Source organism: Mus caroli, unplaced genomic scaffold (assembly GCF_978045245.1).
Source record: "Mus caroli unplaced genomic scaffold, Mus_caroli_1 scaffold_18, whole genome shotgun sequence".
Taxonomy (NCBI): domain Eukaryota; kingdom Metazoa; phylum Chordata; class Mammalia; order Rodentia; family Muridae; genus Mus; species Mus caroli.
Genome location: NW_028227273.1, coordinates 34,370,500 through 34,442,588, shown reverse-complemented (window position 1 = coordinate 34,442,588; position 72,089 = coordinate 34,370,500). Strand labels below are relative to the sequence as shown.

Sequence of the window (72,089 nt, the reverse complement as noted above, 5' to 3'; positions counted from 1 at the left end):
ACCATGACCAAGGAAGCTCTTATAAAAGAAAACATTTAATTGGGGACTGGTCTGTGAGCCTCATAGCAGAAAGCAGACATGCAAGGTGATCAAGCAGTAGCTGAGAGCTCTACATCTTGATCTATGAGCAGAGTCAGGACAGATAGAGCTCACGCTCACCAGAGAGCTGGGGGGAGGGAGGGATGGAGAGAGAGAACTAAGGACAGGCTATTATATCCCAAAGCCCACCTCCAGTGACACTTCTTTACAACAAGGCCACACCTTCTAATCCTTCCCAATCACTGAACATTAACTGGTGATTGAGCATACAAATATATGAATTTCTGATACTCTTTCTCATTCAAACCATTCTGTATGAGGTGTTATGTTGCTATTTCCTTCAGGCTGAAAGAAAAAACTTTTTAGAAGACACAGAAACACAACATTTTACAGAGATACTATTTTAAGCAGGGTTTTGAGAGCCTCTACATTGAGTGGTTGTTATATTATCCATGGCAATAGATTTTTCTGAAGAAATTGAATGAATAAATTTGGTAAATAGTTTGAATAAATGAATGTGGTGAATTGAATAAATGACACAGAAGCTAATAAAATTTAGAAAGCTCAAGTGTTTCAGAAAGTACGAGATTTTCCAAGTATGTAAGCAAGGTCATAAAATAGTAATCAGATGTTGGAAAGATAAGTTTTTCCAGTGCATGGTGAGTAATGTAGAGATTTCCAGGCATGTAGTTTATGTGAGCTCTAATAGTCCTGGAGTGGGCTGAGTGATGCAGCCATATATTCCTATAAGCACTAACAACTACTTAGCCATGCTTATATTTATGAGAAATACTTTTTTGTTATGTTCTCAGCATCCTGCATATAGTGGATTAATGTTTATCTGTCTTTCTTCTTGCAATGTCATACTATACAACTAATGCCAAAACATGACTCACAAAACTGAATAAGGGGTGAGAAAAATCAGTTTTAGAGCCTTGCAATTGATAAGGCTTGAAAATGAAGCTCAATTGTTTTGCCAGATGGAACTTGTGTGTAATATAAGAATTCCAGTAACTGGGACATGAAGACTATAACTTTTATACAAGGCTCTAACTTAGACAAAAATATAGAGAAAGAAGAAGATAATATAGAAGTGCTGGCTCATTTTCTAACAGCTGTCAAGATATCAGAAAACATAAATTTAGTATGTGCCAAAGGGCTCATCCTGAGATACTAAGATTTGGAACCCATGAGTAGAATCAGACTGTGAGAAAGAAGGGAGAGGCAAAATTGATAAAAGATACCCTTGTCTTACCTGTAGTGCTAAAACCAGAGTAACGTCCATAATTTAGCCCAAAAGAAGGGGTCTTCATAATAGTGCACTGCAGCAGTAAGATACAAAAGAGTATCTTACAGCCTGGCTGGTGGGGCTATGGGATATTGGGGCTGGTGTCTTTGAATGTAATGGAAATAGAGATAATCAGTTATATATAATTATCAACCTTCCTTGAGTCAAAAGCTGCATCGTCTGAGGAAAACATTGCTTGAGAGAATGACTCTTAGAAGCCATTAGGGAAGTTTGGTTCTCATGATGACAAGGATTGGAAGAATACAAAGGAAGAGTTAAGTATTGGGAACCGGAAATGAGAGGCTGTGCTTTCCTTCTGGATGTGGCTGTTCATAGCAGAGCTAACTCCACAATGACTTTGGGAACGGTAGGTACCTCTAATGAAAGGGTACTCTGCCTCTGAGTGCTGTCCACATGGAGTTCTCCCGACCTCTTGTGTTGCATGACCTCTTTGTAAGGGAAGACATGCTCTGGCAGAACTGGATGTTCAGAGTACATTATAAAGGTCATAAAGCTCAAAGGAATGAAGAGATGATGATGAGAGGGCCAAGAAGATACAAAGGATTGGTATCATCATGGCAAAGCAGAGGCTGGCAAGATTTGTGACAAGTCACAATTATTAGAGGACAGGATCAGAACCTAGAGCTAAATACTTGTTATGTAACTTCTGGGAGGTTTTGAAAGCTGACTAGTAAGTTCAATGTACAAGACCACAACCCAAATCATAACACAGCAAAGAGCCATTGGGGAAAAAAGCTGCCGAATGGACTGGTTGTCTCCAGGAAGCTCTAGGATTGTGAGTTCTAAACCCTTCTCAGGTGAACAATGGCTTTTGAATAATTCATTCTCCTGTAATTAACCTAGTAAACTGATTGGTTCATTAAACTAGACATGTAGAATCGTGTCTTTGTTCTCTATTAGTACCCACTTCTAGTAAATAGATTTTTTACCTCTTCTCTACTCAGGAAAATTAGCATTGGATGCAATAAAAACAGATGTTATAGTAATCACTCTTTCTTAGTAAAATAATAATTGTAAGTTCAATTTTCAGATAATAAATTTGTTCCTGGGGAAATGGAATCAACCAAACCAGGAGCTGGATTTTTTTTTTTTTTGAGAAAATCAACAAGATACATAAACCCTTAGCCAGACTAGCTAGAGGGCACAGGGACAGTATCCTAATTAACAAAATCAAAAATGAAAAAGGAGAAATAACAACAGATCCTGAGAAAATCCAAAACATCATCAGATCCTACTACAAAAGGCTATACACAACAAAACTAGAAAACCTGTATGAAATGAACAACTTCCTAGACAGATACCAGGTACCAAAGTTAAATCAGGATCAGAATTCCCCTAAAGAAATAGAAGCAGTCATTAATAGTCTCCCAACCAAAAAAGCCCAGGACCAGATGGGTTTAGTGCAGAGTTCTATCAGACCTTCAAAGAAGACCTAATTCCAACACTTCTTAAACTATTCCACAAAGTAGAAACAGAAGGTACTCTACCCAATTCATTCTATGAAGCCACAATTACTCTGATACCTAAACCACACAAAGATCCAGCAAAGAAAGAGAACTTCAGACCAATTTCCCTTATGAATATCGATGCAAAAATACTCAATAAAATCCTTGCAAATCGAATCCAAGAATACATCAAAATGATCATCCATCATGATCAAGTAGACTTCATCCCAGGGATGCAGGGATGGTTTAACATACGGAAATCCATCAACATAATCCACTATATAAACAAACTCAAGAGACAAAAACCACATGATCATCTCATTAGATGCTGAGAAAACATTTGACAAAATACAACACCCCTTCATGATAAAAGTCTTGGAAAGATCAGGAATTCAAGACCCATACCTAAACATAATAAAAGCAATATACAGCAAACCAGTAGCCAACATCAAACTAAATGGAGAAAAACTTGAAGCAATCCCACTAAAATAAGGGACTAGACAAGGCTGCACACTTTCTCCCTGCCTATTCAATATAGTACTTGAAGTCCTAAGCCAGAGAAATTCGACCACAAACAAAGATCAAGGGGATACAAATTGGAAAGGGAGAAGTCAAAATATCACTGTTTGCAGATGATATGATAGTATATATAAGTGACCCTAAAAATTCCACCATTGAACTCCTAAACCTGATAAACAGCTTCAGTGCAGTAGCTGAATACAAAATAAACTCAAACAAATCAGTGGCCTTTCTCTACACAAAGGATAAACGGGCTGAGAAAGAAATTAGGGAAACAACACCCTTCACAATAGTCACTAATAATATAAAATACCTTTATGTAACTCTAACTAAGGAAGTGAAATGTCTCTATGACAAGAACTTCAAATCTCTGAAGAAAGAAATTGAAGAAGATCTCAGAAGATGGAAAGATCTCCCATGCTCATGGATTGGCAAGATTAATATAGTAAAAATGGCTATCCTGCCGAAAGCAATCTACAGATTCAATGCAATCTTCATCAAAATTCCAACTCAAATCTTCACTGAGTTAGAAAGGGCAATTCACAAATTCATCTGGAATAATAAAAATCCTACAATAGCAAAAACTATTCTCAACAATAAATGTCTTCCCAATAATTTCTTCAAGATATTTTCTTTGGGACATTCTATGGAATCCTAAGAAAACAAATGGCAAGCCTACCTTTGATTATTTCTCTCTTCTCTACTAGGATTATAAGATAGAAGTATTTCTGAATGCCAGGTGTGGTGGTGCACACCTTTAATCCCAGCACTCAGGAGGCAGAGGCAGGTGGATTTCTGAGTTTGAGGCCAGCCTGGTCTACAAAGTGAGTTCGAGGCCAGCCAGGGCTATACAGAGAAACCCTGTCTCGAAAAACAAAACAAAGCAAAACAAAACGAAAAAAAAAAAAAAAAAAGGAAGGAAGTGTTTCTGAGTACTTTCTTGTCCCCACCTCCCCAGTCCCAGTTGTGACATGCGCGTGTCATCTAAAGTTCGGGATACCAATGTTATAATACCTAGGTTTCTTATCTAAGTTATTGTGTTTAGGTAAATTATTAGACACATATTCTCATAATCTTCTTTAGTTAAATTATTTACTTTGTGTTGCTTTTGCTTATTCTCTGTAAAGTCCAACCTTAGTCCTATAATTGTGAGTGAAGTTTTGTTGGATGCATATATGCATGTTGAGTATAAAAGTTGTTCAATGGCAAGAAACTGATTACATTTGTAACACAGTTGATAGAATCCTTGACAAATGGTGAGAAATTTAATCCATTTCTTATTCAATTGATATGTAGATTGTTTTTGTCCGTCCCCAATTTCCTTTGCGCTCTTTCAGAACCACTGCTTATACAAACTCAGATCACTATGAATTTTGTTGCTATCCACACAGATTATCTGATTCTTGTAAGTTTTACTTATAAAGCTGCACAGTATAAACAGTTGGCACCTAGCTCTATTGTACACTCTTTTACATATCTCACTTCTAATTATATATAGGAAATCTAATATAGTAGAGATATATCTTACTGATGACAAGTATTAATGTACATTTTAATTTCCAGGTCTTTGTTATTCTAAGTAAAAGTACTACTAAATTGCATAGATTCATCTTTTAACACAGTGGTTCTCAATGTTCCTTATGGTGTGACCCTTCAATATAGTGTGGTTTCTCTCCCAACTACAAAATTATTTTACTGCTCCTTCATAACTGTAATTTTGCTACCATTGTGAATAGTAATGTAATTATCTGATATGCAGGATATAAAATATGTGACTCCAAAAGGGTCATGACCCACATGTTGAGAACCATTGCTTTAAAATATATAGGAGTGGAATTGTTTAGTCACTTGATGAGTGAATATTATATAATGTATATGGTATGATAGTCTTATTATTGTACACAATTTTTAGTAAAGTCCTAGTCAGAGAGCTACAATAGATAATCAATAACACTTGGAGAGATCTCTCATTTATGACTGTTTCAGATGAGAATTTGTTGATTATAATAAACATAATAAGCATTCATATATTCTGGATATTAGTATTCTGTGATTTACAAATTATAAAAATATAAAAAATGTTCAAGAGTAAGGAAAAATGGAAAACATAATGTAATGTATTTACATGTACTAGATATTTAACTTAAAGATTTTAGGGCTACATAACTGCTAAATGATTGAACCTATAAATTAAATTTTAATATATTGATACTAATATTCAGAGTTAATAGTTATACAGTGTTCTAAGAAAGATTGTGATTTTTAGATTTACAAATTATAGTGTTAGAGAAATACATGTGTAAAATTTTTTGCAACACCTTTTTCCTTATAAATGTAAAATATTCCTTCTTTTATATATATTTTTTTCTGAAAGTTTATGCTGAATATAGGTTATTCTCTTAGGATTCATTCCAGTTATTGACTGTCATGCCAGTTACCTGGTAATGTCAACTAAATTCAGGGAGTTTCAAGGTAGTTCAAAAATATCACACACACACGCACACACACATACACACACTCCACAAAGTCACACACACTCCACAAAGTCACACACACACACACACACTCCACAAAGTCACACACACACACACACACTCCACAAAGTCAGTTATTCATTTCTTACACAGGTATTCACTAGACTCATCCATGCAGCTGTATTCATATTTCTTTCCTAAATATAATCATCACTTAATCAGAAAATGAAAAGATAAAGTTTGTCATAGAGATTTTCAAGTGTGTTAGTTTCTTTACACTTCTGTTAAACTTCATCATTAAAATGTGTTTAGACTTATTGATGAAAGAACATATTTAGGATCCCAGAACCCATGGCTTCCAGCTTACAGTTGTATCTAACTCTAGCTCCACATGGTCCAGTAGCCTTTATGGACTCCTGAATTCACATGTGCATGTACCCACACAAAACACCCACAAATACTTATAATTTTAAAATAAAATGAATTTTAAACAAAAGAAAATACAGAGGCTGTTCGCTATGTTACATATTAACTTAGTGTACATATAGTGCCAAGAAAAACACAAGGCAATAATTATCACTTATTTGAAACATGAGTTTACATAAAAATATTCATAGAATTTTTTTGCTGCACGTCAAGAAACTAATTTGGTATGATGCCATTTGACTTCATTCCATTTCAAATTATATTCACATTTATGTATAACTATAACACTACAGAAATATTTTAGAACTATAAATTATTGATTTAATAGGTTGTTCTTTAGAATGTATTTTTATACATTTTCATAATATAGTTCATCATCACAATTAATTAACAGTATGTAAAAATTATTGTCCTCCTAAGTATAAATGGTTACAAATTTGTTTGCAATATAGTAACAACTCAATTTAAAGGAAATCAACAGGTAATAGAATTAGTTATAAAGTATAAAATCATGAACTATCATTAGAATTTAGAAAGCTTCAAATACTTTAATTTACTTTCTTTGTTATTATTCATGTTATTGAACCAATAGATAAAAGAACTAACAATAAAAAGTATAAGTGTTGGTTCTCCTTTGTTTCTGCCTGATGATCAAGGGCTGAAAAGCAGTGTTGATCAGCTTTACATCATGAATGGCAATGTAGAAACTGCTTGATTTTCAAATACTTATTTTAAGATTTTAGTTCAGCCATACATTCACCTTCCTGAACTTTTCAGCGCACATAGAGAATATATAACAAAACAAAACAAAGCCCCACAAAGCATTCAGCCTGAAAGACACTTCAGCACTGGCCTTCCTTCTCCTCCAATAACACTGCGAGACTCTCAGACCTGACTGCCTCCTGTTAATCATAGGACATTGTGCCTGGTCCACTCAACCATAATTTTTCCACAGACCTACTGCACTTTGATCCCTCTGCTGGAATGTTCTTTGTTCTTTGTCCAGATGATCTCACAGCAGTGTCTTTAGTTTCTTCATATCCTTTTAAAGAAAATCAATCTTTTTGTTTGTTTGTTTGTTTTTCGAAACAGGGTTTCTCTGTATAGCTCTAGCTGTCCTGGAATTCACTTTGTAGACCAGGCTGGCCTCGGCTCAGAAATCTGCCTGCCTCTGCCTCCCGAGTGCTGGGATGAAAGGTGTGTGCCACCACGCCCAGCTAAAAATCAATCTTGATCTTATAAAATAAACTGTACTGTGTTAGGACTTGTTTTTACCTCACTTGGATCTACTGCTATCTTCAGTATCTTCAACATTGTATAGACATATTTATTAACAATTATTAACAATTTCCTCCTCAATAACAAGATACATTCTATTTTGATATTACAATACTATTGTATGCTATATAAAAGCTAATCAATATTTTGAATGAATAAATGTGGAGATACTTTAAAGTGTCTTGATTTTAGCTAGAATTTTTTTTAGATAAATATCTTGTTAATCTCAAAACACTTCAGTCAGTGATCTATTGGTATTTTAAATCACAATTCAAGATAACTATAGTTTGAATTATTTTGTAATTGGTGTAAATGCCTTTTTGTAAACTAATATGCAATATCTTTGAAAAGGTGTATCATTATTCATCACTGGCAGGTGATAAAATCAGTATGTAGACCAGGTTGCCTTTGAAATGGGAATTCTGCCTCTGCTTCCAAAATGCTGGGATTAATCAATGAATGAATTCCAAAACAGTTGCAACTACTGTTTTAAAATTGTGTTTTATTTTTATTTTTTTTAAATAATAAATTTACTTATTCACTTACATCCCAATATCAACTCCCTTTCCTCTCAGTCCCTATTCTTTCAGCTCCTCCTCTCATTTTCCCTCCTTTTCTACTCTGAGAAGGGGAATCCCCCAGGAATCACCTCCTAACAGTCATTCCCATCCCCTCCTCTTGCACACTCACACATCACTCACTGCAAGTCTAAGTGCACCCTTTTCCACTGAAGCCAGACAAAGCAATCCATTTGTGGGGACAGGATCCACAAACTGGCAACAGATTCAGGGAGAGCTCCTATTCCAGTTGTTGGGGACCTGTATGAAGACCATGCTGCACCTTTGTTACATATATGCAGGAGGCCTAGATCCAATCCATGCTTGCTCTTTGGTTGGTGGCTCAGTCTCTGGTGGCTCACATGTGTTCAGGTTTACCGACTCTGTTGGTCTTCCTGCATGGTCCTTATCCTCCTCAGGTCCCTCAATCCTTGCCCTTCTGGCAGACTCTTCCTTAAGACTTCCCCTGCTCCATCTAATGTTTGCCTGTGGGTTTCTTCATCTGTTTTAATCAGTTGCTGGATGTAGCTTCTCAGAGGACAATTAGCTACAATCCTGTCTACAAACATAACAGATTATCATTAATAGTGTCAGGGATTGTGCTTGCAAATGAGATGGGTCTCAAGTTGGGTTGGTTATTGGCTGTCCATTCTATCCATCTCTGATCCATCTTTCTATCTTTGTCCCTGCATTTCTTGTAGGCAGGACATTATATGTCAAAGGTTTTGTGTGGGGGTTGCTGACCTTATCTGTTCACTGGGAGACCTGCCTGGCTACAGGAAGTATCCCTTTCTGGATCAGTATACTCTACTGGTATGAGTTTCCACTGGAGTCACCCCTATAGCCACCCTGGGGCCTCCTTCCTATGCCAGGTCTCTTTTTAACCTATTAAAATCCATGTGGGATGTGAAGAGATCTTAAAACTTGCTCCAAATGAAGGCAGAGCAGAAATCTGCTTATCTCCAAACTGGATAGCCATTAGATATGTATTACTTCATAATACATAAAAAATATAGGCAATGTGTCCCTGGCACAGATCTTTATTTCTCCAGGACAAATATCAAGGAGCAAAATTGATATTATGCATGAAAAGTAATATTCTTCCTGTTGAAAACAGTTCTATGGTTGGCATGTCAGGTGCCATTCAGAATAGCCTGCATGCATTAAAACTTCTTACCCTGTTGCCATATGAAACTGCTCCTTTAAAATTTTCATTTGTCATTTATTTGGTTTATAGTTTTAATTTGCTTATATAACCCATAAAATAAAGAAAAGCATACATTTGTAATGTTAGCATTTTCTCTACTGTTATAGAGTTTGTGAAATATTTAATGGCAATGGTTTGCATCGGGTAGAAATACTTTATATTGAATTTGAAAATCTTTCATCGTGTATCAAAGCCCTAAATTTAAGATTTATTTTTCTTGTAGTTTTATGTCTAAAGCAGCCATTAAATTTGTATTAATACTGTCAAGTGAAATAACACTATCAACTTAATGTAAATTATATTATATATAATATTTACCCCAAAGCAATTGAATTTCAATTGTTTCATTCAATTTAGACTATACAACATTATCATTGGGAATTTAGGATCATGAAGTACATAAAATACCTTCTCAGGAAGAAAAAGGAGAATGCAATTATAAATAAATAAAAAAGTAAAGTAGGAAAACCTAGAAATATACCTAAAGGCTGCAAAATTATTAGTTTATTACTAAAATAGAAATCCATTGATCTAAACTACAATAAATAATAAAAAAAGATAAATGTGAGATTTAGGTGCATTTTAGTTACCAGTGGAAAAATTGCAAGAGTTAAATCCACCTTTTGAAAGCTGGCAGATATTGAGGATTGAAATCTCAGGGGGGAAAATGGAAAGGAAAGGAGAAGAAATATTATATTGAATATATGTATATTTAATTGAAAGAGAGTGAGTGTATGTATGTATGCGTGTGATATGCCTCTACCAATAAGTGATTGACTTAATAGTAAAAGTAGTCTTATATAATGTGTCCCCTTTAAGGAGAACATGATAGGGGGCCAATCTAGTATTTTCATATTCTTGATTTTTCAAATCATAGCTACAGTCTGATTATTAAAATTAGACATGTAAGCTCAAATTTAGCTATGTCAGATAAAATATATGTCTATAATATTTTTAAAATGTTAATGAAACTAGAAACTGAAGCATTGCATCACATCAAAATTCTAAAATTTGATATTATATTGTACCATGTTTGGTTTTCCTAAAGAGGAGATAAAGAAAAAGAAGGGCAACTTAAAATTATTAATTATTATAATATCTTCTCTCAGAGAAGAACAGAGTCAAACTGGAAGTTAATAAAATTATATATTGAAAACAAAAATGTATTTGGCTATTAAAAAAAAACCATATGTCAAGGTACCATGAGGTGCTGATAAGAAGGTATATTCTTTTGTTTTATGATGAAATGTTCTATAAGTACCTGTTAAATATATTTAGTTAATAACTTCTATTAGTTTCACTGTGTCTCTGTTTAGTTTCTGTTTCCATGATCTGAGAGTCCATTTCTGAGAGTGGGGTGTTGAAGTCTCCCACTATAATTGTGTGAGTTGCTATGTGTGCTTTGAGCTTTAGTAAAGTTTCTTTTATGAATGTGGGTGTCCTTGCATTTGGAGCATAGATGGTCAGAATTGAGAGTTCATCTTGGTAGACTTTTTTCTTTGACAGGTATCAAATATCCTTCCTTATCTTTTCTGATAACTTTTGGTTGAAAGTCCATTTTATTTGATATTAGAATGGCTACTCCAGCTTGTTTCTTGGGACCATTTGCTTGGAAAGCTGTTTTCCAGCCTTTTACTCTGTCTTTGTCGCTGAGGTGAGTTTTCTGTATTCAGCAAAATTCTGAGTACTGTTTATTTACCCACTCTGTTAGTCTATGTCTTTTTATTGGGGGGAATTGAGTCCATGGATGTTAAAAGATACTGAGGAAAAGTGATTATCGCTTCCTGTTATTTTTGTTGTTAGAGGTGGAATTATGCTTCCTTTGGGTTTGTTGAAAGATTAGTTTCTAGCTTTCTAGGGTGTAGTTTCCCTCCTTGTGTTGGACTTTTGCATCCGTTATCCTTTGTAGAGCTGTATTTGTGGAAAGATATTGTTTAAATTTGTTTTGTCATGGAGTGTCTTGGTTTCTCCATCTATGCTAATTAAAAGTTTGCCTGGGTATAGTAGCCTGGGCTGGCATTTGTGTTCTCTTAGAGTCTGTATGACATTTGTCTAGCATCTTCTGGCTTTCATAGTCTCTGGTCAGAAGTCTGGTGTAATTCTGATCGGTCTGCCTTTATATGTTACTTGACTTGTTCCCTTAATACTCTTTCTTTGTTTTGTGCATTTGGTGTTTTCATTATTATGTGACAGGAGGAATTTCTTTTGGGATTGCTTCCACCTTCTCTCCATTTAGTTTGATGTTGGCTACTGGTTTTCTGTAGATTGCTTTTATTATGTTTAGGTATGTACCTTGAATTCCTGATCTTTCCATGACTTTTATGATGAAGGGGTATTGGATTTTGTCAAATGCTTTCTCAGCATCTAAAGAGATGATCGTGTGATCCTTGTCTTTGAGTTTGTTTACATAGTGGATTACGTTGATTGATTTCTGTATATTAAACCATCCCTGCATCCCTGGGATGAAGCCTACTTGTTCATGATGGATGATTGTTTTGATGTGTTCTTGGATTCAGTTTGCGAGGATTTTATTGAGTATTTTTGCATCGATATTCATAAGAGAGACTGGTCTGAAGTTCTCTTTCTTTGTTGTATCTTTGTGTGGTTTAGGTATCAGAGTAATTGTGGCTTCATAGAATGAATTGGCTGGAGTACCTTCTGTTTCTATTTTGTAGAATAGTTTGAGTAGATTTGGAATTGGGTCTTCTTTGAAGGTCTGATAGATCTCTGAACTAAACCAATCTGGCCCTGGGCTTTTTGTGGTTGGGAGACTATTAATGTGTGTGTGTGTGTGTGTGTGTGTGTGTGTGTGTACACACACTTATTTCACACCAATCCAAAGCACTGATGACAATTATGGATGGAAATTCCCTCTGTAACTCAGATTGCTCCATTTTTGTTTACACCCATGTTTGTATGTGAATATTTTATTGTTTCTCTGTGTCCTCAGACAAGATAATCAAGTGAACTATTTTCATTTAATTTTTATTGTTTATTTTATTTCTGTACATTTTAAATGTTTTCCCCTTTCCCATTTTCCCCTCCCAAACCCTTATCTCCTCCTCCCTCCTCTTGGTTCTATGAGGTTGCTATCCCACCTGCCCACCCACTCCTGCCTCAACAGCCTAGTATTCCCCTATCCTGGGATATCGAGCCTACACAGGGCCAAGGGCCTCCCTTCCCTGTGATGCCATATATGGCAATCCTCTGCTACATATCTAGCTGGAGCCATGAATACCCCCTGTGTACTCTTTGGTTGGTGATTTAGTCCTTGAGAGCTTTGGGGTTTCTGGTTGGTTGACATTGTTGTTCTTCCTATGAGGTTGCAAACCCCTTCAGCTCCTACAATCCTTGCCCTAACTTCCCCATTGGGGTCCCCATTCTCAGTTCGATGTTTTGCTGTGTATATATCTGCATCTGCATTGGTCTTGCTCTGGCAGACCCTCTCAGGGGACAACTATATTAGGCTCCTGTCAGTAAGCACTTCTTGGCATAAGCAATGTCTGGGTTTGGTGTCAGCAAATGGGATGGATCTCTAGGTGGGAGCAGTCTCTTGATGGACTTTCCTTCAGTTTCTTCTCTACTCTTTGTTCCTGCATTTCCTTTTGAGAGGAGGAATTCTGGATTAATATTTTTGGGGTGGGCGGGTGGCCCCATCCCTCAACTGGGGGCTGTGCCTATCCACTGGATATGATCTCTACAGGTTCTATCTTCCCTTTTTTGGGTATTTAGGCTAAAGTCCTTCCTGTTGGGTCCTGGGACCCTACTGGGTCCCTGGCATCTGTGACTTTCTAGTGGCTCCTTCCAGTTCTCCATCCCCCACTGCTATACACCTACTTTCAATTTCCTAACCCTCTATTTTTTCCCTAGCTCCTTCCATTTCTGAACTGGACCAGTGCCCCCTTTTTTCCATCCCCCTCTTTTCTCACTCCCAGATCCCTCTCCCTACTTCCCAGAGATTAGTCTCTTCCCCCTACTTAGTAATACTGTAGTATACATACTTTCTCATGTGATCTTCTTGCTTTTTGTGTTTCTTTTCTTTCTTTTCTTTTTTTTCCCCCTCTTTTTTGTATCCTACTTTTTTATTAGATATTTTCTTTATTGACATTTCAAATGTTATCCCCTTTCTTGGTTTCTCCTCCAAAAACCTACTATTTCCTCCCCCATCTCCATTGTATCGTGGGTATTCTGAGCTCCTTTTTGGCTAATATCCACTTATCAGAGAATACATACCATGTGTGTTCTTTTGTGACTGGGTTACCACACTCATGATGCTATTTTTCAAGTTCCATCTATTTGCCTGTGATTTTTTTCATAAAATCATTGATTTTAATAGCTAAATAGTATTGTTGTATAAATGTACCACATTTTCTGTATCAATTCCTCTGTTGAGGAACATCTGGGTTGTTTCCAGCTTCTGGCTGAAATTCTACCTCACACCAGTCAGAATGGCTAAGATCAAAAGCTCAGGTGACAGCAGATGCTGGCGAGGTGTAGAGAAAGGGGAACTCTCCTCCGTTGCTAGTGGGATTGCAAGTTGGTATAACTGCTCTGGAAATCAGTTTGATGGTTCCTCAGCAAATGGTAGTTCTACATGAGGACTCAGCTATATAATTCCTGGGCATACACCAAAAAGATGCCCTAACATATAACAAGTAGACATGCTCTACTATGTTCATAGCAGCGTTATTTATAATAGTCAAGTAAACTTTTAAAATGTTTTGCTATGATTCTTTATACTTTTCATATGTTTCCTTATGTTCACACAATTGTCAGGGTTACATTCATGTTTTAATCTGCAAGTGTGGTGGTCAGAGGAGGACAAGCAGAAGTCAGTTCTCCCTTCTACCACGTGGGTCCTGGGGCAAGAATTCATGGTATCAGAACTGGTGGTCAACAATCTACCCTAGTTATAGACATATTCCCACCTGTGTAAACACAGAGAATATACAGAAAAATGTCTGTGTTGCATGCATGCAATAAAGTCATCTCTGAGTTGTTATGAACAGGCCATTAGTTAATATGTAAACAAGGATGACAAAGGGAATATGTAAGGATTTTAGAAAGTTTCATGGCACTATCATTATAATAGGTGAGATGTCATCCAAATATATATGCCTGGATGTGGTAAAATTACATCCACAGTACATCTGTATAAAGAAAATGTCTACTTTATTATGAATTTTTCCTCTTCAAGACTCGTAATCCCATGTTCTGCTATTCAAATCTTACTCATACCTTTTTTATACTCACTTAAAGTACAATAAAGTTGAACATTTGGGGAAAAGATTTCTCTCTGTATAAATAGTATTTCTATCCTCACTTGAGATTACTGCACTGCTATCTATTGTGTTTTCGGATTATCATTTGGGTGTCTTTCCACTTCTGCTAGCTTTCAATATGGTGATTTATGTACACTACTACTTCCAGAGTACATTTGGTATTATGTAATTAAGTAGTAATTAAGAAAATACTCACATAACTGTCATTTATTGGCTTTTAAACCAAGTTTATTTTTTAATTCATTTATGTGTGTTTATTTTATTTATGCCTCCTTGAGTTTATGTGCCCCAAATATGTGCAGGTGTTACAGGTGATTTGGGGCAGCTATGTGGCTCCTGGAAACCAAACTCAGAGTGTCCAGATTGGTGGCTAACAATCTGTCCTAGTTAAAGACATAGTGCCACCTGTGTAAACACAGAGAATATGCAGAAAGAAATATCTGTGTTGCCTGCATGAAATAAGGTCATTGCTCTGTATTAGCAGAAATAATTCTTATCTGCTGAACCATCTCTCCATCATGCAAACTAGCATTTCTATTTCCATCTTTTTATTTTCTTTTCAGAGGACTATGCTTACTGCATAGTGTATATATGCTTAACTGTACAACGGGTTTATATACAGTCATTGTCATTTTATTATAACAAATGCTCTGACCAAAAAGCAACTAAATGAGAAAGTGTTTCCTTGATCATAATTCCAGGTTACAACCCAGCACTTCAGCAAAGTAAGAGTGGAAACTCAAGCACCTCACAGGTACCACGAGACATAATCGCCCCATGCTGCATTCTCACTGGTGGATTGCTCTGCTTACAATCATGTCTTACTCCTCCACATAGTTTTATATATTCCTCCATGAAAATGTGACACCCACATTCAGAATGGTTCTCGTCACTACATTAGGAATCAAGTTAATCCACCATAGGTATGCCCACAAGCCAACCTAACATAAATTCTTAATGAAGGCTACTTCATGAAGGCTACAACATGATTCTATGTTATGTCAAAGTGACAGTTAAAACTCACCAGCACACACATGCTAGCCATTGTGTTGATATATATTCTAATGGTTGAGGTATGGTAGGAAAGGTAAAATCTCAGCAACCTGGGGCAAAAAGATCATGCCTTCCATAGTTGTCCAGAATACTGATGTCCTAAATAAAAACTTACAAATGGTTTATAGATTTCTTACATCACTGCCCAATAATAGTAAAATGACCCTGGTATGCATTTGATTAAAGGGTATGTAAGTTTGAGAACAAACAAGACACTTGGTGTTGTGATTAACAGTTTGAGAATATCATATTTTTTAGGAAGCCTAGGAAGCAAAGCTCAGGCTGAGAGTAATAAGAAAGACCCTGGAGAGATCTGCTTAGTTTCTAGAGGATCTTCCAATGCCAAGGGCAGTTTTATTGAAAGAAGCCTCTTCTTTACTTTTTAATAACATATTTACTGTGGCCTACAGTTTAATAAAAGTTTTTCAAGCTTCAAATCCTTTAAGCATGCTTAGCAGTGACTCGAGAACAAGGTGCAGTGATGGCTAAGATAACTCTTGATATAAAAATAACACTCTATAGAGCTTGTTATTTAGTTATTGACCCACTGTAACCCCAGACTTTCTGTTGCCACTAGGTGAAAGGACCAAATCTCCCTTTCTCCCTCTCTGCTCTCCCCATCCCTCTCTCCCTCCCTCTCTGTCTCTCTCACACATATACAAAACACACACACACAAGTATGTGTATATATGCATGTGCACATGTGCATCTGTGTGTGTGTGTGTGTGTGTGTGTGTGTGTGTGTGTGTGTATGTGTGTTTATAATGGGGAACCTTTGTACCTGGTGAGTAAAAATATATACAAATGAATGAATAATATATGTTACCTTGGTTGATTCTCTTGAAAATATTCTCTAAAGCCATAACATTATTTGATATGATGAACAAGCTTTCATGATGAAAAGTAAAGCCAGAGTATCAAATACTTAGGGCCATTTTTAATGCTCATAATTCATGCTTAGTAGATAAAACAGATGCATCCTGATATTTTAAATGTAATGTATTTTCAGATTATCTGCATGTTGAATTGCTCATTTTCACCCAGAGATCAAATGTGGGATCCTACAGCAGCAGTATGTTACAAGCTGACACTGTAAAGGTCCAGTTGCAGAATTAACACTGAATTATTGCATAGACTGCACATTAAACCACCATCTTGTGCAACAAATGGTACAGACAATCTGTAACCTAAAATATTAATAGCTTATGACTATGGAGATCAAATTAATTACAGTCACTTTAAGAATGCAATAATTACACATTTTTATGGTAGGCACTAAGGTCAGTTTATGTAAGTGATTACTTACCTGCTACAAAGCACCACAAGTGCATTAAGTTATCAGCAGGACATGTATTTTATTCTTCAAGGGCAATTTGTGTTTTGTGAATACACACACACACACACAAACACACAAAATTATGCTGTTTGAAAACTGCAGTGCTAAGGTCATTTTGTTGCAAAGACTAAAATAATATTGTTTGAAATGAGTAGTTTTGTTCTCTTATTTTATAAAGATGAAATTTACACATGGATGTCATAGACTTTAATGTGAATAATCAGGTGATAAATGCCAAATTTTATAATGTGCTTGTGTGTGGTATTTGTGTGTGTGTATGCCTGTGTGTGTAGTATATATGTGAGTCCAGTTATATGTGCATGTGGGCATGGGCATGTGTCCATGTGAGCCCCATACACATGTGGAGATCAGGTTCTGGTTGTTGATCCTTATCTTTCATTTCTTGTCACGTTTTGAAGAACTGAGTGAAAACATTTTTCTTCAAATATTACTAATATTTACTTTTATGCTTTCACCTGCAGGCATGTCTATGGGATAGTTTCTTGATTGATTGATATGCAAGTGCTCAACCTACTGTAGATGGTACCATCACTGAGCATGTGTTCCTGGTTTGTATAAACACTCTGGCTGAGTGTGTGCAGGGAAAGCCTCAGTAAAGGGTGTTCCTTCCTTTGTTTCAACTTCATGCTCCTGTGTGGAGTTCCTGCTCTGGATGGATGCTAGCCACTGAGCAGCAAATTTGTGTTTTCTTGCTGAATTTCTTTAATCTGATCATTACTGTGCTTGGGGTCTTATCTCTGGGAATATAAAATTATTCACCTTAATTTTTACTTGACAGGAGCTCACAGCTTAGACTTTTCATTATTTAAAATCCATTTTTTAAATTATTGAAAATATTTGAAGACTGTAGGGCTTTCAAGGTTGTACTTTGTTACACTTTTATTTTAATCAGTTAATTAATTAATTAACATCCCAAACTCTGTCCCCCTCCAGATACTCCAAACAGAATACACACACCTGTCCCACATCCCCTTCTCCCCTGAGGGAGTGGGGCTTCCCTGGGTATTCTCTTACCCTGGCACATCAAGTCTCTGGTGGATTAGATGCATACTCTCCCTCTGAAGCCAGATAAGGCAGCCCTGTTTTAGAATGGATTCCACTGTCCGGCTACAGCTTTAGGGACCATCCTTGCTCCAGTTGTTGATGGACTTATATTGTGGTGTCTAAATGAAATCTTGAGGACTAAGAAAAGTTATGATTTAAGAGGAATGTGTCAGAGACCATACCTTGAGAGAGCGAGCCCTTCACATTCTCCCACCCTAACAGGCCAAATGGCCTCGTGCTAGGTGCCAGTTATCACTCCCTCCTCCCTGTTCCTTTCCTGGCACCTGAGGCTGTGAGAGCTGGATTATAGTCCCCTCTTCCTTATCTCTTCCTGAATTCCCATGACAACCAAGGGCATGAGTTACCCCTGAGCCCGGTCTGACACCCCAAGGCTGTTAAGGAGGATCCATGTTCAGAAGGTAAGATGCAGAGTGCCTGCTACCTGGCGCCTGACTTCGGCCCTCATGTCCCCTGATGCCCACTTCTCTGTTCTTTGTTGATTCCCCCTCAGCCCCTCCCTATTCCCCTCGATCTATGCTTTAAACTAATAGACGGAGACCTTGATAGAACCCTCTACTTGGTCTCCAGCTCCTTTTTCTCTTCCTCCCATTTTCTTCCAGGTTTGTGGTCCCCCTTGCACACATGAATAACTGAATCCCGCAGGACGGGAAGAGAATGAGTTTGTGTGTGAAGTTAGCATGAATGGACTCATGATAGCTAATGTCTCTTAGTAACTTGATGCAGCTGGCTGGGTGAAATTCAACTGAGGAATATATTTTATCTTATTGTTCTGAGGATGTTTGTGAGCCAGGTACTGACTTGACTGATGACAAACTTGGAGGGATCTGCCCACTGTGGGCAGTATTATCCCTAAGGAGGTTTTTCTTGGTTGTATGAGAAAGATAGGTGGAGATTTACAGTGTAAACAAACTAGTAAACACCATCTTATCATTTATTTCTGAATCAAGTTCCTGCCTTCCATTCCTCATTTGTAGTCCCTTGATAACAAATTATAGGCTGTAAACCAAATGAGCCCTATAAGGCACTTCCTTCCATATTGTTTTCTATCAGTGTTTAACCAAAGAAACATAAAGTAAAATAGAATGGTAAATTAAAAATAAACTATGTTAAAATATAATTTTTAAATAAATTAAAATCTGTTAGTATATATTATAAAATTTTTCTATTAGCAATATTTCAAGGGTCATTGCAAGGCTTAAAATGACATAGTTCAGAAGAAATTACTTCAAAGAGAAATAGAATTGCAACATTGCAGTCTTAATTCTGAAAATATTTTTCTAATTATTCTATGATTTAACTATAGCCAACAACAAATTAACATTAGTGAGCTCAATCTAAGTCTGAGATATTTATTAGTTTTGAAGTAACACATTTTTAAGGTTTGAATGTCATATCAGGGTTTTCCACAGATAGTTTTAAATGTAAAAATAAAGAACTATGTAAGTTGTATTTTTTCCTCCTGGATATCCTCTGTCCCCTCTAACCTTATCAATTCTTGACTGGTTCCTTTCTAATGTTTAGATTTTTTACTCATTTAGCTCCATATTGTGGTGTTTATATTTGCATTTATTTTCTATGTATATAAATGTTTTGCCTGAAAATGTGCATGTGGGCCATCTGTGAGCAGAACCTATGATAGCCAAAAAGGGACATTGGACTCCCTGGAAATGGAGTTACAGGTGGCTGTGAGTCCACCATGTTGCTAATAGAAAGAGTTCTCAGTGCTCTGCAAGAATGAAAAGATATCTTAATCCCAAAGCTACCTCTCCACCCCTCTATTGTACTATTTTGAAAAATTTTATAGCATATTCTATAACATTATGTATACTATAATTTAAAATGACATATTTTGATTTTATAGAGTCAGTATAATTTCTCATAGAAAAAAAAAGATACCATACTGAAGAATTTATAAGTTTAATATGTGTTATTCTTTGTAGAAGGAAAAGAATTACCAGGGAGTAGAGATACTTTCTATCAACTCACATAATCCCTTTTACAGTTCTCCCTTGAATTTTATCTCTTCTCACACCCATCAAGAATAATAAAATAACTGTTCATCTAGTCTTCTACTTTTAAGGTTTTTTTTTTGTTGTTGCTTATTTGGGTTTTTATTTTTCATCTATAATTCATACATGATTGTTTCAAAAATAGGAAGACAGACAATACAGTGTATCTGCCCCACTCATCACCTCACAGTCTTCAGGTCTTCCAGGAGATCTGCTGCAGCCGGGGATACAGGTAAAACTGCATCTCAAATACTCATAGCAGCTGGGATCTCAAGGAAGTCCAACATATAAGGTTTCCCTCACCCCCTGTGAAAACTATATCTCTCTTCCCTTCCAGCCTGCACCTTTGCTGGGGCAGATCAGCATGTTTACTACTCTCAACACTCCATAGTCCGCAGGTCTTGCATGAGATCTGCTGTAGAAAAAAACACATTCTGTAGGATCCCAGGAGATCACCTGCAACCAGAGACACAGGAGGCAGACTCCAGGTAGAGATACTCAGGACAGTTAATACCAGAGTTAATCAAATGTAGAGAAACAAGCACAAGAACATGATCAAGGGAAGCTAATGTATTTATCCATCATCAGGACCCAGTTCTACAACCATCGAAAGCCCTGGATAACCCAGGACACCTGAAAGTCTGATGGTGACCTAAAATACAATCTCATGAAGATTAAAAAAAGACCTTTAAAGTGGATAAAGTAACTCACTTAAAGAAATACAGGAATACAGGTAGAAGCACTTAAAGAGGAAAGAAATGAATCCCTTAAAGAAATACAGGAAAACACAATCAAGCAGGTAAAGGAAATGAACAAAGTAGTCCAAGGTAAAAAAGAAAGAAAAATGAAAGTAGAAACAATAATAAATAAATCACAAATAGAGCCAAGCCTGGAAATGGAAAACCTAGGAAAGAAACCGCGAGCTACAATTGCAAGGATCACCAAAGAATTCAAGGGGTAGAAGAGAGAATCTCAGTTATAGAAGATAACATAGAGTATATTGACACACTGGCCAAAGAAAATACAAAGTATAAAAAGCTCCTAACCCAAAATATCCAGAAAGTCCAAGACACAATTAAAAGACAAAACCTAAGAAAAATGGGAATAGAAGAGAACAAAGATTCCCAGCTCAATGGCTCAGGAAGCATCTTAGAAAAAAGCATAGAAAAAAAACCTCCTCAACCTAAAGAAAGAGATGACTTTAGGCTTGCAAAAGCCTACAAAATACCAGATAGATTAGGACATAAAAGAAAATCCTCCAATCACATAATAATCAAAACAATAAATGTACAGAACAAAGAAAGATTTTTATGAGCAATATGGGGAAAAGACCAAGTAACATATAAAGGCAGACTTATGAGAAGTACACTTATCAACAGAGACTCTAAAAGCCAGAATATGATGGAGAGATGTCATGCAGACGCTAAGAGAACATAAATACCAGCCCAGGATATTATACCCAGCAAAAGTTTCAATCATCATAGATGCAGAAACCAAGATATTCCATGACAAGATCACATTTAAACACTATCCATTTATGTCCATCTCTACAGTGAATTCTAGAAGGAAAACCCCAAAACAAGGAGGGCATCTACTCCAAAAACCAAACAACAACAACAAAACAGAAACCAACAATCACTGATCTTTAATATAGCTTAACATCAATAGACTCAATTCCCTAATAAGAAGTCACAGGCTAACTGAATGGATATGCAAGCAAGATCCAGCATTTTGCTACAAACAAGGAACACACCTCAGTAACAAAGGCAAAATCTACCTCAAAGTAAAAGACTGCAAAAAAGTTTTCCAAGCAAAGTGTATCAAGAAACAATCTGGAGTAGCCATTCTAATGTCTAATAAAATAAACTTTCAACCAAAAGTTAACAAAAGATATGGGGCAGGACTCTTCATACCTGTCAAATGAAAATTCCACCAAGATGAGTTCTCAATTTGGAACATTTATGCTCCAAATGAAAGGGCACCCACATTCATAAAAGTAACTTTACTAAGGCTCAAAATACATATTGAACCCCACACAATAATAGTGGGAGACTTCAATATCTCATTCTTCCCAATGGACAGGTCATGAAAACAGAAAGTGAAAAAAAAAGGCACAGTGAAACTAATAGAAGTTATGAACCAAAAGGATTTAAAGATATCTATAGAGCATTTTGTCCTACAACAAAAGAATATAACTTCGTCTCAGCACCCCATGATACCTGCTCCAAAATTGACCATATAATTGGTCACAAAACAAGCCTCCACAGATACAAGAAGATTGAAATGATCCTATGTATCCTATCAGATCACCACCGATTAAAGGTAGATGTCAATAACAACAACAACAACAAAAAGAAATATCACCTATTCTTGGTAACTGAACAACTCTCTGTTCAATGATAACTTGGTCAGGGGAGAAATAAAATAATTTAATGACATTCTGGAATTCAATGAAATTGAAGACACAGTATACCCAAATTTATGGGACACAAAGCAGTGCTAAGAGGAAAATTCATAGCACTAAGTGTTCTTGTAAAAAAATTGGTGAGACTGTAGATTAGCAGCTTGACATCAGACTTGAAAGTTCTGAAGAAGAAGAAGAAGAAGAAGAAGAAGAAGAAGAAGAAGAAGAAGAAGAAGAAGAAGAAGAAGAAGAAGAAGAAGAAGAAGAAGAAGAAGAAGAAGAAGAAGAAGCAAACACATCCAAGAGAGTAGAAGGTAGAAAACAATTAAACTCAGGGCTGAAATTAATCAATTAGAAACAAAGAGAATTATACAAAGAATCAACACAAAACCTATTTCTTTGAGAAAATCAACAAGATGGATAAACCTCAGGCAAAGTACTAAAGGACAGAGAGACATAATCCAATTTAACAAAATCAGAAATGAAGATATAACAACAGAAACTGCAGAAATTCAAACATTCATTTGATCTTACTACAAAAGTCTATACTCATCAAAACAGGAAAATCTAGATGAAATGAATGATTTTCTAGACAGATATCACATTCCAAAGTTTAATCAAGAGCAGGTAAACTATCAAAACAGGTGCATATGCCCTAAGGATATAATAATCCTGGCAGCCATCCTCATCACCTTGTTAATAATTAGAAGCTATAATTCATTCTGTAAAGGGTATCACCTAATATTCAAGTAAGTCTAAAAATGTTTGCTTCATTTCTAGTAATTACAGTTGGAAATTTAAATTTTCTTTCCTTTTTTTTAGAGCAGAAGACCAGTCAGACTGTTTTCACTGTAAACAGTACCATGCCTGAGTACTGTATTTATAGAAGTTGTGCCTTGTTTGAATTAATCATTTGAGACTATGCTCCTGATTAAAGAATGTATATGACCTTAAAACACAAGTAAAAAGATAGCATGACACAATGATTATTTGTCTCTGAGAAAAAAAAATTATCTGAGAAATGTGAGCTAGCCATATCTTCAAGATTGGGTAAAAATGAAATAGAGTTGCCAAAAATACCATATACATCTACTGGAAAACATTGTAAGAGTTTCAGTAAGCTTGTTAAAAAGCTCTAACTTAGGAAATGTGCTTGATATAAAACCAAAAATGTATGACCTACCATGGATCAAAATCAAGAGTTGATATTGTGATCGTAAGTGTTGATGAACTTGCTTATTGAGTCACTGTGGTCAAAGAAGTACTTTAAGTTCAGAGATGTACATAAAAGTAATTGTATCTCTATCTAATATTAACTTTCCTTGTCTTTATTTTATATAAAAGACTTAAATTTGATAATTAGGAAGAACAAAATGAAGTTCCACTTATCTATCCTCTATCTATGAAATATAAATAAACTGATATACATTCACATGCAATAACAATAGTTTCAGTAGCAATGAGTTAAACAATAAAGTAACCATGTGTATTTTATAATAAAATCCTAGAGGTAGGCATTTACACAGTTGCTTTAACATCTGTAAAATTCTATCTAACATTATATCTATTGAATATTTTAATCATGTGTTTCTCCTTAGTGATCATTATTTAGATATTTTAGGATTAAATTATTTAGTGCTGAACAACAAATCTTTCTAGAAATAATAAAGGAGATACCAGGGAGGAAGAATATGAAAGAAAAACATCTTGTCATGGCATGTTATCATTATATCATGATAGATGTTATATCTTCTTTATTAATCAAAACGCTTCTCATAAAATAATTTTCATATATCATTCAATTTAAAATTTGATCCCAAATTAAAACTGAGTATACAAGCAACTCTTAGCTTTGTGTTATTACAGCAAAACTATATCTCTGTGGTAGTTTGAATATGGATGGGGACAATTTAAAAATTAAGTTTGACTCCTAATATAATCTTTTATAAACATAAAGTTACAAATAGAAAATTTGTGACACTAATAAAGAAATCACAAATTAGCAATATAAATCTTAAACATAATGAAGCTTAAAAATAAGTGACTAAAGAATGCTTTGGTTACTTTTTCCTTTATTTATAAATAGATTATCAATGAAGATAATTTTATTATCTCAACATGATGTAAGCAACGCATGGATATATGTTCTGCATATTAATGCTATTAGATCTTTTAAGACGAGAATATGAAAGTATGTGTAATTTTTACAGAATAAATACCAAAAGAAATCTATAATGAATGTTTATGTTATCATATTTGATTTATTTAATATACACTTCAAGTAAAGCTTCTTAATTGTTGCTTCTTCAAGCAGATCAGCTCTTTAAACAAACCAATTGCAGAAGTCTTGCAATTTCATTCATATGTATATTTTAGAGAAAGATACTTCTGCTATAAAAGTCTTCATGTAAAACTTGGAGCAATACCAAAGTAACTGTAATTAGTATTACATGTTACATTTCTAAGGTAATGATACCCACAATGCTACTCCACACTGTAGAAACAGTGGCAGGAAATTTTGCCTCCATGTATGACTACAGAAACCCTGGACATTTGCCATGTTTGAGTGTTTCTTGTTTCAAGTGATGGAGTGCATTGATGAATGTAATGGCAGGCAGTTGTTTGACAGAGAATGAACCTCATGTGAGGTCCTTAGTTGCATCTTGTAGTTTTGACTTCAGGAGAGGTATATCTGATATCTGCCTTTACCTTGTTTGCTTTTCCATTTAAAGATGATAATTTCTTTTATCATGCTCCAGTCATATAAATCTACCTGGTGTCCTCATTAAATCCAAGGAAATAAGTTTGAACTAAATGAACTTGTTTGAGGTTAACATTCCAGGCACCTCATTATACAAGTTGCAGATAGGCTATTAATCTATTCTAATATCCCAATTCTTTCCCTAAATATTTGTACTAAGGTATATTGTTTTCATTTTTAAATGACCTGTTTTCCATTTAATGTTTGTGGTTACTGTTTCTTCACAATGCTAAGGGAGAGTATCACACCTGAAATATGAACAAAGCAGAAAAGATATATGTCTATTGCAATTTGTCTGCCCTTGGAAAATACATTAAGTGAAAACTGGAAATATGTAGGAAAAAATTTTCTACATCTGAGCATCATATTCAGTCACTGTGAAGAAATGTGGAGAGTTGGGTTAAGTGAACCAGTTCTACTGCCCAGTTTAGACCCCATCTCAAAGAAAATTACAGTGAGAAATTCTATGATAAAGGCTTGAGCAGGCCCTTACTTCATATCAAATTATAGTAGCAAATAATCACTCTTCTTAATAAGAAAAGTTCCTATGGTTAGACTATGTCTATATTTTATTTCTGTATGTACTAAGGCATAATATTATGATAGTATCAAGTTAGGTTCAATGGTGATGACAGACTCAGTAATCATACAATTAAATTCTAGGAGCTATCATCAAAACAATTACCTCAATGAGTATATTGCTCACCAAGTGCTGAGTAAGAACTTCTGGATTCAATGTAGAGAGTAAATATGTCCTCCACTCAAATAGGCTTATCTACACATGCTTCTATCCTGATCTGTCCCTGAATATCACAAACTGTTATACTTGGTTATACTTCCACATAATTAAGTGCAATTCTTTACCTTGTCTAAATACTATTTGAAACAATTCAAAATGAGTTTTATTTGATCTTTGACAATTCTGTATTTCATTTGCTAATATGAAAATATTTTATTACATTTTTTTCTAAAATAAATAGAAACCTACTAATCTTGAAGACATAACTTACAACCAGACTTATCTATTCATTAAAAATTGAAGGTTGTCAAATTATCGCATTTCTCCATTACATCTTTTTATTGCTAACCCCCGTTATTCATCTTACATCTACTTCAAAGCAATATAGACTTCTTCTAAACTTAAAATCAATCACAAGAGGGGAAGGAGGGAGAAAAATGGGATGGAAAGTGGACAGGGGAAGTGGTAAGAGGGGAAAATGATCTGGTGTTGGCTGGGGAAAAGGATTGAAGCATTGAGGGCCAGGTGAAAGAATGGAAACAGGCAACTTTGGGTGATAGGAGGTTGGGGGAACCCTCTAGAATGTACCAGAGACCTGGGACATGAGACACTCTCAGGAATCAAAGGGAGGGACCTTAGATGAAATGCCCTACAGTGGAGAGAGGGAACTTTTAGAGCTTACCTCCAGCAGAAAGACAGGGCATCAAGTGAGGGATGGAGTTGCCATCCCACAGTCAAAACTCTGACCCATAATTGTTCCTGTCTGAAAGGAATGCAGGAATGGAAATGGAGAGGAGCCTGAAGAAAAGAAAGTCTGGCGACAAGCTCAAAATTGGATCCAGCTCAAGAGGAGGTCCCAAAGACTGACACTATTACTGAGGCGATGGAATGCTCACAAAATGGACCTATCATGTGTGCCCTCCAAAACACCCAACAAGCAGCTAAAAGAGTCAGATGCAGATATCTTCACCCAACCAATGGACAGGAGCTGGCGAATCCTGTGGTTGAATTAGAGAAAAGCTGGAAGAAGCTGAGAAGGGCAACCCCATAGGAGGACCAGCAGTCTCAATTAACCTGTACCCTTAAGATCTCTCAGACACTGGACTACAAACCAGGACACATACATCAGCTGGTATTATGCCTCCCAACACATATACAGCAGAGGACCTTTGGGTCTGGGTTCAGTCAGAGAAGATGCACCTAACCCTCAAGAGACTAGAGGCCCCAGAGAATTTAGAGATCAGGTGGTATGGGGGGCTGAGTGGTGCGGACATCCTCGTGGAGACAGGGAATGGGGAGGAGGTATGGAATGTTGAACAGTTGAAGGGTGGACTGGGAGGATATTAAATTCTGAAGTGTAAATAAATAAATAAAAGATGAAAGAACTAAAAATATCAAAAGTTTTATCATGTAATCTTATTGTTGAATTGATGCTGGGATTGTTTTGTGCAAGTCATGCAAAGTGTGGTGTAATTTTAATTATGTCACATGGCTGATTGTCAGGGGACCACAGCCAAAGTCCTTCTAGATGTATGTGATCCTCTGGAATGCAGACTGCTCTGGATATTTGTAAAGTCTGGCTGGGATACAGACATGCTCTTAGTATCTTTTCTTAGTCTCAAACAATAAAGGTAAGTTGAGTTTGTAGAAAAGGCTGGTATGTTTGAAAGTGATATATAATTAAAAGACAGACAAAGTAAAGAATCAGAAAAAGATTTAACAGGATGAGTCAGATGTAGGTTAAGCTCAACTCTCAGGAGAAGAGCCCACAAAAGATAGGTGACATAGGACAAGCATAGGAAGAGAAGTAGTATGAATGTGTGGCAGTTTTACTGTGAGTTTTACTGTGAGTTTTTCAGGCTAATCCTGAAACCCATAATAGCAATCTGTCTTCTACATACACTAGTGCACTAGTGGCACAGATGTGATAGGAACAACCAAACACTTTTGCTAAATTGTATTTAATGATCACTCTATGAGGTAGAACCCTTACTTGACACTTATTTAAATTTATTTTTATTATGTTTTTCTATTATTGGTTATTTTATTTATTTACATTTCAAATATTATCCCTCTTCCCAGTCTTCCCTCTTCAAATCCCCTATCCCATACCCTTCTCCCCTGCTTCTATGCAGATGTTCCCCCCACCCACCCACTTCTGTCTCACTGCCCTTGCATTCCCCTATGCTGGGATATTGAGCCTTCACAGTACCAAGAGCCTCCCCTCCCATTAATGCCAGATAAGGCCATCTGCTGCTATGTATGCAGCTGGAGTCATGGGACCCTCCATGTGTACTCTTCGGTTAGTGGTTTAGTTCTTGGGAGCTTGGGAGGGGTGGGGGGGGCTTGTTGGTTGATATTGATGTTCTTCCTATGAGGTTGCAAACTTCTTAAGCTCCTTCCCCTAACTCCTTGATTGCAGTCCCTGTGCTCAGTCTGATGGTTTGCTGCAGGCATTCATATCTGTATTTATCAGGCTCTAGCAGAGCCTCTCTTGGCAGACAGCTATATCAAGCTCCTGTCAGTAAGTACTTTTTGGCATCATCAATAGTGTCTAGATTTAGTGGCTGCATATGGGATGAATCCATAGGTGAGGCAGTCTCTGGATGACCCCACCTACATACACACACACACACACACACACACATATACATATATGTGTGTGTGTGTGTAAATGAAACACATATGCATATATACATATATACACATATATGTGTATACATATATATATAAACATGTATATATACACACATTATACACACACACACACACATATATATATACATACACAGTCACACACACACAAACATGTATGCAAATATCAAGCTTAGATGTTTTTATTGTCTTACATTTCACAAAGCCAATTTAAATCCTGAAATGTTCTAAATTTTCTCCTGTGAAAACTTTACACATCCTAAAATTATTTTAGGTTGAGTTTAATGCATGTGAAAAAGTCAACATGCTCCTATTTCCCTGATCACAATGTTTCATCTTTTTCTAGTGCTAAAATACCTAGCTCATTTGTAAAATAGATAATTATACCATCAGATACTTTTACAATTAAATATATGATTTTGTTCAAAGAAAAGTAATTCGAATTAAAAGATTTTAGTGGTGTTAACTATGATATTGAGGATATAGATATCTAACAAGATCCTGATTTTGTATTCAAGAATCAGAAACTTAACATTAAGCAACGTAATTAACATTTAGAAAATAAATACATACAGTCATATTTAATGCCCAGTGTTTTCAAATTGCTTATTAGAAAACAATGATACAAAATTTCAATTCTGATTGTTTTCTAGTCATATGTAATGTCATATCTGGTTGCAAAACAATATTTATACAATATACCAAGACTAAAGAGTTGGTGAATAAAATGGATAGGAGTCATTTTTTTAGGCCAAACAAATTATTAATCTTAAGATTCATTGTGTTTAAAGGATGATAATTCCATACTGAAAGAAATTAGAATTTTCACATTGTCTTTCAGGAGCTACATTATTATTCAAATATTTCAAATTTTGTAATAATTTAATCAGCTAATAAGTAAACCCATCCTCTGCAATTTCTTAGTGGTCATAAATGATAAGAAGTATTTAGTTACCTAACTTTTACAAATAATCAAAATAAGAATCTACTTGGAAACTAATTAAAATGATTATTTAAATCATAACTAATTAAAATGATTATTTAAATCATAACAAAGCATCACAACTCGTTTTCAATTATGGTTCTATTTACCAAGCTCAGCGGATTATGCTGTGAATGCTTAAACTGATCACAGTTTATTTAACTTACCATAGTCTTAATTATTATTTGAAAGGAGATTATTAAAAATAATTAATGTAATATTTTTGTTAAAGTTGTAATACTTAAAAGGCCTCACACTTTAATAAGTTAAATGAAACAAGACTATAAAATGTATGTCAAAAATATCTTAATTTTAATTCATGACATGACAAATACTTTCTCATAACATTTATTTATATTGTCCAACACATTTTTTAAATCCCTTTTGGGCTCCATGTGAAAATTATTATAGTTTTTTTTATTCTTTCTCATGATTGATCATTCAAGGTAAAAATAATTACTCACTTTTGCTGCATGTTAAACCTAATGAGCAATTTAAAATCTAATATTTAACATTTTCAAGGCTATCACCACTTATTGCTAAGAATTCATCAACCATTGATCAAACATAAATTATTCCAAAAATTCAGAAGAAAATATTTTCAAGGAAATAGCCAATAATAATGTAAAAACACAAAATAATATTTATAATAAAAATGTAAAAATGTCACTAAATTATAATAAAATTATCAAATAAATATAGGAAAAGGTGGGTAGACACTTCATACATGCATATATTAAAACAATAAAGCAACAAATATTTTGCCCAGCAAATCAAATCAATTTGTCAAACATGGAGTGCCTCATAATCATTTGTTAGGTTTGATTAAGAGTTTGAAAGACTTGACACTTCCTATAATTATACTTAATTTAGGATATGGATACCTGTGGCATATAATCATGTAAGAATAACAGTGTGTCGGTTTGGGCCAGAGATATGCTGGGTGAGGTGGATGACAACAAAAGAAAAGAGTTAAAAGTTTATCAACAAGCTGGAGAGATGTTTCAGCTTGAATTATGTGGACTGCTTTTGCTTTTGAGGTTTCTAAGTATACATCGTACTCTTGCATCCCTTCCTGTCCTAGGACCCATGTTGGATGGACTACAGCCATAGGTAAGTCAGGACATAATGGATCCAGTGTCTTCTTTTTGCCCAGGTGAGTGACTGCACTCACTTTTACATACCTACACACATAAAGACACACAAACAAACACACACACACACACAAATGAAAATTTAATAATTTGATTGCTTAAAATTATCAATATATTAAAATGAATTTACTAAATTTTAAAATTACAAAAAATATATACAAATGGCAACCAGAGATGTGCTGAGAAGCTGGCATATAAAATTTCTCTAGAATGTGACTATCTAGAAGAGCTAAGACTTCACATAACACATGTAGCTGAGGGTCCAGTCTATTAGAAAGACATTCAGTAGAAACAAAAGATTGTGAGTCCTTGTGCAACCTGAAGGCTTTTTTTTTTTTTTATCCCAAGGAGATTGAAAAGGAAAGACCTATTGATTTGCTGAAGAAAGTTTATCATCCATAAAGTCAACCTAAAGTAAACATAAGAAAACGACATAACATCTAAAACGTAGTATCTCAGGCTATCCGATGGGCACAGCGATTTCATATTTTCACTACTAGCTTGTCTAGAGAAAAAAAAAACAGATTATCTTTTCAATTTAGGTATGCAAACAAAATTGTGAGTGGAGAATTTAAGTAAATTCTATATATGCCTCTAGTATGCTGTGAAAATTTCCTGCTAGTACATTTCAAGAAATTCTAGTTATTTGAAAACATGTCATTTAACTTTAATGGCTGAATTCACACAGAGGTACATTCATCGATGGATGGATTAGATTACTAAATAGTGAGATATTAATAAAAACTCAAACAGTTTATCACATAATGTCAGTAGAAATTAAATTGCCATGTTGCAACAGGGCTTCCTGAAATTACAGCATTATTTTATTAATTTTTCTACATATGATAAGAGAATGGCTCAACAGAAAAACAGTAGGGGAGACATTTTAAGGCTAATTGATGCTGTGCCTAGAAGCTCCAATGACCTCTTTATGCAATCAAAATATAAACTAGTTATAAAAAAAATGCCCAGTTTCTCTAGGTTGTCAGTCCTCAGCCCATAACTTGAGTGTCTTGTTTAATTGTTGTCCATAAAAGCAAGAGAGAACCCAAAGGCCAACCTAGGGTAAGAAGAATGATCTTAGATACCACATTAAATTGGACCTTCTAAGAGCTCATGAAAATACAAGTAGAATATGAGGAACAAACTAGAACTGGAGATAATGAGCTGGGACTCATCTCTGGTGTTTGGACATAGGGAGTGTGGGGAAGAATTTCCTGTGAGAAGCTTTAGAGAAAGGTATTGCATAGGAAGGACCTAAGCACACTACAACCCTAACTTCTACAGGGTCCTGCACTGAGTTTAATTTTTAGTCATGACAGGTAGACACTTACCTTTCAATGCTGAACAGTTGTCTTGTATAAATATTTTCATGTGGTAGAACATTGTCACAATAAAAAGTTATAAAGAATGCTATAACAGTCACCATCTTGAGTTCTTTAATACTTTATATGTATTTTTGCAACAAATATCTATCACTTTGTACACAAATCTATTTATTTTCCTGTTTCTCACTTTAGTTTAATTATTCCATTATTCCTCGGAAACTTTATATGGGAAAATAGTGAGTTTGTGCATTACCTGTTTGATTTCCTCTCTCACTAGCATCACCTATCCTGCTAAAATCTTTCCTCTATAATTAGTCTGACTTCACTTTTGAGACTTTCTGATAATTTTTACCCATCAGTGTCATTAAAGTCATGTGTATTTGCATAAATGTGGGTTTATTTACTGGAACATCAGTAATATACCCATACATATACCACTGAGAAAATGACAGCTCTTCCCTCAACACCCATTAACTGGCCATAGATCCTCAGGGAAGGCTGAAACCTCAGAGGCTCCTCCCTCATTCATGATGAAATGATAATGGGCCCAGTTTTGTTCAGATCTTGTAGAGTTAACTACAGGTACAATGAACTTCTTATTGAAATGACCATGACATGTTTCAAAATTATTGTTTCATAGTCTTCCTAAACTTGGGAAAACAGGATATTAGTGCCCCATTTAGAATCAAACACTCCATAGCTACGTTCTGTTCATACTTCAAGGTTTGAGTCTTTATAGTAACTCCAAGCCACTACAAAAAAAAAAAAAAAAAAAAAAAAAAAAAAAAAAAAAAAAAAAAAAGAAGAGGAAGAGGAAGAGGAAGAAAAAGAGGAAGAGGAGTAGGAGAAAAAAGCCTTCTTTGTTGAAGGCTGAGCATAGACATAGTCTATGTTGACAAAGAAAAGTAGTTAGAAAGCAATATGACAACATGCCTGCCTGGCAGAACAGCAGTAATAGCCACCTAAGTTACACATCATGCTTGAGTTTACTTTTGTGGAAAAAAAAAAAAAGCATCGAATCCAATAAGAGACAAGTCTCTTACCTTAAAATAGTTATTTTACTACTGCACCTGTGGGAACAATCAGGCCATTACTTTTATCTTGTGGTTTACATTGTAGGCAAGGATTCATAGATCATTTGTCTTACTCCCAGCTTGCATGGCACTCTTTCCACATTAAGAAATCTAGCAAAGAAGGAGAAAATTTCCAGCTCAGATCTTGTTTTAATCTCAATAATCTCAATAACATGGAACCTAAATGTGTACTGTCTTCAGAAATAGTGTCTTATGATCACTTTCTGGAGGAAAAATCCAAGAATATTCATAATCATATAATATTTTGTGGGTGTCAATGACTCTCTTGACTTTTCAAATATTGGTAGAGAACTTTCACAGGATTCATTTAAAAATCTTTGACTTCCATCCACCCATGAAAGGTATCTCCATTCAGAACACTTTTTTTTTAATGACAAAGGTAGCAAACAAGTGTAAAGGTCTTCCTACATCTTTAATTTGATATAATCTCCAGCTGTACCTCTATCCCATGTTCCTGATCTCACTACTGCTAAGGTCTTTCCAACATGGTTTTCAAAATACTTTTGTATTAAGTATGCTTTGTTACCTTTCTTTAAGGCTTCTTTCCACTCCTTCTAATGCCTTTACTCAAGATTGCTGGGTTTTAGAGCACTCAAAGTTATTCACCTTAATTCTAAGGATTGGAATGTGGGATGTAAATATGAGAGAACATGCTTCAAGTTGTCTCAATATAGCAGGTATGCCACAATCAGTATAATTTTCCCAAGTTCTGTGACTATATATTCCTATTTTAACTTTAAACCTATGTATCCTGAGATAGCACACTATAACAGAGAATCCCATTCTGTGTGCCCAGATCTCACAGATCTTTGAGCATAGATTTCATGTAGACCCATGTGTGGAAGTTCAGCAAGACTCAAACTTTCTGACCTCTGAGCCTATCCACTCTTGAACAAGTTGAATCTGGCATCTCTATGCAACTCTTTCTCTTTCAAACAAGAGGTGACTTGGAATAAATAAATAATTAAATAGGTATTTTAAAAAGAAAAATAAGGAACGCTAGAGAGTACTTTGTTAGGATTGACAGTTTAAGCAGGCACTCATCTCCAAAATTAGAGCAGATAAAAAGAAAGATTTTAAGTGTTTCCACCATATGTTTTTCTCAGTCTTTTCAAACTCAGCATCAATAAGGCGAAATTAATGAGTATATATATATATATATATATATATATATATATATATATATACACATATATATACATATATATAATCATATATCATGTATCCTATATCCCATATCCTATATCATATATTATATTAATGAATATATAATATATATGCAATAATGTGTGTGTGTGTGTGCGCCCACGTGTGTTTGTGTGGTGTTATATTTAATCTCAACTAATGGTTTCTACCCCTCCTTTGACCATTTAGTTCCCAGACAAAGACACACAACCTTTATATTTATAATAAGCCTTTAATGCACTAGAACTGTGCAGGCATATAATCTCTAGGCTATATTTTCTAGCCCCCTATGTATACCCCCAGATATGACTTGCCATGAACCATGTGGAGTGCTTTATTCCAACTGATCAACCTACAGTACCTTACTCAATGGCACCTTCTATTTTCTCCATCTTCCCCTCTCTCCTGAGTTTTCTCTTCTCAGATCCCAAGTCCAGGAACCTAAAATTTGCCTGTCTCTTTTCTACTCAACTCTATGCTGTAAGCATCTTTATTCACCCATCAGGGGTAAACTGGGGGTTGGGTTACATACCATCCCTTGTATACATGCAAATTCCCTCATTCCTGGTAAATAATCTATGGGCTAGTATTTAGTATTACAATACAAAGCAAAAGCCCAAACCCTGACAAGTGTATTTGCTTATCAGGATGTGAGAATAACCATGAAAATATTTCATTTCATTGTTTCCACATTTTTGGACATGCTCAAATACACATTCAAATATGACTAAATACAAATTATGAAAATAAATTAAACAGAAATATATAAAATATAAATTTAGGTAATTTGTGGAATTTTATTTATGAACTAAATGTTTCTGTTTATATTTAAAACTATTATTATACATATATGTTTCATTTTAATGTTTTAAATATAAAATTCAATGTACTTAGAAATATTATCAGCAGAATCCATAGGTAAATTCTACAGGGATGCTAAAGAAAAGAGAAAAAGTATTTCCATTATCATATTCAGGTACAATGCTTTCTTTCACCTGAATAATATGACCCACATTATTTATATTCATAGGTACTACAAACTGTGAAGGTAGCTGTGGAAGTCCATAAAACAATCAAAAATTAACTTCATTTTACATTACTGACTGTGTTCGAAGGCATCCAACAATATTAAAGACAAATAGTTTAAGGAAGAAAGAGTATTGAACACATAGCCTCAGAATTAGCACAAGTAATATATATCCATGCATGGAGTGAAATAATGATGAGAATCTGGGACCCCAAAATAGGATGCTTAGATATAAACATGGTCAAACAATGGAGTATATTAGGAAGCAGACACTCCACAACAGTTAAAGAAATCATGCTGGGTAGTCTGCATTTTTTAATTAATATAGTATAATGCTTCAAGTATTTTAGCCTGATTGTCTAGTTGGATAAAACCTTTTTGGATCAGACATTATAACTATTTTAAAACAAATTTTAAAAATCCCATATTACAAAAAAAAGCTATCCACGAGTATATTAACCTTGTGTTTAGTCTCAAATATTTATAGATATTAGATACATACACATAGCATAATTTTAAAAAAGCAGTGGAAAATCTAGTTTCTAATATTTTTGTACTTAAAAATGTGGACTTGGTCTTGTGAAGATTATATGCCCCCTGATAGGGGAATGCCAAGGCCAGGAAGTGGGAGTGGGTGGGTTGGGGAGCAGGGTATAGGGGATTTTGGGAGAGGAAACTAGGAAAGGGAATAGCATTTTAAAAGTAAATGAAGTATATATCTAAAAGAAAAAAGAAAAAAGTGTGGACTGTGTGAGCTTTTCTTTGAAGGGATATTGGGTAGCATGCCTCCAGTATTCGGGACTGAGATTCCACCTCACACCAGTCAGAATAGCTAAGATAAAAATCTCACGTGACAGCAGATGCTGGTGAGGATGTGGAAAAAGAGGAATACTCATCCATTGCTAGTGGGATTGCAAACTGGTACAAATACTCTGGAAATCTGCTTTGTGATTCCTCAGAAAACTGGACATAGTACTATTGGTAGATCCAGCAATATCTCTCCTGGGCATATACCCAGAAGATGTTCCAACTGATAATAAGGACACATGCTCCACCATGTTTATAGCAGCCCTATTTATTTAAGCCAGATGCTGGAAAGAACCCAGATGACTATCAACAGAGGAATGGATACAGGAAATGTGATACATTTACACAATGGAGTACAGCACAAATATTAAAAACAGTGAATTTATGAAATTCTTAGACAAATGGATGGATCTGGAGGATATCATCCTGAGTGAGGTAACCCAATCACAAAAGAACACACATAATGTGCACTGATAAGTGGATACTAGCCTACAAGCTTGCAATAACCAAGATAAAATTTGCAAAACACATGAAACTCAAGAAGAAAGACCAAAGTGTGAAACTTTGATCCTTCTTAGAAGGGGGAACAAAATACCCATGGAAAGAGTTACAGAGACAAAGTGTGGAGCAGAGTCTAAAGGAATGACTATCCAGAAACTGCCCCACCTGGGAATCCATCCCATATACAACCAACAACACCAGACACTATTGTGGTTGCCAATAAGAACTTGCTGACAGGAACCAGATATAGCTGTCTCCTAAAAGAATCTGCCAGTGCCTGACAAATATAGAAGTGGATGCCCACAGCCATCCATTGGACAGAGCACACTATCCCCTGTGAATTAGGTAGAGAAAGTACCCAAGGAGCTGAAGGGGTTTGCAGCCCCATAGGAGGAACAACAATATGAACTAATCATTACCCCCAGAGCTTGGACTAAGCCACCAACCAAAGAAAACACATGGTGATCTGGTGGGACTCATGGCTCTAGCTGCATATGTAGCAGAGGATGACCTAGTTGGATATCAATGGGAGGAGAGGCTTTTTGTCCTGTGAAGGTTATATGCCCCATTATAGGGAACTGCCAGGATCAGGAAAAGAGAGTGGGTAGGTTGGTTAGCAGAAGGAGAAGGAATAAATAGGAGGATTTTCTGAGGGGAAACTAGGAAAAGGGATAACATTTGAAATGAAAAATAAAGAAAATATCTAATTTAAAAAAAAAAGAATTCAGGGGCTCAAGAAGTAGCTAAGTCTATAAAATGCTTTCCTAGCACTCTTGAAACCCTAAGCTTGATCTCCATCACATCATAAAACTGGAATATAGAGACATGACTATAATCACAGTATCCAATGAATGGAGTCAGGAGAATACGAAGTTAAGGTAATTTCCATTACATATATATCTTAAGTCCATGGAACTTAGTTTCAAAAATGACCAGATGTATGTGTAGATTTTCATGGGCTTTTTCATTATGTTTGGAATCTCCTTATCCCTATCTTCCCTTTCCCATTGTCTTTTCTTGTGTAAATCTATTTACCCTGTTTTGTTCTTCTCCTCTTTAATATTATCTATGATCTGTTATCCACTATACCTAATACATTATCCTTTCATTAGGCTCATTATAGATTTATGATTGCTAAAAAAAATCCTATAATTTGAACATTTAGAATTAGAAAGTTAATACTAGGTGGGCTAACAACTATGAGTTAGGATCATGGAGTCCCCATAGGCCCATGAATCAATACAAGCTATTTGTTATTCTTGGTTGCTGACCAGACATAGATAACAAGATCATACTGATGAAGATCCCATACATTTGTGGTATGATACACAAAAATCAAACTGGAACTGTACTGCCATCATACTTGTTATATCTAACCACGCCAGGAGGTACATCAATTGGATTAAATTGTTACTCCACATGAGGGAATTTTACTGTAAACCTGATCAAAAGCACAAAGCCGTGGAGAGCATAGGACCTTGGCATGAATCAATTTTGCATTTTTTTCTTCTTAATTGACAGGTTCAAACTACCTTTAAAATTCTATATCCATACTAATAAACAACTACCTCTCTTCGCTTTACTTTAGTAAGGATTTTTCTAGTGGATCATCAAGGCAAATCTTATACCTGTACAGATGGATGGGAGTAAGTAACAGTTGAGTAATCAGGCCTAAAGAAGACATTATACCAGCTGCACTAAAACTCAGGGAGCAGGTAGAAAGGGGGGGAAGCAACATAATATGTAGTAAGAAAAAGTTGGGAAAAGGAGAGATAAATGAATGTCATGTGGTTGCCAATAGAGAGAAAGTGCAATCAGTGCAATAAGGATCTGTCAACATCTATGGATAACTGTATTGGGTCTGTACAAGAACTGATACATTGAGCCAGACAAAGATGAAGGAAGAACCCATGGGCCCATTATTTAATTATTTCCTATAAATAAATTCAGAAGAATAAGGAGCAAGAACCTTCACTTGTGAACCAACTGGTGACCTCTCCTGGTTCCAATGAATTATCCCAATCAAACAGGTACACAAATAACCCAGTTAAGCCTAATGTGTCACACAAGCAAACAAAAGTCAAGAGTCTGAATAGGAGTATTTGGCAATTAGGGGATGAATTTGACAGACATAGAAAGAAGAAAAGAGAGCTTAGGAAGAGTAAACCTAATCATATATGAAATTGCCAAAAGTAAGAATATTTCATAATACATAGTTTTAATTAGAAAAAGAGCAGGAAAAAGTGGATGGAGGGAATCAAAACAACCAGATTTGTAAATAGTATCTGAGATGTAAAATTTATCTGATTTTAATAAACAATCCCCTGTGTTTCTCATGTCCCAGGTATACCTATAATAATCCCCCAAAATTTTACTTTTTGCTACACTTTTCCAAAAAATTCATAAAAATTCCCAACTTCTTCTTTCAGGGTGCAAGAACCTATTCATTTAGGATTTATTTTAAGTTTAATACTCACTGACATTTAAAACATAATTTAAATTACAGTTACATTTAGAGAATCATCAATCCTTTAAAAAATAAATTGTCTTTCATTGAAATAGAATTATATCACCCTCTCCTTCTGTTTTCCCCTAAAGATCTTCCCAGAAACTCTTCTTGAAACTCCTAATAAGTCTAAAGTCCTCAAGTTAATGTCTACTAGTATTTTTTGAGACACAGTCTCTCTATAATTCCCTGACTGATCTGAAATTCTTTATGTAGTTCTTACTGGGTTTAATATTCTGAATACTGGGAGTAAAGTCACGAATCATCAGTCTTAGCTGTCTCAGTAGTATGATGACATATATAAAATGCATGAATATACTGCTGTTTATGGTGGCTTGTATTTTCCACATGGAAAAATATGAATGACAGCTTTTATGCTTTTATTAGCAAGCTGAAGCTAAAGGTGGTAATAGATGACAAGGTCACACATAAGGATGTTATGACTGAATAAAATGTAACATACATTCAGCCATAATAAGAAGGAGAATATGGGTATGTGATGTTGGTGATGATAAAATGTGTTCAAATATTTTGTATGGCAACGAATCAAAAAAATATTGTAAATGTAATTTGCATACGTCCAAGGATATAATTTATAAAAACAACAATTCAAACACAGTGGTTTGGACTTAGTTGTTTATATTTCAGTCCTTAAAAATATGAATTGATTGATGCAGAATATCTATTGAGAGAGAAAAAAATGTACTCAGCTTCATGATCCAGCACTATCAATATACTAATTGAATCAGCAAGGAAAAGAGCTGGAGCTACAGTAATTTAAAATATGATGTCAACTATCCAAATGTGGCCTGACTACTATTGCACTCATAATTTTTCTCAACTCAATTCTTCTAATTATTTGTTTGAAATATACAGTGCATTGCTATTATAAAATTCCCATCCTTATTATTCACAGTCATTCTTTATTCCAGTATGAAGCCTTAGATTCTAATAGTTTTTTTTTTATTTTATGATGATTCATACTTTCAAAAAACAACTTAAAAGATGTGTTGAAAATTTGCCAGAGTTTAAACAACTAAGGTAGAAATTTGAAAGTTATTTTCTAGTTTCAAGAAATAATAGATAAACAAATCTGAACAACCCAGATGCCCCATGACAGAAGAATGGATACAGAAAATAGTAGTTCCTTTACACAATGAAATATTACTCAGCTATGAAAGAATGAGGACATCCTGAGTTTTGCAGGCAAATGGATGGAACTAGAAAATATACTGAGTAAGGTAACTTAGATGTAAAGTTATGGACCCCCTCCAGGCACAATATTTGGTTGGTAGTTTAGTCCCTGGGAGCTCTGGGTGGTTCAGTTAGTTGATATTATTCTTCCTATGGTGATGTAATACCCTACAGCTCCTTTATTCCTTCCCCTAGCTCTTCGCTTGGGGTCCCAGGGCTCAGTCCAATGGTTGGCTGTGAGTATCTGCATCTGTATTGGTTCCTTCTCGGGGAACAATCTTAGCAGGCTCCTGTCAGCAAGCGCTTCTTGGTATCAGCAATGGTGTGGGGATTTGATTTCTTCAAAAATGAAGAGAGAATCTTATTACACATATGGACTTTCAATGTATGTACGATAAAGATACAGTTTTGTATCTAATACTAAGCTGCCAACCTGTTTAAGTAGCTGCCAAGAGTTACCCTAATAGCATGAAGCCTTAATGAGGAGGTGGATACAGCTGATAAAAACTGGCATAGGACAGCTATAAAACAAAGAACATCAAATAATGAGTAGAGCTTAGGAAAATTAGATCAGGTTACAGTAAATATTAGCACCAACTGCAAAACGCTCTTTGTAAAGAAAAGGTTATATAATTCCCAGATCATATATGTTCAAAAATACACGAAAAATATATCTACAAATAATGCTGTCTAAAAAATAATATAGAATTTTTTAAAAAAGACTACATTTTACAATGGAAAGAAAAAGCATTCTTAAAAGGGTTTGCCATTTGGAAATCAAAGGCCTATTAAATAATTAACTGAGCATTTGATAAATATAGTAAGTTTGTTACACACAATTATGTGTATAAAATGATTAGAAAAAAATATCACAGCAAAAAAATCTATGTCTGTTTACAACATCTGTAGCAATTAATTAAGAATGCTTACTATTTTTGACTCATATTCTTGTTTTACCAATCAGTGTGTCTTTAATTTGAGAATGAAAATCCAAGAAATTAGTACTGTTATGCCCCATATGAAAAATGAGCTTGAAATGCTCAATTTTAAAAAGAAAACTATACTTACAGTGTTACATTCCTATTGACAGTCACATTAATTTCATTTGTAATATATGTTCACTCTATTTTTAAGACTGAAATTTTAAAAATTAGAAGTATGAAAATAGAAGACTCAAGTTAAATAATTACCATTTACATGAAATAAGTTGGTTTAATTATTTGTAATCTGAGTGCTTGATGTTTACATAGTTTCTCTTCAAAGATTGTTATACATTTCTAAATTAAATATATCTCAATTCCAGGCAAGAGTTTCAAAAAAATAGGAAATGTGTATTTGGCATGGTTTTTGTCAGTTATAATCATGTTTTAGTAATTTTTAGAAATTTTTTGAGAAATTCTCCATATAAAATGCAAATTAGCTAGGCAATGGTGGAGCACACCTTTAGTCTCAACACTTGGGAGGCAGAGGCAGTCAGATTTCTGAGTTTGAGGCCAGCCTGGTCTACAGAGTGAGTTCCAAGACAGCCAAGACTACACAGAGAAATCCTGTCTAGAAAATAACAAAAAATAAATGAAAATTAGTAAAACATTTCTAATGATCTGTTTATCAACACACACCAAAGAAGAAATTGTGTAAAACAAATTGTCAGGCAGAATTATTTCTAGAAATTTATGTTGACAAAAATATCTATTATAGTATTGTTTATAATGGTGAATAAGGAGAAATATGGCAAAATTTAACACAAAATTTCTTAAATAAATTGTAGAATTATTTGTAAACATTCACATTATGAATAAAATATATATTTACTTATTCACTTTGCAGCCAGCTCATTACTCCCTTCTCAGTCACCACCACCCACAATTCTTCCCTATCTCCCATCTCCTTCTCTTCTGATTTTACATATAAATTTTAAAAGATATTTACCTACTGTTTTCACATTTTCAAAGCCAGTATTGCCAATATCTTATATGTTAATGTTATAAATATAACTAAAATTAATGAATTGACTTTGATAAAATATTAAAGAATTCAAAATTATTTCTGACAGATCAATTGTTACACTTTCATGGGCCATTCATTTTATTTTTACATAACAATAGAAAACTTGACTTTACTTGGAGTGACAGGTACATAACCTCATCTAATAAATCACATGTCTATAATGTTACTTATTTTCTGTAGATGTTTAAGGCCCCACTGTTGTCACATTCAACTAGAAATAAATTGACAAAGCCTTACAAAACTCACAGAAGGTAAATAATGGGCTCCTAAAATACGCAGGATTCACCTCAGCTATTTGAACCTGAAATTCAAATACTTCTTCCAGTTTTGCCCTTGAAGACATGTTAGCTTCATTATAGGAATGAGAGAAACATTCTAAAGGTCATTACTCTAAGATGCATCAAATCCCTTTATTACTTGCTGAAACTCCTCATTAAATAATTCTTACTCTGTAGCGCCTATTTCTGAAAAAATATTGAAATGGTGCAATTTTGTTAAATCATCTTGTTATTAAGAGAAGCATGCAAACTTCTGTTCATATAGGAAAATAATAGACTGTGAAACCACTTACTGTGTTGACTTAAAGGAACACCTGTAACATGAATTAACCTGTTAAGGCAATTTCCTAGATCTGATAAAGGAGAAGGATGCTCCTCAAAGGAGGTCCATCATACATCTACAATACACAATCCTTTGTCCTCTAATATTCTCTGTCATGTTCCATTTATGTAGATATATGCCCCAATTTATAGGCATGATTCAGTTTCCCTGAGCGAGTGGCTTGTGTGATTCATATCCTTTTAGACTTATGATGGAGAGGTACACAGAGAAGCATCTTCTAATGCTTAGGAGTACCAGTGAGGTAGCAGCCAGAACATTTGAGTAACAAAAGCCACACGATAAGATTAGGCCAACCTGAACTACATATGTAAAGAGGCACTATCTCAACAAGAGGAACAGGAAGCATAGTCTTTTAGAGACTTGAGGCCCCAGGGAGCAGGGAGGTCTGGTGGGGGCAGGAGCATCCTTTCAGGGACAGGTCCAAAGAGAAATGGGATGAGGCAGGATTGAGGATAGATGGGTGAGGAAGCACCCTCATAGAGACAAAGAGAAGCTGGGATGGGTTCGGAGGTTTACCAAGGGTAAACCTAGAGAGGGGACAACATTTTGAAATGTAAATAAATAAAATAACCAGTAAAAACTAAACAAAAAATCATTTAAAAAATGTGAAAAGGAAGCATAGGAGGAATGTCAAGAATATTGTAAATAAAACGTATGCATTTTCACATTAGTGTTAATTTCACTTAAAGTCTATCACGGTGGGTATTTTCATTTTTTGAATTTTTTTTATTTTTAATTTTTACAGTCCATATTCCATTCCCCACAGCTGCCATCCACCTTCCAACTGCCCCACATCCCACACCTCCTCCTGACCACACAATGTCTCCACATGCATGCCCCCACGCCCCGCCCCACCTGACCTCTTACCTCCCTGTGGACTCCAGTCTCTTGAGGGTTTGGTGAATCATCTCTGAATGAACACAGATCCAGAAGTACTCTACTGTATATGTGTTTGGGGCCTCATATCTGCTGGTGTATGCTGTATGTTCGGGGGTCTAGTGTTTGAGAGATCTCAGATGTCCAGATTAATTGATACTGCTGGTCCTCCTGCAGGATCACCCTTCTCCTCAGCGTCTTTCAGCCTTCCCTAATTCAGCAACATGGGTCAGCTGCTTCTGTCCATTGGTTGGGTGGAAATATCTGCATCTGACTCTTTCAGCTGCTTGTTGGGTCTTCCAGAGGGCAGTCACGCCAGGCACCTTTTTTTGTGAGTGCTCCATAGCCTCAGTAATAGTGTCAGGCCTTGGGACCTACCATTGAGCTGGATCCCGATTTGGGCCTGTCAATGGACAGTCTTTTCCTCAGGGTCCTCTCCATTTCCATCCCTGTAATTCTTTCAGACAGGAACAATTATGGGTCAGTGAAATGACTGTGGGATGGCAACCACATCCCTCACTTGATGTCTTGTCTTCCTGCTGGAGGTGGGCTCTATAAGTTCCCTCTCTCTGCTGTTGTGCATTTCATCTAAGGTTCCTCCCTTGGAGTCCTGGGAGTCTTTCACCTCCCAGGCCTCTAGTGAATTCTGGGGATTCCCCCTAACCTCCTATTTCTTGAGGTTGCCTGTTTACATTATTTCTGCAGGCACTCAGGGCTTCAGTCATTTTCTGTCACCCAATATGAGATCAGATTCCCCCTCTCATCTCTGCCCCCTCCCCCAACCCGTTTACTTTCCCTCCCAGGTCCATCCCTCCATCTACACTTATGATTGCATTCTTCTCTCTGCCAAGTGGGACTGAGGTGTCCTCACTTGGGCACTTCAACTTGTCCAGCTGTTTGAGTTCTGTGGACAGTATTTTAGGTATTCTCTCTCTCTCTGTGTTTGTGTGTGTGTGTGTGTGTGTGTGTGTGTGTGTGTGTGTGTGTGTGTGTGTGTATTGGCTAATACTCCCTTCTTAGTGAGTACATACCAGGCATGCCTCTTTACATCTGAGTTACCTCACTCAGGTTATTTTCTAGTTCCATTCATTTGCCTGCAAAAGTCAGGATGTCCTTGTTCTTAACAGCTGAGTAATAATCCATTATGCAAATGAACCACATTTTCTGTATCCATTCTTCTGTCTTGGGACATGTAGGTTCTTTTCAGCTTCTGGCAATCACAAATAAGGCTGCTATGAACATAGTGGAGAACATGCCCCTGTGGCATGGTTGAGCATCTTCTGGGTATATTCCCAAGAGTGATATAGCTGGGTCTTCAGGTAGATCTATTTCCAATTTTGTGAGGAACCTCAACATAGATTTCCAGAGTGGTTGTACCAGTTCCCAATCCCACAAGCAATGGAGGAGTGTTCCTCTTTCTCCAATTCCTCTCCAACCTCTCTGAGGTTTTGATCTTAGCCATTCTGAATGCTGTAAGGTTGAATATCAGGGTCGTTTTGATTTGCCTTTCTCTGATCACTAAGGACTTTGAACATTTCTTTCTGTGCTTCTCAGCTGTTCGAAATTCTTCACTTGTGAATTCTTAGGTTAATTCCATACCCCATTTTATGATCGGATTGTTTGGTTTTTTGGTAATTAACTTCTTGAGTTCTTTGTATATTTTGGATATTAACCCTCTATCAGATGTGAAGTTAGTGAAGACTTTTCCCAATTTGTAGGTTGCAGATTTGTCTTATCGACTATGTTCTTTGCCTTACAGAAGATTTTCAGATTCATGAGGTCCCTTCTATCAATTCTTGATCTTAGAGCATGAGCCACTGGAGTTCTGTTTTGGAAGTTTCCCCCTTGCCAATAAGTTCAAGGCTCTTTCCCAATTTCTCTTCTATTAGATTTACTTTATCTGGTTTTATGTTGAGGTCCTTGATCCAGTTAGACATGAACTTTATAGAAGGTGACAAATATGGTCTATTTTCATTCTTCTACATACAGACAGCCAGTTATATCAGCACCATTTATTGAAGAGGCTTTCTTTTATCCATTGTATATTTTTGGTGCCTTTGTCAAAAATCAAGTGATGGTAAGTGTGTGGTTTTATTTCTGGAACTTCAATTCTATTTCATTGATCAACATGTCTTTCTCTGTACCAATACCATGCAGTTTTTATCACTATTGCTCTGTAGTACAGCTTGAGGTCAGGGCTGGTGTTTCCCCCAGCTGTTCTTTTATTGCTAAAAATTTTTTTCACTACTCTGAGTTTTTTTGGTTTTCCAGATGGATTTGAGAATTGCTCTTTCCATGTCTTTGAAGAATTGTGTTAGAATTTTGGTGGGAATTGCATTGAATCTATACATTACCTTTGGTAGGATGGCCTTTTTTACTATGTCAATTCTATCATTCAATGAGCATGGGAAATCTCTCCCTTTTTCAGAAATCTTCAATTTCCCTCTTGTGAGAATTGAAGTTACTGTCCTACAGGTCTTTCCTTGTTTGTTTAGAGTTATCCCAAGATATTTTATTCTATTTGTGACTATGGTAAGGGAATTGTTTCCCTAATTTCTTTCTCAGCCTGTTTATCCTTTGTATTAAGGAACGCTACTGATTTATTTGAGTTAATTTTATATCTAGCCATTTTGCTGAAGTTGTTTATCAGCTGGAGATGCTCTCTGGTAGAACTTTGGGGGTTGCTTATGTACATGATCATATCATCTACAAATAGTGATACCTTTATTTCTTCTTTACCAATTCGTATCCAGTTGATTGCTTTTTGCTGTCTTATTGTTCTAGCTAGCACTTCGAGTACTATATGGAATAGATATGGGGAGAGTAGGCATCCTTGTCTTGTCCCTGATTTCAGTAGGATTGCTTCAAATATATTTCCATTTAATTTTATATTGGCTGTTGGTTTGCTGTAAATTGATTTATTATGCATAGGTATGGGACTTGAATTCCTGATCTCTCCAATACTTTTAAGATGAAGGGGTGTTGTATTTTATCAAATGTTTTTTCTACGTCTAAGGAGATGATCATGTGATTTTTATTCTTTGAGTTTGTTTATATTGAACCAACCTTGCATCCTGGGATGCAGTCTACGTGATCGTGAGGAATGATGATTTTGATGTGTTCTTGAATTTGGTTTGGAAGAGTTTTCTTGAGTATTTTTGCATTGATATTCAGAAGTGAGGTTGGTTTGAAGATCTCTTTTTTGTTGAGTCCTTGGCTTGTTTATGTATCAGAGTAATTGCGTCTTCATAGAATGAGTTAGGTACTGTTCCTTCTGGTTCTATTCAATGAAATAATTTGAGGAAAATTGGTATCGGGTCTTCTTTGAAAGTCTGGTAGAATTCTGCACTAAATTCATCAGATGCTGGGCTTTTTTTTGGGGGGGGGGAGTTGGGAGGTTTTTAATGACTTCTATTTTCTTGTGTCATCTGAAACTGTTTAGATAGTTTACTTGCTCATGATTTTACTTTGATATGTGGCATCTGTCTAGATTTGAACCATGCAGTTCATCTATATTTTCCAGTTTTTTGAGTATAGGCTTTTATAGTATGATCTAATGATTTTTTAAAATTTCCTCTGTTTCTGTTATGTCTCCCTTTCCATTTCTGATTTTATTAATTTGTATTCTGCCTCTTGGCCCTTTAGTTAGTTTGTTTATGGGTTTTTCTATCTTTTTGAATCTTTCAAAGAACCAGCTTTTAATTTTGCTGATTCTTTGTATTGTTTTCTTTGTTTCTATTTGGTTGATGTACACCCTGAGTTTGACTATTTCCTTGACTCCTCTTGGGTGAGTTTGCTTCTTTTTGTTCTAGAGCTCTCAGGTGTACTGTCAAGTTGTTAGTATAAGATCTCTCCAGTTTCTTTACCAGGTTACTTACTGCAATAAACTTTCCTCTTAGTTCTGCTTTCATTGTGTCCCATTAATTTGGGTACGATATGTCAATATTTTCATTAAATTCCAAGAAGTCTTTTATTTTTTTTGTTTTGTTTTGTTTTTTTCTTCCCTGAGCAATTATCATTGAGTAAATAGTTGTTCAGTTTCCCCATGTATGTGGGCTTTCTGTAGTTTTTGCTGTTATTGAAGACCAGTGTTAGGCCATGGTGATCTGATAGGATGCATGGTATTATTTCAAACTTCTTATATCTGTTGAGGGTTGTTTTTTGACCAATTATTTGGTCAGTTTTGGAGAATGTTCCATGAGATCCAGAGAAGAAGGGGTATTCTTTTGTTTTTAGGTTGAAATGTTTTGTCCATATCTGTTAAACCTCTTAGTTTCATTGTGTCTCTGTTTAGTTTCTGGTTTAATGACCTGTCCAATTGTGAGAGTGTGGTGTTGAAATCTCCCACTATTATTGTTTGGGGTTCAATGTATGTTTTGATATTTAGTAAAGTTTCTTTTATGAATTTGGGTGCTCTTGCATTTGGGTCATTGATGTCCAGAATTGTGGCTTTCTCTTAGTGGACTTTCCTCTTGATGCATATGAAGTGTTCTTCTTCATCACGCTTGATAACTTTTGGTTGAAAGTCTGTTTTATTAGATATTTGCTTGAAAGACCTTTTTGCATCCTTTGTTTCCTGGGATAATTTGCTTGAAAGACCTTTTTGCATCCTTTCCCTCTGAGATAGTGCCTGTCTTTGTTGTTGAGTTGTGTTTCTTGTATGAAGCAAAATGCTGGATTTTGTTTGTGTATACAGTCTGTTAGCTTATTTCCTTTTTAGCTGAGTTAAGTCCATTAATAATGAGAGATATTAAAGAGAGATACCTGTTGGTTCCTTATATGTTTGTTTTTGCAGGTGGTTTTATGTGCTTTTGACTTTGTTTTGAGATGCTTAATATCTTGTCCTTTCTTTTGTGCAAGTATCTTACTTGTGTTGGAGTTTTCCTTCCAGGATCTTCTGTAGGACTGGGTTGGTAGACAGATACTGTTTGAATTTGGTTTTGTCCTGGAATATTTTGTTTTCTCCATCTATATTGATTGAAAATTTTGCTGGCTATAGTAGCTTGGACTGGCATTTATGTTCTGTTAGAGTCTGAATGACCTCTGACCAGGCTCTTCTGGCTTTCATAGTCTATGTTGAGATGCCTGGTGTAATTCTAATAGGTTTACCTTTGTATGTTACTTGCCTTTATTCCCTTGAAACTTTTAATATTTTTTCTTTGCTTTGTGTATTTAGTGTTTTGATTATTATGTGACAAGAAGATTTTCTTTGCTGGTCCCATTTATTTGGTGTTTTTTACAGGTATTTTACTTTTACGGCCATCTCTTTCTTTAGGTTGGGAAAGTTTTCTTCTATGATTTTGTTAAAAACATTTTCAGGTCCTCTGAGCTGGGAAATTCAATCTTCTCTATTTCAATTATTCTTAGATGTTTTCTTTTCATTGTATCCTGAGTTTCCTGGATGCTTTGTGTTAGGAGTTTTTATGGATTGAATTTTCTTTGACTGTTATGCTAATCTCTTCTACACATTTTCTACACCTGAAATTCTCTCTTCTGTATTTGTATTCTGTCCTTAATAGTTACATCTGTACTTCCTGACCTCTTTTCTAAGTTTTCCATTTCCAGGTTTGCATCTATTTCTGTTTTCTTTATTGGTTCTACTTCCACTTTTAGGTCTTGGATCGCCTTAATTCCTTCAACTGTTTATTTGTGTTTTCTTGTATTTCTTTCAGTGAGTTCCCAATATCCTGCTTAAAGGACTCTATTGTCCTCGTGAAATAAGATTTTAGGACAGATTCCTGATTCTCCCGTGTGTTGGTGTATTCAGGGCTTGCGGTGGTGGGAAAACTACATTCTGATGATGCCCACATATTCACTTATTTTTGCTTCTGTTGTTTATGGTCTTGTGATTGATTTTCACCATCTGGATATCCTTAGTGTTTGTTGATTGGGCTCACTGTATGGAGTCTGCCTCTTGTGTCTCTGGGTTGCTTCAGGTCTCGTGGTAGGCTTGTATTAGATAACCTGTGGGGCCTTCCAACTGGGGGCCCTTCCTAGGGGCAGAGAAATTGCTGATATGTTGTTCTGGCTGCAATAGATCTCCTGGGAGGCCTTCAGACTGCTGGGTCTTCAGTGGAACACTCAAGCTGTTTTCCAACTGTGTTGAGTGTAGCCGATCCTCAACTGCTCTGAGAGCAGCAGACCCTCAACTACTCTGAGTGTGTTGGGTCAAACTGCTCTGAATACAGTGTATCGTCTAGGACGTATGGAGATATGGAGTCTTTACAGAGACTGACCATCTAGGATTCTGCCTCAGCAGCGAGGACCAGGCAGAAGTGGTGGAAGGAATGAAAGGAAGGGGAGTTGTATACAGGGTGTGTGTGTGTGTGAGGATTTTGGTGGGTAATGGGTCCCAAGTCCATCAGATTCCCAGCAACAGCTCTGAGACTGGGGGTGGGGTGGGGGAGAAGAGGGAGTGCTTCTTACCAACTGTTCTGAGTACAGTGGGTCCTCTAGGATGAATTGGATATGGAGTCTTCATGGGAGCAGACCATCTAGGGGTCTGCCCCAGCAGCAAGGACCAGGAAGAAGGGGTAGAAGGAATGAAAGGAAGGGGAGTGGTATACAGGAGGGTGGGCGTTTTGGTGGGTGATGGGTCCCAAGTGCACTAGGCTTTGGAACTCAGGGCTGGGGTGGTAGGGTGGGTGTAGGGTTCTTACCAACTGCTCTGAGTGCAGTGGGTCCTCTAGGATGTCTTCATGGGAGCAGACAAACTAGGAGTCTACCCCATCAGCAAAGACCATATTTTCATTTTTTAAAAATTGAAAAAGTTGTGTTTACTTCCCATATGGAATGTCGTTCACATTGCTAGATACTTAGAGTCTTCTCATCATTGTCCAGTCAACTTTCTTTCTTTTATTTTATTTTGATTTTTTTTTCATTAATTTCCCTGCCACTACACATCCACACACATATATTCCTCCTTATACCCACTTTGCTTCTCCTCTCAGAGAGTGCATTCTCCCTCTGGCTATCCCTCAACCCTAACATATCAATTCTCTACAGGTATAGACTCCTCATTCTTCCACCGAGGCCAGAGGAGGAAGCCTGTTAAGGGAATGGATTCCTCAGACATGGAATGGTCCTGTCCTCCAGTTGGTGGGGGACCTCGCATGAAGACAGAGCTGCACATGCCCTACATATGTATAGAGCGCCTAGGTCCAGACAGTGTGTGTTCAGTCTCAGAGAGACCCAAAGGTCCAGGTTTTTTCTCTGCTGGAAAGGGGATAGGAAACCCTCAGTAAACTTTCTTATTGATTCTCTGCCAGAACTCATGTATAAGACATGTGCATCTATGGATCTACTGCTGTCCAATGTCCAACATTATTACTTATCACTACCATTTGAATGCTATAAAATAATCTTGAGGTAAATATTGATATCTGTTGTTCTTTGGGGTACAAAAATGTAGTGGGTTGGCCTGATGATGCTTGTATTCTAATGCTAATTTGGGACCACTAAGATTGGTTGCCCTATTGACAATAGAGTTCCCATGTATACTCTGAGTGACCCTGTCCCCAAGTTATTTCTAATTGGCAAATAAAGATGCCAACAGCCATTATCTGGGCAGAAGAGACATAGGTAAGGTTTATGTTTCAGTGACTTGTGGTCGGAGGAAGAAGGAGAAACTGCCATGTGTTAATGGTCAAGGGAGCATGACTCTGAGGTCTGCCCAATTTGAGTTAAGAGCAGCCCAGATGGATCATAGTAAATAGTAAGCAATAATTTGGAGTATCAATAGGAAAATAGATTCTAACAGCATGGAGAGTAGGCAGTTGCCTAGCTCTTGTGTTGTTTAAGGTTTTTTAATAAATATAAAGGCTGTGAGTATGTCTTTCTTCTGGGAACTCAATAAGTAAGCAACTATGGAGTAGAAACTCTGGGCGGGGATGAAAATAATCTCTACCATATGAAAATGTTTCATTCACTTAGGTAATGAAACTAGAAGCCATGCAGATAGAGGTAGGGGATAAAGTGTCATCTTTTGGAGAATCTACTCCTTTCTCTGCTTTGTTCAGGACACAGGATAATCCAATTTTCATTTTCATCTAACTCCCTTGACTACTAAATGATGTAAACCACAATTCTATTGCAAAGTACCTAAATGGAATATTGGAATGTGTAATTAAGCAAGTTGAATTTTTGGATTCATGGTGTGTTCTCTCTTTCTCTCTCTCTCTCTTTCTCTCTCTCTCTCTCTCTCTCTCTCTCTCTCTCTCTCTCTCTCTCTCTCTCTCTCTCTTTGCTTCTCTCCTCATTTGTTCCTTCCTTCACTTGAGTATCTGGAAGAATGAGTTAAAAACACTTTATAGGTACTTTGCACTACACTGCCTGTACAATTAGCAGTGATCATTTGTCAAATATGGTTTAGGATGACATGATGGGTATTGGAAGGTTTTTACAGCTCTTCTGTTACCTAGAAGTGTTCTCCTAGTAGCTGGTCATCTTGAATAGTCTTAGGAGATACCCTCATTTTACATCATCTTAAACAGATGCACCTCTATGATATAACAATACTCCAAATAGTTTGCTTAAGAGGAACATACAAAATACTGACTAAAGGAGCATAGAAAAATATGATGTGCCCAGGTGACTCTTTCTTATGTGTTTAAAGCTTTTATTCTGACCTATTAATGATTCTGCAGCTTATTTACTGTCCATGTACATTTATATATTTTCTTACACAAATGTAACTATGCCACAAGAAATTGAAGTTCTCAAAGAATTTGTTATAATCACCATGATATTTGAAGAAAGGCTTTTGAGTAAAAATGTCAAATTATCATGTCTTTTTTTTTTTCATTCTTAATGAGTGTTTCAAAGTATTGTAGCTTTATAAATCTGGACTTTACAAATAAAATATTTAAGTTCCATTCAATTTTTGTTCATGAGGTGTACTGGATTTTTCCCTCATTTGCTAATGTAGAAGTATAGGTACTATTGAAATCAGAAAATAAAGCTAATGCTTATATAAATTATGGAAAGAAATGAATCTTTTTTTCCAGTGAGTTCCATCAGGGGAAAGAAGCTACCTGTAAATACTACAATATTTATTTATTTATTTATACCAATTTAGAGTTGTTTTTATAAGCAATTAAAAGCTTCACTGCTCCAATTAATTTCACAATATTTCTTACTGTTACTGAAGCATATGCTCCTCTAAGGAGCAGTTTTTTAATTTTGAAATATTTCATACATGATACATTTAAGTTGTTACCATCATATTGTCTGTCAATCCATACTGTTTTCCCATACATTGATCTGTTCTTCTTTGGATAAGTAATATACATCGAATTCCTTTCAACAAGCTCTACATTGAAAATTTAAAAGAAAATGTCTCCAAATTTCTATTTCTATAACAAATATGAAGGAGATAAGTTGGATATATAGAGAAAAATCTGTGAGACAACACAACTTTTATAGAATTCTGTATGTATTAAGAAGGGGAGGGTCACTTTAAAAATGTTGGCCCTTCCATTGGGACTTACAGAGACTGAACCACCAACCAAACAGCAAGCATGGGATGGACTTAGGCTCTGTATGCATAGGTAACAAATGTGGAGCTTGATCTTCCTCTCTGACTCTGTTGCCTATCTTTGGACCCCTTTCCTCTAACTGGGATTCTTTATCTATGCTTAATTGGAGAAGAAGCAACAAGTCCTGCTTCTACTATGCCAAGACCAGTTGATATCCATGCCTCCACTTCTCTGAGGAGAAAAGGAGGGGAAGTGGGGAGAGATGAGTTGAGAGGGAGGAACTCAGAGGAGAGGAGGGAGGGAAATCTGTGATTGAAATGTAAAGTAAACACATAAACTCATAAAAAATATTGTCCCATTGAATTTGTGATTTTCTTTTTGATCATTAGTTCAGCATAAAGGAAATAAAAGACCTGTGTCTGGAGCCTGGTTTCACCTGATCTCTGTATTCATGGAAGGACCATAAGTGGACAAGTTGGATCATGTCAGAGACAAGAGGGCCCTTGCCGGAGGACTGGCCAGCAAGTAAAGAAGACATACAAACAGTGAAAATATAAACCTACCAAGAACCTGCCTGAGCTTAGGAGTGAACATATCCATTTTACGCAAAGGCTTCCAAATAAAAATTCACCTTGAACAGTTTGATTTCAGATGTGGACTTCATAAAAACAGAGAAACCAGTCAGTTCCACCTGGATTTCAGATTTACCCAACTGTGACAGAGTAAATAGATATTGATTGAACCTGTGAAATTTGTGATAAGTTGTTATGCATCCAGAGTTAACCAGTTCTCATTGGGGGAAAAATGTAATATCTTTAAGATTTTTTGAATGAAGTTTGCTTGTGTTTCACTTAAAACCTAAGTCCTCTAATACTTTAATGTCTTGATTTATCTAATAGAAAAATTTAAAAGATGTGATATCCCATTCTCATGTTTATCTGTTACAAATCAGATGTCATTATCTGACTGTCAAAATTTAATTCATAAAAGCTTAAGAAATTTTCCAATGCTAGATGTAATTGTGTTAACTTTGATATTGGATATTGTCTTGTAAAGTTAAATGAAGTAATGATGACAGATTTAAGTGGTCAGATTATTTCTAAGACCCAAATGATCATACATGTATTCATTGAAAGCACTTATATGACAATATGTAGAAAATGTTAAACATTTCTTCATTCTACAGTACTTGATGCTCTCAGCCTATAAATGCACAAATCACATTTCATAGAGCAAGCTTCAAGGATGTAACTTTCATATTTTTCCAGTATAAAAGTAATTTGGGAAATATAAAGGCTACTTATGTCATGGCAAAAAAATGTAAAAGATTCTTTTTTAGTATTTATATTGGAGGATTTTTTAGTGAATTTTCTAATGTGATTCAGAAATCATTTAATGCTATTATTTCTCACATTCAGTTTTTGTGTAAATATTTTATACTTCATAATGAAAATCATAAATGGTCATCCAGCTATGGGAAAAAACTGCATTCCTTTCTAAAGACATCTCTATTATGCTCATGATGAAAACAGTACTTCTGTTCACATCTTACTCCATTTCTTGCAGATTTCTCACACAATAAATCCTCAAAAAGGAAAACTATTTTTAGTGTATATTAACTGTACAAAGTAAGGGGCTTCCATAACTTCTTCAAATATACTTACACTGCAACTCCTTATATGATTCATTGATATTAATCCCCATTATTATTTTATTAAAGAACTCTTTTAGGATTTTTTAAAAATATATTTTATATGTGTAAGTGTATTTCATGGGTGTTATTTGTGCACCATATGAATAGCTTTTGCCTTGGAGGTCAGAAAAGACTGTTGGATCCCTTGGAACAGAGTTACATACAGTTCTGAGTATTATATTGTTGCTAGGAATTCATTTGCCTTGGAATTTCATAAATTCATTTTTTTAATAGCTGAGTAGTACTCCATTGTGTAAATGTACCACATTTTCTGTATCCATTTCTCTGTTGAGGGGCATCTGAGTTCTTTCCAGCTTGTGGCTATTATAAATAGGGCTGCTATGAACATAGTGGAGCATGTGTCCTTTTTACCGGTTGGGACATCTTCTGGATATATGCCCAGGAGAGGTATTGCTGGATCCTCCGGTAGTACTATGTCCAATTTTCTGAGGAACCGCCAAACTGATTTCCAGAGTGGTTGTACCAGCTTGTAATCCCACCAACAATGGAGGAGTGTTCCTCTTTCTCCACATCCTCACCAGCATCTGCTGTCACCTGAATTTTTGATCTTAGCCATTCTGACTGGTGTGAGGTGGAAAATCAGGGTTGTTTTGAGTTGCATTTCCCTGATGATTAAGGATGTTGAACATTTTTTCAGGTGCTTCTCTGCCATTCGGTATTCCTCAGGTGAGAATTCTTTGTTTAGCTCTGAGCCCCATTTTTTAATGGGGTTATTTGATTATCTGGAGTCCACTTTCTTGAGTTATTTATATATATTGGATATAAGTCCACTATCTGATTTAGGATAGGTAAAGATCCTTTCCCAATCTGTTGGTGTCCTTTTTGTCTTATTGACAGTGTCTTTTTCCTTGCAGAAGCTTTGGAATTTTTTAGGTCCCACTTGTCTATTCTCGATCTTACAGCACAAGCCATTGCTGTTCTATTCAGGAATTTTTCCCCTGTACCCATATCTTCAAGGCTTTTCCCCACTTTCTCCTCTATAAGTTTCAGTGTCTCTGGCTTTATGTGGAGTTCCTTAATCCACTTAGCTTTGACCTTAGTACAAGGAGATAGGAATGGATCAATTTGCATTCTTCTACATGATAACTGCCAGTTGTGCCAGAACCATTTGTTAAAGATGCTGTCTTTTTTCCACTGGATAGTTTTTGCTCCCTTGTCAAATATCAAGTGAACATAGGTGTGTGGGTTCATCTCTGGGTGTTCAATTCTATTCCATTGGTCTACTTGTCTGTCACTATACCAGTACCATGCAGTTTTTATCACAATTGCTCTTTAGTACAGATTTAGGTCAGGCATGGTGATTCTACCAGAGGTTCTTTTATCCTTGAGAAGAGTTTTTGTTATCCTAGGTTTTTTGTTATTCCAGATGAATTTGCAGATTGCCATTTCTAATTCGTTGAAGAGTTGAGTTGGAATTTTTATGGGGATTGTATTGAATCTGTAGATTGCTTTGGGCAAGCTAGCCATTTTTACTATATTGATCCAGCCAATCCATGAGCATGGGAGATCTTTCCATCTTCTGAGATCTTCTTTAATTTCTTTCTTGAGAGAATTGAAGTTCTTATCATCCAGATCTTTAACTTCCTTAGTTAGAGTCACACCAAGGTATTTTATATTGTTTGTGACTATTGAGAAGGGTGCTGTTTCCCTAATTTCTTACTCAGCTTGTTTATCCTTTGTGTACAGGAAGGCCATTGACTTGTTTGAGTTAACTTTATATCCAGCTACTTCATTGAAGCTGTTTATCAGGCTTAGGTGTTCTCTGGTAGAATTTTTAGGGACACTTATATATACTATCATATCATCTGCAAAAAGTGATATTTTGACTTCTTCCTTTCCAATCTGTATCCCCTTGATTTTGTTGTCGAATTGCTCTGTCTAGGACATTAAGTACAATTTTGAGTAGGTATGGAGAAAGTGGGCAGCCTTGTCTAGTCACTGGTTTTAGTGGGATTGCTTCCAGCTTTTCACCATTTACCTTGAAGTTGGCTATTGGTTTGCTGTAGATTGCTTTTATCATGTTTAGGTATGGGCCTTGATTTCCTGATCTTGCCAAGTCTTTTATCACGAATGGGTGTTGGATTTTGTCAAATGCTTTCTCCGCATCTAAGGAGATGATTATGTGGTTTTTGTCTTTGAGTTTGTTTATATACTGGATTACGTTGATGGATTTCAGTATATTGAACCATCCCTGCATTCCTGGGATGAAACCTACTTGGTCAGGATGAATGACGGTTTTGATGTGTTCTTGGATTCGGTTAGTGAGAACTTTGTTGAGGATTTTTGCATTGATATTCAAAAGGGAAATTGGTCTGAAGTTCTCTATCTTTGTTGGGTCTTTTTGTGGTTTAGGTATCAGAGGATTGTGGCTTCATAGAATGAGTTGGGTAAGATACCTTCTGTTTCCATTTTGTGGAATAGTTTGTGAAGAACTGGGATTAGTTCTTCTTTGAAGGTCTTATAGAACTCTGCACTAAACCCATCTGGTCCTGGACTTTTTTTGTTTGGGAGACTATTAATGACTGCTTCTATTTCTTTAGGGGATATAGGACTGTTTAGATCATTAACCTGATCTTGATTTAGCTTTGGTACCTGGTATCTGTTTAGAAACTTGTCCATTTCATCCAGGTTCTCCAGTTTTGTTGAGTATAGCCTTTTGTAGAAGGATCTGATGGTGTTTTGGATTTCTTCAGGATCTGTTGTTATGTCTCCCTTTTCATTTCTGATTTTGTTAATTAGAATGCTTTCCCTGTGCCCTCTAGTGAATCTGGCTAAGGGTTGTCTATCTTGTTGATTTTCTCAAGAACCAGCTCCTTGTTTGGTTGATTCTTTGAATAATTCTTTTTGTTTCCAGTTGGTTGATTTTGCCCCTGAGTTTGATTATTTCCTCCTCTTGGGTGAATTGGCTTCCTTTTGTTCTAGAGCTTTTAGGTGTGTTGTCAAGCTGCTAATATGTGCTCTCTAGTTTCTTTTTGGAGGCACTCAGAGCTATGAGTTTTCCTCTTGGACATGCTTTCATTGTGTCCCATAAGTTTGGGTATTTTTGAGGATTCATTTTCATTAAACTCCAAATAGTCCTTAATTTCTTTCTTTATTCCTCCCTTGACCAAGTTATCATTGAGAAGAGTGCTGTTCAGTTTCCACATGAATGTTGGCTTTCTATTATTTATGTCGTTATTGAAGTTCAGCCTTAGTCCATGGTGATCTGAAAGGATGCTTGGGACAATTTCAATATTTTTATATCTGTTGAGGCTTCTTTTGTGTCCAATTATGTGGTCAATTTTGGAGAAGGTACCATGAGGTGCTGAGAAGAAGGTATATCTTTTTTTTTAATGATAAAATGTTCTGTAGATATCTGTTAGATCCATTTGTTTCATAACTTCTGTTAGTTTCACTGTGTCCCTGTTTAGTTTCTGTTTCCATGATCTGTCCATTGGTGAAAATGGTGTGTTGAAGTCCCCCACTATTATTGTGTGAGGTGCAATGTGTGCTTTGAGCTTACAAAAGTTTCTTTAATGAATGTGGCTTCTCTTGTATTTGGAGCATAGATATTCAGAATTGAGTGTTCCTCTTGGAAGATTTTACTTTTGATGAGTATGAAGTGCCCCTTCTTGTCTTTTTTGATGACCTTGGGTTGGAAGTTAATTTTATTAGATATTAGAATGGCTACTCTAGTTATTTCTTCAGGCCATTTGTTTGGAAAATTGTTTTCCAGCCTTTCATTCTGAAGTAGTGTCTATAATTTTCCCTGAGATGGGTTTCCTGTAAGCAGCAAAATTTTGGGTCATGTTTGTGTAGCCAGTCTATTAGTCTATTTCTTTTCATTGGGAAGTTGAGTCCATTGATATTAAGAGATATTAAGGAAAAGTAATAGTTGCTTCCTATTATTTTTGTTGTTAAAGTTGGCATTCTGTCCTTGTGGCTGTCTTATTTTCGGTTTGTTGAGGGATTACCTTCTTGCTTTTTCTAGGACATTGTTTCCATCCTTGTATTTTTTTTTTCTGTTATTATCCTTTGAAGAGCTGTATTCGTGGAAAGATAATGTGTGAATGTGGTTCTGTCATGGAATACTTTGGTTTCTCCATCTAAGGTAATTGAAAATTTGGCTGGGTATAGTATCCTGGGTTGGCATTTGTGTTCTCTTAGGGTCTGGATAACATATGTCCAAGCTCTTCTTGCTTTCATAGTCTCTGATGAAAAATCTGGTGTAATTCTGATAGTCTTGCCTTTATATGTTACTTGATGCTTTTCCCTTACTGCTTTTAATATTCTATCTTTATTTAGTGCATTTGTTGTTCTGATTATTATGTGTCTGGAGGAATTTCTTTTCTGGTCCAGTCTATTTGGAGTTCTGTAGGCTTCTAGTATGTTCATGGGCATCTCTTTCTTTAGATTTGGAAAGTGTTCTTCTGTAATTTTGTTGAAGATATTTGCTGGCCCTTTGAGTTGAAAATCTTCATTCTCATGTACTCCTATTATCCGTAGGTTTGGTCTTCTCATTGTGTCCTGGATTTACTGGTTGTTTTGAGTTAGGATCTTTTTGCATTTTGTATTTTCTTTGATTGTTGTGCCAATGTTCTCTATGGAATCTTCTGCACCTGAGATTCTCTCTTCCATCTCTTGTATTCTGTTGCTGATGCTTATATCTATGGTTCCAGATTTCTTTCCTATGGTTTCTATCTCCAGCGTTGCCTCACTTGGGTTTTCTTTTTACTTCCCTTTTTAGTTCTTGGATGGTTTTATTCAATTTTATCACTTGTTTGTTCGTGTTTTCCTGTAATTCTTTAAGGGATTTTTGTGCTTCCTCTATAAGATCTTCTACCTGTTTTGCAGTGTTCTCTTGCATTTCTTTAAGTGAGTTATTAAAGTCCTTCTTGATGTCCTCTACCATCATCATGAGATATGCTTTTAAACCCGGGTCTAGCTTTTCGGGTGTGTAGGGCTGCCCTGGACTGGGCGAGGTGGGAGTGCTAGATTCTGGTGATGGTGAGTGGTCTTGGTTTCTGTTAGTAAGATTCTTATATTTGCCTCTCACCATCTGGTAATCTCTGGAGTTAGTTGATTTAATTGTCTCTGGTTAGAGCTTATTCCTCAGGTGATTCTGTTAGCCTCTATTGGCAGACTTGGGAGACTAGCTCTCTCCTCTGAGTTTCAGTGGTCAGAGCACTCTCTGCAGGCAAGCTCTCCTCTTACAGGGAAGGTGCACAGAAATCTGGCGTTAGGGCCTCCCTCCTGGCCGAAGATGAAGGTCCAAAACAGGACCTGTCCCTGAAGCTGAGGTTTTTGGCCTGTCCCAGAAACTGTTAGCTTCTATATTCCACACTGTCACCTCTGCAGAATACTCTGCAGGAGGAGTCCCGGAACCAAGATGTCTGCAGCTGATGCTCAGGGAAAGCGCTCTTGGGCTGGGCGGACCCCTATTCTCTAGCCGGGAAAGTGGCCAGATGTCTGGGGCCCTTAAAGGGGCCTGCCTTAGAAGCTCTGTGGCTCCTGCCTGTCCCAGAAGCTGTTAGCTACTGTATTTCACACTCTCACCTATGCAGAATACTCTCAGTGGAGTCCCGGAACCAAGATGTCTGCTGCTGATGCTCAGGCAAAGTGCTCCTGGGCCGGGCCATATCTTTTTTTTTTTTTTTTTTTATTGCATGCAGTGTTAGTAATAAACTACTTTTGAACAACTATATACACTAAAAAATTTATATTTTATGATATATTTATTCAGTATTTAAGAAATTCATACAATGTGTTTTGATAAGATATATCTCTCCCGACTTCCTCCTGTAGCTTTGGGACTCCCTTTTCTACCACAGGTTGGATTTGCCTTGCTTGAAGGTATGCAGCTTTCCTGCATCATGTTCATATATATATGGCTTGATATTTCTGAAATACATCTTTAAAGTCATCTACACTTCTGGCTCTGACAGTCTTGCATTCTTTCCACTCTATCTTCTGCATAGATATCTGAGACTAGAGGGGGAAAGAGTGTGATAAAAACACCTCATTCGGGGCCAAGCATTTCAAAGTCTCTTACTCTCTGCACATTGGACATTTGTGATATATCTAGGTTAATTACCATATTAAGAAATAAGAATCTTATTCAATAATTGAATGATGTAATGACCTATCGGCATGACAGTATTAGGAGTCTGTTTATGCTGTCCAATTTAAAGACTACATCATTAGAAGCAGAAGTCAGAATATTCTTTATGCTTCTATAAATTAATCATAAATTATATATAAAAAGGAGGAACTATTAAATGTCTTTAAAAACGGTATGATGAGCATGAGTACTGAGAACTGTCAATATACACAATAAGTGTAAAAAAAAAAAGACAGTCAAATTTTATCAGCAGAGTCTCTTTCATTATATGCAAGTTGAGGGGCTTCTGTAGAGAGAAATATGCTGGAATACACTTGTTTTCTTTCTACTTTTCTAAATTTTGAAATATTTCCCTAAGTTTCTGATAAGGTGTGCGACATATTAAGTTGTATAATTAATGATTATAATTTTTCACTGACAATTTAATATGTTTGCATACCCAATCAGTGAAAGAGTTTACTGTTTAACCTGTCAATCTAGCTAAAGCACAGACCTTCAATGCTGTCTTTACATGATAGGTCACCCCACTAATACATTTTTGTCAAATTGTACTTAGTATATTAGTTATTTTCTTGTTTTCATTGATAAAATATGTGTAAAATAAGCAAATAAGGTATACCATTATGAACAGAAAAGCATTGAAAGCAAAAGTTTGAGACCCTGGTTTCATTGTGTTCAAAATCAGGAAGCAAAATGTGATTAATGTTCATATTTAGCTTACTTTCTTATTTTTATTCAGTCAGAAACACCAACCAGAGAATTTCTGCTACCTATAGAAAAATAATTCTTCCATGAGATAACTTATCCAATAATTTCATGAATTCCAAATAACAACATTTCTCCCTTCAGGTTGCTAATGACATTTCTTTATCCATGATCATTTTCAGATGCATAGACACCATTGAAATTTGTTGGGATGACACAATGACATTCAATCACAGATATTTGCCATCTTTGCTTTAATTTTTGCATTAAAACAATTATTTATTCTTCCTCTCCCTTCAATTTACATGTTGTGATAATGTTGTTGGCATGTATTATACATGTCAATATATAGTATATTTTGAAATGGATCCTGAAGTTCAGACAGTAGAAAGTATGATTCCAACCAACAATATGGCATGTTAAAACACATGCATTTGGAATAATTTTTGGAAAAAAATTACATAGTGAAAGGAGGAGTAAAAAAAATTGAACTTGTCATGCACCAGTGGTCCCTTATGTTAAGTTCAATACATCAAAAAATCTCCTATGGTTAACCTAGTTAAGAATCCCAAGCACTAGAGAGACAGTTCTGTGGGGTACTGATTAGTTCATATTGTTGATCCTCCTATAGGATTGCCGACCCCTTTAGCTCCTTGGGTACTTTCTCTGGCTCCTTTCTTTAGGGGCTCTGTGTTCCATCCAATAGATGACTGTGAGCATCCATTTCTGTATTTGCCAGGCACTGGCATAGCCTCACAAGAGACAGCTATATCAGGGTCATCATTGGGAGGAAAGGCCCTTGGTCTTGGGAAGATCATATGCCCCAGTACAGGAAAATGACAGAGCCAGGAAGCAGGAGTGGATGGGTTGAGGAACAGGGCAGGGGACTTTTGGAATAGCATTTGAAATGTAAATGAAAAAAAAATCTAATAAAAAAAAGAATCCCACACTGTTTCATATTTACTACCACTGTGAAACCATCTCTCCCACAAACCATGTGACAGTCAGCACCATGTCCTTAGAACACAGTTGCAACTGCTTCCAGTAAACATTTATGTGGTTAATAAAAAGTACTACAACCAAGCAAGGATTGGTGCTGCATGCTTGTAATGCAAGCAGGAATAAAACAGAAACAGGTAGTTCTGTGTGAGTTGGAGACCAGTCTAGTTTATATAGCACTTTCCAAGATAGTCAGAACTACATAGAAAGACCCTGTTTTAAAAATAAAAAAAAAACCAAAAATATTTGAATCAAAGTAATGTATTATGTTATTTATATATCATAGCAATATCCATTAATTCATTTAGTTAGCTTAACAATTTATATTCTGCTTAAGTATATAAATATTATTTTGTGGTACTTAGCTAAATATATATTAGATTCAGAATATATTTATGAGTAATATACTATGATTATTCTATTAACTTTATTAATTATTCAAACTGCCTGGTAATTTTATTTTCAGAAAGCTATGGCTTTTGGGCTACATCAGGCCATGCTATCTAGTATTTTAAGGCTCATAGGTTACAAGTGATTAAATCATTCCATCGATGAATGATTCACAGGTGAACATTCACATTCTATTTGATAGTAAAATTCTAAAATTTATTTAAGTCATATGTTATCCCTCCCTACATTTTTATCTAACTAGTAAGACTATATTACAATACACATTTATTATTATTTCTATCTATTTCTGTACAAAGTATGAAGATTCTACTTTATGAGTAGAATTTTGATTTGTTCATTTTTGACTCTTGATATGCAAAATCTAAAAAACCAAAAAAAAAACTTTGTCAACCTGCATTGTGAACAAAATATTTAGTTAACATTATACATAGATATGTATAGATATATAGACCTATAGATAAGTTAATCACAAATACATTCAGAAACCAGCATGTATTTAGGTAAGCACCTCAAAAATATTTATATATTTAACCAATAACTATTTAAATTGTTAAGATAAATGAATTTATTTATCTACAGATATTTAAATATAAAAATATTATAGGATATAATGCAAAATATTGGGTAATCAAATATTTCAAGTTCTGGAACACATACATCTGTATATATTTGTATATATATATATATATATATATATATATATTTATACATGTATGTGTATAGATGTATGTGTGTATGTGTATATAGGTATATGTATATAAATGTAAAGAAGAAAATAAAACTTCTGCAATCACTGCTTTGCTTTCATATGTTCTGATATTTGAAGTCTAACAAAACATTCAATTTTAAACATGAAAATGGAGAAAATAGCCATAATCCAAATATCTGGGACTCACTCAGGGGAGAATACTGCCATTAAAAACTCACATTCTACTTTTCTGCTTCATGATGGATATCCATATTTTCTGTGTATTTAACTAGATATTTGTGAAGAAAAATTCTTATTTTTCCTGTCTAGTTCATTCTATTTTAACACCACAGATTATTGATTGATATTTTAAATTAATATATTTTGATATGCTTCACCCTTGATCAATCCCCACTTATCTATCTATTCGAGATCATGTTCTTTATCTCAAATAAGATAAAACAATAATGTAAATCAAAACAAACAAGCAAAAGATCTAATAATACAAAATAAAAAACAAATAACATAAAACTGAAGAAAAACCAAACTAAACACACATGGAATCTCTTTTGTTTTAGACAACTACTCCTGAACATGACAGAAATTGATTTTGAGTTGCATAGCATCTATAATCACAAGTAACTTCTTGATTGGCATGGAATTTATGTCTCCTTTCTCTTCACAGAGCTGAAAATTTTTGTTTGTTTGTTTGGTTTGTTGTTGTTGTTGTTGATGTTGTTTTCGAGACAGGGCTTCCCTGTATAGTCCTGGCTGTCCTGGAGCTCACTTTGTAGACCAGACTGGCCTTGAACTCAGAAATGTGCCTGCCTCTGCCGCCCGAGTGCTGGGATTAAAGGCATGTGCCACCATACCTGGCTAGAGCTGGGAATTTTTAATCTAGTTTGAACCTGTGCAGATCTTGTGCGTATTCTTACATTTTCTGTGAGTTCAATGTATGTGCATCCTGTTATGTCTGGAAGATGATGTTTCCCTGCATTGATCCATCAGCTCTAGTTCTTGCTATCTTTCTTTTTTTTAAATATTTTTTTTATTACGTATTTTCCTCAATTACATTTCCAATGCTATCCCAAAAGTCTCCCATACCCTCCCCCCTACTTCCCTACCCATCCCTTCCCATTTTTTGGCCCTGGCGTTCCCCTGTACTGGGGCATATAAAGTTTGCATATCCAATGGGCCTCTCTTTCTAGTGATGGCCGACTAGGCCATCTTGTGTTATATATGCAGCTAGAGTCAAGAGCTCCAGGGTACTGGTTAGTTCATAATGTTGTTGCACCTACAGGGTTGCAGATCTCTTTAGCTCCTTGGATACTTTCTCTAGCTCCTCCATTGGGGGACCTGTGATCCATCCAATAGCTGACTGTGAGCATCCACTTATGTGTTTGCTAGGCCCCAGCCTAATCTCACAAGAGACAGCTATATCAGGGTCCTTTCAGCAAACGGTTGCTAGTGTATGCAATGATGTCATCGTTTGGAGGCTAATTATGGGATGGATCCCTGGATATGGCAGTCTCTAGATGGTCCATCCTTTTGTCTCAGCTCCAAACTTTATCTCTGTAACTCCTTCCATGGGTGATTGTTTCCAATATATTAAACCATCCCTGCATCCCTGGAATAAAACTTACTTGGTCAGGATGGATGATTGCTTTAATGTGTTCTTGGATTCGGTTAGCGAGAATTTTATTGAGGATTTTTGCATCTATAGTCATAAGGGAAATTTGTCTGAAGTTCTCTATCTTTGTTGGATCTTTCTGTGGTTTAGGTATCAGAGTAACTGTGGCTTCATAGAATGAGTTGGGTAGAGTTCCCTCTACTTCTATTTTGTGAAATAGTTTGTGCAGAACTGGAATTATATCTTCTTTGTAGGTCTGGTAGAACTCTGCACTAAACCCATCTGGTCCTGGGCTTTTTTTGGTTGGGAGAATATTAATGACTGCTTCTATTTCTTTAGGGGATATGGGACTGTTTAGATCATTAACATGATCCTGATTTAACTTTGATACCTGGTATCTCTCTAGAAATTTGTCCATTTCGTCCAGGTTTTCCAGTTTTGTTGAGTATAGCCTTTTGTAGAAGGATCTGATGGTGTTTTGGATTTCTTCAGGATCTGTGGTTATGTCTCCCTTTTCATTTCTGAATTTGTTAATTAGGATGTTGTCCCTGTGCCCTCTAGTGAGTCTAGCTAAGGATTTATCTGTCTTGTTGATTTTCTCAAAGAAACAACTCCTCATTTGGTTGATTCTTTGAATAGTTCTTCTTTTTTCCACTTGGTTGATTTCACCCCTGAGTTTGATTAATTTCTGCCACCTACTCCTCATGGGTGAATTTTCTTCCTTTTTTTCTAGAGCTTTTAGATGTGTTTTCAAGCTGCTAGTGTGTGCTCTCTCCAGTTTCTTTTTGGAGGCACTCAGAGCTATGAGTTTTCCTCTTAGAAATGCTTTCACTGTGTTCCATAAGTTTGGGTATGTTGTGGCTTCATTTTCATTAAACTCTAAAAAAGTCTTTAATTTCTTTCTTTATTCCTCCCTTGACCAAGTTATCATTGAGAAGAGTGTTGTTCAGTTTCCACGTGAATGTTGGCTTTCCATTATTAATGTTGTTATTGAAGGTCAGCCTTAGTCCATGGTGGTCTGATAGGATGCATGGGACAATTTCAATATTTTTGTATCTGTTGAGGCCTGTTTTGTGACCAATTATGTGGTCAATTTTGGAGAAGGTCCCATGAGGTGCTGAGAAGAAGGTATATCCTTTTGTTTTAGGATAAAATGTTCTGTAGATTTCTGTTAAGTCCATTTGTTTCATAACTTCTGTTAGTTTCACTGTGTCCCTGTTTAGTTTCTGTTTCTACCTTCTGTCCATTGTTGAAAGTGGTGTGTTGAAGTCTCCTACTATCATTCTGTGAGGTGCAATGTGTGCTTTTGAGCTTTACTAAAATGTCTTTAATGAATGTGGCTGCCCTTGCATTTGGAGCATAGATATTCAGAATTGAGAGTTCCTCTTGGAGGATTTTACCTTTAATGAGTATGAAGTGTCCCTCCTTGTCTTTTTTGATAACTTTGGGTTGGAAGTCGATTTTATTTGATATTAGAATGGCTACTCCAGCTTGTTTCTTCCTACCATTTGCTTGGAAAATTGTTTTCCAGCCTTTCACTCTGAGGTAGTGTCTGTCTTTTTCCCTGAGATGGGTTTCCTGTAAGCAGCAGAATATTGGGTCCTGTTTGTGTAGCCAGTCTGTTAGTCTATGTCTTTTTATAGGGGAATTGAGTCCATTGATATTAAGAGATACTAAGAAAAAGTAATTATTGCTTCCTTTTATTTTTCTTGTTAAAGTTGGCATTCTGTTCTTGTGGCTGTCTTCTTTTTGGTTTGTTGAGGGATGAATTTCTTGCTTTTTCTAGGGCATGATTTCCATCCTTGTATTGGTTTTTTTCTGTTATTATCCTTTGAAGGGCTGGATTCGTGGAAAGATAATGTGTGAATTTCGTTTTGTCGCTGAATACTTTGGTATCTCCATCTATGGTAATTGAGAGTTTGGCTGGGTATAGTAGCCTGGGCTGGCATTTGTGTTCTCTTAGTGTTTGTATAACATCTGTCCAGGCTCTTCTGGCTTTCATAGTCTCTGGTGAAACGTCTGGTGTAATTCTGATAGGCCTGCCTTTATATGTTACTTGACCTTTCTCTCTTACTGCTTTTAATATTCTATCTTTATTTAGTGCATTTGTTGTTCTGATTATTATGTGTCGGAGGAATTTCTTTTCTGGTCCAGTCTATTTGGAGTTCTGTAGGCTTCTTGTATGTTCATGGGCATCTCTTTCTTTAGATTTGGGAAGTTTTCTTCTATAATTTTGTTGAAGATATTTGCTGGCCCTTTAAGTTGAAAATCTTCATTCTCCTCTACTCCTATTATCCGTAGGTTTGGTCTTCTCATTGTGTCCTGTATTTCTTGGATATTTTGAGTTAGGATCCTTTTGCGTTTTGTATTTTCTTTGATTGTTGTGTCGATGTTCTCTATGGAATCTTCTGCACCTGAAATTCTCTCTTCCATCTCTTGTATTCTGTTGCTGATGCTTGCATCTATGCTTCCAGATTTCTTTCTAGGGTTTCTATCTCCAGCGTTGCCTCATTTTGGGTTTTCTTTAGTGTTTTTACTTCCCTTTTTAGGTCTAGTATGGTTTTGTTCATTTCCATCACCTGTTTGGATGTGTTTTCCTGTTTTTCTTTAAGGACTTCTACCTGTTTGGTTGTTTTCCTGTTTTTCTTTAAGGACTTGTAACTCTATTGCAGTGTTCTCCTGTATTTCTTTAAGTGAGGTATTAATGTCTTTCTTGATGTCCTCTACTATCATCATGAGATATGCTTTTAAATCCGGGTCCAGCTTTTCGGTTGTGTTGGGGTTCCCAGGACTAGGTGGGGTGGGAGCGCTGTGTTCTGATGATGGTGAGTGGTCTTGATTTCTGTTAGTAGGATTCTTACGTTTGCCTTTTGCCATCTGGTAATCTCTGGAGTTAGTTGTTATAGTTGTCTCTGGTTACAGCTTGTTCCTCAGGTGATTATGTTAGCCTCTATCAGCAGACCTGGGAGACTAGCTGTATCCTTAGTTTCAGTGGTCAGAGTACTCTCTGCAGGCAAGCTCTCCTCTTGCAGGGAAGGTGCCAAAATATCTGGTGTTCGAACCTGCCTCCTGGCAGAAGTTGTGTTCCACTCACCAGAGGTCTTAAGATCCCGTGGAGGGTCCTGTTAAGAACTTTGGGGTGTCCAGAAACTCAGCTCACAAGGAACCCTAGTGCTGGAGTGGACTGGAAGGGACTTGTGCCCCTAATCAGGCTGGGTTATCTGCTTCCCTAGTTAATGCATTCTCAGGTCCCCCGAGATTGAATTGGAGCAGAGGCTGTGTTCCACTCACCAGAGGTCTTAGGATCCCATGGGGGATCCTCTGTGGGTCCTTGCGGGTGTCTGGAGACTCCCTGGGCCAGGAACCCAGGTGCTGCAGTGGACCGGAAGGTGTTCAGATGTCTGGAGCCCAAAAAGGGTGCTGCCTCAGAAGCACTGTGGCTCCTGCCTGTCCCAGAAGCTGTCCACTTCTGTGTGCACACTCTCACCTGTGCAGACTACTTTTCGGAGGAGGCCTGGGACCAAGATGGCTCCCGCCATTCCTGAGGCAAAAGCCTTCCGGGCCGGGTGGACACCTGTCCTCTAGCCAGGGAGGTGATCGGATGTCTGGAGCCCCAAAAAAGGTGCTGCTTCAGAAGCTCTGTGGCTTCTGCCTGTCCCAGAAGCTGTCAGCTTCTCTGTGCACACTCTCACCTGGACAGACTTCTTTTTGGTGGAGTCCCGGAACCAATCTTGCTATCTTTCTTATACTTCGACAGTGCTTCCTGAGGTCTCAAAGGAGGAATTTGATAGAGAGAGACATTCAATGTTGACCTGAGTGCTCCGAAGACTCTCAGTCGAAATGTGGGCCTCTGTGTTCATTTACATCTATATATAAGAAGATGCTTGTATGGTGAGGAATAAATGTTGCTCTAAGGCTCTCTCTGTCTCTCTGTCTCTGTCTTTCTGTCTCTGTCTCTGTCTCTCTGTCTCTATCTCTATCTCTATCTCTATCTCTTTCTCTCTCTCTCTCTCTCTCTCTCTCTCTCTCTCTCTCTCTCTCTGTGTGTGTGTGTGTGTGTGTGTGTGTGTGTGTGTGTGTGTGTGCCGTCTGAAGCCAAATAGTCATTAATTCCCTTTGAGCTATAGTTCAAGGCACTGGGACCCTTCTGTTGTGGGCACTGAAAGTCAAATTGAAATTCTCTGGAATAGCATCATATGCCTTTAAGAGCTGAAATGTTTCTCCATCTCCAAGACAATAGAATTGTTTAAGGCATAAATATCACATTCATTTGTAAGTAGATGTAACATACAAACCAAGGATATCCATTTTAATAATCTTCCTCTAAAATACAAAAATCAACATGTTGGTAAACTCGAGTAAACATGAGTGCTAACTAAAGTTAACTGGAAAAAATCTATGGTGTAGTTGCTAGTTACTTAAATCTGATGTCAGCCATCGGATTGTATTTCTTATTGCATTTAGTAGCTGTTTTGGGGTGGGACCCAAAGGCCAAAGCCTACTAACAATGTCTTACCATGAACTGTTTTGTTCATTCCCAGTTGTTAAGAAACATCTAAATCTCTGAGTTCAACCCTTTCATCAGGAAGCTCTCTGGCCAGTTTCTATGTTCTGCATCACTTTTTCTGTGCTCCATTTTCCAGCTACTTCACTCTGTGGGAATCTCACTGATTCTTCTTTCTTTGTCACTGCATATATGTTTACAGTTCTCTGTTTATTGTTACAACAGGCAGGATAGCATGAGGATCATAGGATATTTCCCAGGAGCTGACATCGGGGGGTAATGAAATTTGAGTGTGTTTTATGATGAGGAGGCATTTCTTTGGATTTAAGAATAATCTCCAAATGCATAAATAGCAGTGATTAATCAAAGTCAGCTTCATTATTTTTCAAACTGTTTCTAATTCATTAAGCTCTTTAGATACTTTACTATGGTATAATCTTAGAGATGAAAGAGAATTATTATGTGCTTTTGTGATCATTAAATATGACACATAAATGACATTGAACACCACCAGGAAATACTTTCTTCTTCCTAAATGAGGAATGAAAGCTTGTGAAGTTACAAGCCTGAATGAGGTGGAGAGGATGATTATTCTCAAAGCAGGGGGTGTTAATCTTGTAGAGATGCAGTTTCCCTGGCATTGTTATTGATGCCACACAGAGTGACTGATGGGAAATTAACCATTTTTTTTCATAATGGCCTCAAGTATTAGGAAGAATATGCTGGCAAAATCTTTTCAAAGTACAGACTGGGACAGAAATGTAAACACAGCTATTTCTTTTTCTTTCCTTCAGAACCCCAACTATCCCTCTGATTCCTTGCACTAACTATAATATCAAAAACCTTTAATATAGAGGAAAAATATTCACTGATCCTTCTAATGATATAACATTTCTAGCCATGAAATTATGTTATTTCCAATGACACATTTCAGTAATATAATCTTAATTATATGTTTCAAGTGGTGAATGTATATAACACAAATGAATCCATCTGCCATTTGATGGTTTGGTAGAAACTCCTCATGAATCTAGCAAAGTTATTTAACATTAGCTACACAGACAAACGTTTCACATAAAAAAGCTGATTCTCACACTGAACCTTCTATAAACTTTAACATCTGATTCAGATTTCAAAGATTGAGTACATATTGGAATGTCTGAAGTCCAGAACCTAGTTGCAATTTGTTTGGGGCCATTGTTGAATTTTACTTATATAATGGTCATGCATAATAGAAAACCATGGTTTATTTGCCACAAATAACTGCATTATCATACTCTTAAATCTAATGCTTTTTATGAAACCTGAAAACGTAAAATAATGGATATGTGTGTACATGTATGCATTCTAGAATACTTTTGTCAAATTTCCATTTCCTGGTGAGAATTACAGAATATATTACCAAAAACCAAATAGAATTTGAAATCTTGGTTTTGAAAGCCTATCTTTATGCATGGGTGCACTGCACATCTATGCTTGTTCTCTGTTATATCATTTGGGTTTTACCAGATTGGAGTGTAAGTAATCATAAAATTAAAGCTGTTAGATTGGCCTAGCTCTGGATCATAATGAAATTATAATTTTAAGGGAAATAAAGCCAACAAAAACTTCCCCAACAAGCCTAGTAGGCTTGGCCATATGTCAATATACCAATTACAGAACAGAAAAAGTGGGGGGAAAAGGAGGATATTTGTTCAGTGTAATTATGTATGTGTCTATTGTTGCTAGATCTTTCTCTAGTTATATTAACATGAGATTTTTAATTTAAAATTCTTTAATGTTTCTATAAAGGTGAAATATACATAATATATACTTCAGATCCATATGTTCCCTTTTCAATTCTAGTTTTAAAATTGAAAGTAGTTTTATTTTCTCATTTAATATATTCTTATGATGGTAATTCCTCTCCCAAGTCCTCCCCGATCCTCCTCGCCTCTATCTCCACTCAATATCCACACCCTTTCTTTCACTTTCTCATTGGAAAACACATGAGTATTTTTT

General features: G+C 36.1%; 1 long non-coding RNA gene across 1 annotated transcript; it reads left to right on the top strand.

The window, feature by feature from the left end:
* Positions 1 to 18,296: 18,296 nt before the first annotated feature.
* On the top strand, positions 18,297 to 54,121 carry LOC147000384 (uncharacterized). The gene is made up of 3 exons (XR_015045996.1): positions 18,297 to 18,409; positions 30,646 to 30,717; positions 53,727 to 54,121. It is a non-coding gene; the product is annotated as an uncharacterized LOC147000384 (long non-coding RNA).
* Positions 54,122 to 72,089: the final 17,968 nt, after the last annotated feature.